Source organism: Aethalodelphis obliquidens, unplaced genomic scaffold (genome assembly GCF_003676395.1).
Source record: "Aethalodelphis obliquidens isolate GAN/ISIS:26980383/991018 unplaced genomic scaffold, ASM367639v1 scaffold9, whole genome shotgun sequence".
NCBI lineage: Eukaryota > Metazoa > Chordata > Mammalia > Artiodactyla > Delphinidae > Aethalodelphis > Aethalodelphis obliquidens.
In genome coordinates this window covers 38,708,176-38,778,253 of record NW_020837953.1, presented here as the reverse complement: position 1 = coordinate 38,778,253, position 70,078 = coordinate 38,708,176, and the positions used below count along the sequence as shown (strand labels likewise).

At 53.5% G+C, this 70,078-nt stretch overlaps 1 protein-coding gene across 1 annotated transcript; it reads left to right on the top strand.

Annotated features, from left to right (window-relative positions):
• The first annotated feature begins 11,460 nt into the window (after positions 1 to 11,460).
• Positions 11,461 to 67,318, top strand: LOC113621462 (paired box protein Pax-7-like). Its single transcript, XM_027108291.1, has 6 exons — positions 11,461 to 11,636; positions 14,135 to 14,370; positions 14,945 to 15,071; positions 16,113 to 16,391; positions 64,999 to 65,198; positions 67,301 to 67,318. The coding sequence occupies exons 1-6, from the start codon at positions 11,552 to 11,554 to the stop codon at positions 67,316 to 67,318; spliced, it is 945 nt and encodes a 314-aa protein (XP_026964092.1). The 5' UTR covers positions 11,461 to 11,551.
• The last annotated feature ends 2,760 nt before the right edge of the window (positions 67,319 to 70,078 follow it).

Genomic DNA, 70,078 nt, shown 5'->3' with positions numbered 1-70,078 from the left:
CGCTGCTTTTTTTTCACTCAATGTTTCATGAACATTTTGCCAAGTCATTAAAAATTCTGAGAGGTAGTATAGTTCAGTTAAGAAGACAGACCTTGGGGGAATTCCCTGGCAGTCCAGTGGTTAGGACTCAGCATTTTCACTGTCAGAGCCTGGGTTTGATCTCTGGTCGGGCAGGGAACCAAGATCCCAGCAAGCCACGCAGCACAGCTGAAAAACAAATAAAAGACAGACCTTGGATCTAGACTACCTGAGTTCACACTGAGGTCTGTCATTGACTAGGTAAGAGACCAAGGAAAAGTTAACCTCTCAGTGCCTTCTATTCTTCCCCAGTTGGGATGATAATGTTAGTATTTATCTCAAACCGTTGTAAGAATGAAATGAGCTAAGCATTTGGAATGGTCGCTAGCATGGAGTGAAAGAAACATTACCCAAATGTTACGTCTTTTACTACATGTCTTTGTCATGGTTCCAGAGTACTCCACTATGTGGAAGTTTCATAACATATTGGCAATATCCTCTTATTAAAGATTTTTTCCTGTTTTCCCTACAGTAAAAAAAAAAATGTGATGAACATGCTTATCATATCTTTGCCCGTATGCATGATAAATTCCTAGAAGTACAAAGTGATGGCCCGATGATGGTTCTAAACATTTCCAGAGCTCCTGAAACATACTTTCCAAGTGCCCTTCAGAAAGCTGATACCAATGTACTCTGCCACAAACAGTATATGGGAGTCCCAGCTTCCAGAACCCTCAGCAACCCTGGATAGTATCATTTTCCCCCTCACAACTGCCACTGTGATGGACGAGCATGGTAACTCATTAATTTCTTTTCTTAGGTATCTGGTAAGACTGACAATTTTTATATGCTTCTAGCCCTCACATATGTCTTCAATAAATTGCCTGTCCATGTTCATTGACCAGGTGTTTTTCATCATCCTTATTGATTTGCAAGAGCTCTTTATATAGCAAAGACATTAACCCTTTGCAGCAGAGATGCTGAAAGTATTTTCTCCAGTTTTTCATTTGCTTCTCAATTCTATTTTTGGTGGGTTTTTCCACCTTGTGTGTTACTTCATTCTCCTCAGGTCCATTTGGTAACCAAGCAGGGTAGCCATAGCTTCCTCCCCCATCAGCATCTTTCCTGCCCAGTTCCATCAGCCTAGGGCCCATTTAAGTTTGTAGCCTGGGGCTGTCCCTTGGACTTACTGCCCCCTACATAATGAAAAACCCCAGATTGGAAAGTGGTCTCTCAGATCTCTCCAGAAGTCCGAGATGACCCCAAATCTGCTGGGCTCCTACCCCTGCTGGCTGCACAGGTCACAGGTCATCACGCTCCAATGAACCCCAAAAAGGATAACTCAGGCCCCCTGGTGATAGCAGTTGATGCCAGCCAACTGGTTTGGCAGCTTGCATTTCTAAATTTCCCTGATAACTTTTGGTGGAATGTAGGTTATAGCTCAGGACTGCAAGAGGAAAAATACTATCCAGTTGAGGAAAGCAATGAGAGCTGCCCTTACTGAGCCATACTGAGTGCCATTCACTGTACGTGCCTTCTGTCTCCAGCAATCCCTACAAGCTAAGTGTTTCTGTGCCTATTTTTAAAATGAGGAAATGGAAGTTCAGAGAGGTTAAGTCACTTGCCCCAGGAAACCCAGCTCCTGAGGACAGAGACCGAGATTAAAATAGAGCTCATCAGGATTTAAAGCCTGTGTCCTCTTGCAGAGCCCCACTCACTGGACCTACCTGGATTTAACCCCCAGTTTGCCACCTGATTGCTCTATGACACCAGGAAAGTTGATTCACCCCCTCATCTTCAGCTTTCCTTTATCTGGGGAGCATGATAGCCTGCCTCTATACCACACCATATTGAGGTGAGAATCAAGTTTTTAAAACATGGACATGAAAACCCCATAAACTGTGAAAGTGTTCAACAAAGGTGTAAATGCTAGATGAATTCCACAGAATCACTCATTCACTCACAACCTTACAATTTATACCAACTTGTATCAACTTGACTCCATCATATATAGCTGGATACTTATATTTACAGGACAGATCACCAACCCCCTTCTCACCCTCATAATCACACTCAATCATTCACTCAACAAATAATCACTGTTTTCCAGGTCCTGGGGGGAGAGGCAAACTGGGTCTGTAACTTTAGGGAACAGAACTAACGCACGCACGTGCACACGTACTCATGCATACACCATGCACACACGCACACACCACGCACACGTGCACACACATTCTCGTCTCCATTTGAGTTTTCCTTTTGAGCGTCTTTTTCTTCATGGCTGGGAACCTTGACTCTTCTGAGGTCTCAGAGACATGGAATCCCTGAGTTCACTTGAAACCGGGTCCCCACACCTTCCCCCTCCTCCAATGAGCCCAGCCTTCCCGACACATGGCAAACCCGTGTTCATCTGAGTCCCCATACCTGGGGGTACAGGGGGACCAAGTGTGGCCCTGCCCTTCCAGACGTGGCAGCCAGAGGCACCTCAGCTTCTCCCCAGCAGAGCATCCCACAGAGGCAAAAATAAGGCCCTTCAAGATCCACTGTGCCTGTCCTGCAGATTAGATTCTTCTCTGCCTTTAAACCGACATTACTTGTGTCAATAAGGATAAATCTCAGAAACATTATGTGGGGCAAGAAAAGCAATTTTCAGGGTGAAATCTACAGTATACCATTACATAAACTGTAAAACCCACATATTTCAATGTAAGAAGATAGTGAAATTATAAAAGCATGTATATTACTTTCCTGTGACTGCAGTAACAAATTACTACAAACTTCGTGGCTTAAAACAATAGGAACTTATTCTCTCACAGTTCTGGGGGTCGCACTATCACTGGGCTAAAACCAAGGAGTCACAAAGCCAAATCTATCCCTTACTTCCTTCAGATTCTGGTGGCTGCCAGCATTCCTTGGCTTACGGCCACTTCACTCCTATCTCTGCCTCCACAGTCATAGTGCTGTGTCCTCTGTGTGTGTCAAATCTCTTTTTTCTCCTCCCTTATAAGGGTACTTGGGATAATATTTAGGACCCTCCCAGATATTCCAGGATAACTTCCCCATCTCAAGATTCTTAACTTAGGCCCATCTGCAAAAATCCTTTTTGACTTTAAGGTAACGTTGACAAGTTCCAGGGATTAGGACCTGATACCTCTGGGGGCTGTTATTCAGCCTCCTTCAGCATGTACAGAAATGACACACATCAAATTCGCGACTGTAGTTTCTTCTAGGGGAAAAGAAAGAGAATGATGGAGCGGAGGAGAGCGTGAGGATACCAACCGTGTCTGCAGGTGTCAATTGTATTTAATGTCTGTGTGAAATACTTAATAATTAAAAAAAAAGAGTTTTAAACCCTGCCACCTCCTAGCAGTGTGACCCTGGGCAACTTATTTCACATTTCTGGACTTTCATCTCCTCCTCTGTAATATGAGGATACTGAAACCTACTTCGTGAGTGTGTAGGAGCATTCAATAGTATAAAGTTTATAAAGTGCCTGGCAGGTGTCTGGCTCATCATAAGTCATCATCATTATTATTGTTGTTGTTGCCTTTCTGAAATTGAGGAGCATTTTCTACAGCACACCTATGCACGCGCGTGGGCACATGTGTGCGTGCACGCGCGCACACACGCACACACACACACACACACACACACATACTTCCTGAGTGAGAGAAATAAGTTTTTCTGCTCCAAGCTCTGGTTTCTGAAACTCAGCATTGGTAGGGAGGTGGGGTGAACAGGCGAGCTGAAAACTACAATGGTGGAAGCGGGGTGGGGGGGGCCCCTTTGCAAAGGCACTTTTTGATCTGCTCTAACTGCCGCTATAGAGAATTAGATGGAATTCATTTTTATGATGAAGGAATTAATGGTTATGGAGAGAATCGGGTTCAGGTGGAAGACTTGAATCCAAAGAAGGGAATAAAGCCTTGAAATTCAAATGAAAAATTATTATATAAGCATAAAGGAAACCTATTTTACACCTGTAAGACTAAATGTATAAATATGAACCAACTGCTCCCTCTGGGAAATGGGGATTGTGCTTTTAATTCACCTAGACAAATATGAAGTGCCCTCTCCTTTCCATCTATACATACCAATGAAGACCTGGCACCTGCCGGGGGCTCCAGAGCACCCCTCAGACTGGCCACCTCCTCCCTCAGACTAGGCACCTTCTGACTTCCCCAGAGCCCCCAGGAGGGGGCTCGGCTCCTGAACCTGCATCCCTGGACGAGGTCATCTCAAAGGCTCCCTCCCAGCTCTAGCATGCTCTGGTCCTGCCGTCCCCGTCCCCCAACCCACCCCACCCGCATGGACTCCCATACAAGATATAATATCCTTAGGATATTTCAGTTCATTCATTCATTCAACAGCACCTGCTGAGCACCTGCCCTGTACCAGTCTCTGTGTTCAGTGCTGGTGATTACCCAGTTTACAAAACGGGGAAACAGAGGCAGCAAGAGATGAAACGGGAGCAGGAAATAGGGCAGGCTTTAGAGTCAAGGAGGCCTAAGTTAAAATCCCTTCCCTACCACCTGATAGCTCTTTGACCTTGGATCAGTCTCATTTTGACCTTGGAAGTCCCTGAATCTCAGTTTCCCACTCTGTAAAACAGAGATGCTGAAATCCACCACCCCGAGTGGCTATGAGATTAAACGGGCCTGCCTGAATGCCTGGTGCAGGGTTGCCATTCAAAAACACTAGTTATTAACATTGGTGCCCAATGTCAAAGAGGAACGTGATCATTCATCTTAGCCCTTTCTCGATCTCAGCCCTTTCTCGAGCACGCTGTGTGTTCTAGCTCAGCCCCAGAACTACAGAGATAAATACAAAAGGAACCCAGCGGCCAACTATATAGAGGAAGCAGGAAGCAAGGGAGCCAGCACGCACTGAGTGCCGACAGCAGACCAAACATTTGCCTAGGTGTTTGCACCCAGCTTGCCACTGCTACTCAAGATGGTACAGATTGGCATGTTTTGAGTTCCATTTGAGCATCTTTCTCTATGCATATACGGCTATTCACCCTTCTTATGCTCCAAGAGATTGAGAAAGTCTTAGCCCACAGAAGGCACACCCAGTGTTCCACATCCCTACGAATCACTGGCCTCGTACGATTCAGGCCTAGATCTCCCAGCCTCTTCCCAAGTCCGGGTGTCCTGCTTGAGCTAGAATCATTCATTCATCCATTCATCCAATGAATATTTATTGAACATCTACTAGGGAAATTAGCTGACAGGAGTGAATGCACAGAACAAGTGCTCCTGCATCCAGGAGAAGAAAGACCCCTCGTCACTGAGTAGGCCATGATGGAGGAGGGGGCTTCCCGAGGAGAGGAGGACAGAGGAGCCCTAGGGACCAAAGGAACCCAATTCCATCAACTTCCTCTTAGCAGCAAGCCCATCTGAGGTGGGAACCCGGCAGTGTTTGATCTTTTCATCCTCATTCCAGTCCCACTCTACCCCCCAAAAGCCTAGGGGCCTGGAGGGAAAGTTCGCCTGGGCTTGTGGGCTTCCCTGGAATGTGTGCACAGCCGCGAGCTCCGGGCCAGCCGGAGCTGGGAGCCGCCACCCCTTTTTGATTTGTTTAATGAAAATGCTTTGCCGGTTCCATAGATGCTCAGCTGTGATAAGGTAATTGTCTGAGGGCACAGTCTACAACCCATTAACACTGGACTCAGTGCAATTGAACTTGGAGAAATGATCTAAAGGGGCCGGAGAAGGCAGCCCGGTGCGATCTGACACTTGGTCTTTTGTTCAGGCAGCTGGGAGCTTAGGAGATTTCCCTCCCCAGGCTCCTCAATGGATCCAGCAAACAGAGATTTCTGTTGCACACACACATCCATCTCCTCAGATCTGCGTGTGCGCCTCACACACATAACACGTACACACGCCCGTGTACACAGTCATTTGCTCTCATACACTCTTATATGGGTGCCCACATGCTCTCAGCCTCACATGTTCCCACATACACACTCCGATACACAGTCACCTCCATCCCACTCCATTCCGCTTAGGCCATTGGGGCCAGATTGGAGGGGCATTCTCCTCTTCCTGGGGAGGCCCTTTGCCCAAGCCAGAAATGGAAAGGAAAGAGGGGTTAATGGGCAGAGGAAAGGTTTTCACAGATATTGGGGAACACACTGTAAAGATGGCCTTGACTGCATTTCTGAAAGCCAGTGGAAAAGCAGTTAGCAAGAGAGGGAAGTCCAGAGGAGCAGAGGAGAAGGGTGGGGAAGGCTGGGGATGAGGGGGGGCGCCCTAGCAGTCGGCCACATCCAGGTGAGTGACAGAGGCATCTTGGCACCTCTAGGCTTCAGCCTGTCTTACCTCCCAGAATTTCAGGAGGTAAGAGGTTCCCAGGACCAGCCTGAGAAAGAGGAGAAAGAAGAAGGGGGGGTGGGGGAGGGGAAGGAGGAACAGAGGGAGGAAAAGGAATAGGTGGGGAGGGAGGAGAGGGAAAGGGAGGGGGAAAAGGACGATGGAGGGCCAGGAAGAAGAAGGGGGGGACGAGGCTGCCTGAGATCCCGATGAACAGTGGGCCTGGGAGAAACCTGATTATGATTATTGTTTTTATTTACTTTGGGAACTGGAATCCAATGCATACGATTCTATTTTTCTGGGGAAAATTAAAATGTCAAGCAGGGACACATCCCAGTTTTCCATTTCTTCCTATTTGGGTTTGGGCATATATTTCAAGGTCACTCTGAGAATTAGCGCTACTTCTTAAGAGGAAAAAATAATAAAAGATGCTGGGGAGTGGGGAGGGGAAGGTGTTCTTTCCCAAGGGTGCCTCTTCCAATGCGGCCCTGAGGAATTCTGGCTTCCGGAACCTGGAGCGCCTGGAGGGAGCCTCCAGAGGGGCCTTTGTTCACGGATATCCCATTTCTCTCCCCACCCCCACCTCTCTCATTATCAAACATTTGAAGACTGAATAATTCCATTTGTCGATGTCTTTGGCCGCAGCCTCTGAAAATGCAAAAGGCCCTGCCGAAATCAAAACCGCTGGTTTTCAAGGTGGATTTATCACTCTTTAAAGGAAGATTTATTGGGTAATCGCTTTCAAAAAGTGCTCATAGCACAGGGCTCTGAAAGGAGTGTTCTCTCCCTTGGGCAGGGGGAAGGGACCACTGGCCACCTGGGAGCCTGGAAAAGGAGCCCCAGTGGTGGCCCTTACTGGTCTCATACTTCCCATCACTTCACAGCCAGAGGAAGGCCAACTTCCCCAGCTGAAGTCAACCTGGGGTCTTGCCCCGACCCTTGGGCCTATGTCTTTCTCTCCCATTTTAATTGGGGTTGGAGGGTTCCATTTGGGAACTTGGGGAAAGAATTCCTAGTTTTAGCATTGTTGTGGCCCTTAAAAAAGAGGTGGGGGGAGATCTCAGACCAGACGGGGACAGGTGGAGGTAGAGGCCGTGGTTCAAGCCTTTAGAGCACTAGGACGGACTGATTTCTGCAAGGAGTGGGTGGTGGTGGGGTGTGGGATGATTGTGTGCTGGAATCAGCCTGGGCTGGGCCTGGACAATCTGCTTTCAAGAGTTTGAGGTAGATGCCAAACACAGGAGGGTCCCTTCCCAATGGTCTGTTTCCAGTCCCATCTGACCAAAGGGCTCCCCAGGGATTCAGGTCTGAGTTACAGCACGGAGAGCAAGGGAGGCCCGTACATACTTCAGGAAACCATGGAGTTGGGGGAAGCGGTGGACAGAATGGGCAGCGGAGGAGAGGAAACCTCCGGGGAGACGTCAGAAAGGCAAGGAGGAAATGAGACAGTGGGGGACAAAATGATGGAGGAGCCCATGAAACTGACTGTAGGGGGACAGAGAGGGACAGAAGAGTGTGCGTGACAGACAGACAGACAGACGGAGAAAGGGAGAGAGAAGGAGAGGGAGGAGGAAAGAAACAGGGAGAGAGAGAGCTTGGGGTGAGGGGCTGAAGGGAAAACTTTCCCAGCCACGTCCATCCCAACACACACCATCGCGCTTACAGCAACGACTGGAGGTCTTAGGAGTTGATTAACGCCCTATGGGGAGTGAAATGGGGCAAGGGGGTTAGCGAAGGGAACTGAGAGGAGGGGGAAAGATCCCCCCTCCAGCTGCAGCCGCCCCAGCTCCCAAGTGAACCCCCCTTTCCCCTGCTGGATGTGAAATCGCCATTTCACTCCGCCACACTTCCTAATTGTTGCAAAAATCATTTGTGAAATTGGTCTCCAACAGGCGAGAACGGCCAAGCTCATTCCGACAGACACCCCCCTTTCCCTCCCCCTCCGCCTGCCCAGCGGGAGGCCACGGAATCCCCCAGCAGCGGAAACGCAGGGCTGGTGCTGCCTGCGCGGGGTTTAGGGGAGTCTGCTCTGGGGGTGTCTCCTTCGCGACTGGACCCGCCGCTTTGAGTCTTCTGCAGCAGCGAAGGGCGGGAACCAGGCCAACAGTTAGGTGGCCCCCGCGCGGGTTGCCTGGGGTTCCAGTGTGCCCGGCTGCAGCCGATCGGTGGTGGCCCTGAACCGAGGGGTCCGGCTTTGCGCTAGCCCCATTGCCGAGCCCGCGCCAGCGGCCAAGTCCTCCAGGAGGGACTGAGTCTTCAGCGGCCGCTTCCGGCACGCCCCAGAGGGCTTCTCTCACCACGGGGAACGGACCAAATCACAGCTCACACCTTCTTGATGGGCGCGTAGAGCTTTGCTAAGGCAATAAGGAAGAGACTCCAAAGTCTAAATGCAGACACAGACCGTCACTTAGAAGCACACACTTACTCAGACTGGCATACAAGCCGACAGCAGACCTACACACACAACCCACCTTCACCTGGTTACAGACAGACGTGGGCGTAAACCTATATTCACACACAAACACACTGGCCCATTCCACCCACAGACACAGAGAAGAGGTGCCTTAAATTCTTACTCACCAAAACAGAAATTACTGGTGGATGAATGAATGAATGAATGAACAATATATATGTGTGTATATATGTGTGTGTATATTACATACTTAGGCTTGTGTGTATCTGTGTATATATATAGCCACCTCTGGAGGTCAAGACAGGCCAGACCCTCCAGGAAGATGAGATGTAAAAGGGACTCAAGGCTGACTCGTCTTCCCCAGACATACACATCAGAGCTTAAAAATCATCTTCCAATCTCTCTTGGGGCCAGTGGATACAGTGGGGTAGCACCTCCAAAAAGGAAAGTGTCCCAGAAAACCTTGTAGGGTCCCTATAACTCAGGTAGCCTGGCACCCTGGTTTGGGAAAGGCACTCAGATGTCCTCCTTTCCAATTCTAAAGCAACTTGGCCTCCCCCCACCTCAATCCTGGGGCCACTGGGGGCGTGTTTAACAGCTCTTCAGCAGGCCCCCATTTCCAGAAGGCCACCCCCATTTCCAGAAGGCCGCCCCCATTTCCAGAAGGCCTCCCCCACCCCTCCATCCCCACCCCCAGCCGGAGAAGCCCCTGGTACTGGGATAGAGGGGAGAGGAGGGAGTTTGTCACATGCTGAGAGGGGCAAAGGTCACAGGTGAGGAAAATGGGAGGGGAGAGGGGCACGCGGGGGCCAGCCTGAGGAGCGCTCCCAGGCCAAGAAGAGGCTGACCCCAGCACCGGGAGAGGGCGGGCAGGGGGCAGGCTGCGGGGCTGGGGGCGAGTTTGAGGGCTGGGTTTATTTTATTGTATTTTGCCTCCAGCGCTGGGCCGGAGACACTCTTTCCCGAGGGAGACAAAAGACCTGCAGTCATGGCGTCCTGCCCCGCTGGGAGGGCGTTTCGCCCCCAGGACTCGGTATCCCCGGGCAGGGACGTCTGGTCACTCTGGCAGGGGGAGAGCAGAGAGCTGCAGGACCTCCCATCACCCCACTCCCACTCCCCACTGATTAACTCGGGCACCCTCCCCCTCAATCCAACAGTGGAGGAGCTCCGAACTGGGGAGCTCAGGGTGGTACCAAATCCTGACCGCCCCATCCCCCCAACTTCCCACCCCTCTGGACCCCCAGATCCCGGGCACCCACTTGCTGTTCCGCCTCAGGGCACCGGACTACCTGCTGGAGAGGGGCTCTGGATGTGGGCTGGGGGCCCGAAGAGGAGCACGGGTTTAATCCCGGCTGGGGATGGGTGAGGGGAGGGGAGGAAAGAAAGAAACGGGTCCCTAACACTCCGCGGACCTCTTTCTAACCACTAGGCCCAGGCATCATTCTGGGCTTCTCAGACTGCAGGGGGCCAGGCAAGAATGGGACACCGGGGCTCAGAGGCTATTTCCCAGAGAAAGTCATAAACCCCTCCCATGAAGCCACCTAGGCCAATTCCCGGTGGGCCCCACCGGCGGAAATTTCAGAGTGTTGTGAGTGAGATGAGGGTGAAGACGTGAAACACAGCGGACTCCGATTCTGGGAGGCTCGAGAAGACGCGAGAATCCAAGAGAGCCACCAGCGGGAGGCGGGCATTCCCATGCAGCCGGACTGCAGAGCGGGGCCGTGGGCGACCGGGGACTGGGGACTCCGCGGACCCGGCCCATTCGTCAAAGGAAGACACTGGGACTGAGTTGGCCCCTCCCTACCTCCCCCAGCCCCCACTCCCCGCCGTTGCTCCCTCTGTTTTAACCGGCAGTCCAAATTCTCCCCCAAAAGCGAGGTGAGCCGGGGATCAGAAAAGAGGAAAAAAATATTCGTTTAAGGTTTCTTTTCGTCATTGGTCCTCGGCTGCCTTCCGCCCTGGCCCCCTTCCCTCCTCATGAATAAAAGAAACGTCCGAACCTATCAGATCTCATTCGCTGCCTCCCCTCCTCCTCCTCCTCGTACTCCAGTTGAGCACTTTTGCACAACTTACCCGGCGGATCGCTCGCCCCCTCGCTTTCCCTCTTCTCCTCCCAACCTCGTCACCCCTTATCGCCTCCCCTCAAGCCCAGAAACCCGAGAGGCACCTTCTTCCCTCCCCAAGTCTTCTGGGGGGCGGGGGTGTGAAAGCTGGTGTTTAAGGGAGTAGCGAGTGTGGTCTGAGAAAGAAGGCGTGGAGAAGAGTGGGAGAGGACAGGGAGGGAGGGGAGCGAGAGCGAGGGAATAAATATATAAATAAATACGAAAAAGAAATCCACTCCGCAGCCTCTCGGCTCAGAAACTTTGGCCCGGAGCGCGAGAGCGCGTCGCTCGCCAGTCCGAGGCTGGGGGCCCTGACTCCGGCCGCGTCCCCACCGAGCCCCGCTGCGCGGCGCGGCCTCGTCTCCGGCTCCTGCCCGGCGCATCCGCCCGCACAACTTCTGGCCCAGCGGAGCGGGCAGAGGAGGCCTTGGGGTTGGTGTGTTTGTTTGTTTGAACTTCGTTGTCGCCACCTTCCCTCCCCCCCCCCGCAACCTCCGCCCCTACCTCACCCCCCTCCCCAGCTTCTGGACGCGAGCGACCGCAGCCGGGGGTGGGGGGATGGGGGTAGGGAGTGTTTGCGGAGGGGAGGGGGAAGAGGTTTAAAAAAAAAAAAAGAAGGAAAGAAAGAGATCGCAGCAGGGGTAAAGGGAGCGGACGGGAAGCGATTTTCGCCGACTCTGGATTCGTCCCCGGCGTGCGCAAGAATGGCGGCCCTTCCCGGCACTGTACCGAGGATGATGCGGCCGGCTCCCGGGCAGAACTATCCCCGCACGGGATTTCCTCTGGAAGGTAAGAGCGTCTGGACTTGCCTCGCTTCCCTCCTCCGCCAGGACCTCGAGGTCCTTGGAGAGGTGGCGATCTTCACGGGGTGGTGGCGGCGCCAGCGGCAGCAGGGGAGTCCCCTTCCCTTCTGGATCCAAGTCCGGGCGCCGGACCCAGGAAGTTTCTGGGACCGACACTTGTCCGTTTACGCGTGGGTTTCACCCACCGGCGGCCTCAGCTTCACAGGTCCAGGACTCTGCCCTTCACTCGCGGGGCTGAACTCCGAGTAGATTTCGGCTCCTAGTCAATTTCAAGTCCTAGTGAGTTTCAACTCTGTACGCTATTTTTAGATACTTTCTCGGCTCTCTGCGTTCGCCAGCTACGTGCTTTCTACTCTTCATTTGAATTGTTCTTTTCACCTCTGGGATGGTCTTCCAGCCCCTTGTATTTCGAAATACCAACAATGTGTGATATTTTATGTCTAAACTAGGACTCTGCTTTGGGGTCTGGAAACTAACTTGAAACAATAAATAGTAACGATTTTCGCCCAAAAGTTTCCACTCGGGCTTCTGAACTCCGGAAATCTCTCGGGGGAGACCTCAAGACGGCTAGAGGGCAGGGAAATGTACAGACAAGGGAAAAGTGTTAGTTTTGTAATGTGTCCTCCCTAAATATCCGGCATCCGGGGTGAACCGGCTCCGGGCTCCAGCAAGGGCTGGGAGCGCACCTTTCCTGCGTTTTTGTTTTGTTTTCTTTTTAAACTAATAGAAGGCCTTCAACCTGTCAACTGAGGGATCACTTGGCTTCTGGGGGTAGGTAGCCCAGGATGTCAGAAGTGGTTAGAGAGAGGTGCGACTTTTATTTTTTAATTACTCTTCTTATAATTATATGAGCCCCTTGTGCGTGAAGGAGAGAGAAGGCAAGGAGGGGACGGATGGACAGGCAGCCTGAGATCTGGGGAGGCGGGGGGGGGGTCCCTCCAGCAGCTAGACGGCGCGGGTCCCTGAATTAGACAGAGGCGAGGAGAGTGGCTCCGTGATCAAGTGCGCGCGAGCAACCACGCAGGCGGGAGAGCGCACAAGCCCGGGGATTTGCCGTAGCACTCTCCTGTAGCGAATGCAAGTAAAACAGGCGGCCGAGGACGCGCAGCGGATTAGGACAATATTTGCCCAACATGACGGAGAATACTGAGGAGAGCCGAGTGCCGGTCGCTAAAGAGGCTCTTGAATATAAAGTTGTGCGCTGGAGAGCTCTCCAGCGCTAATGGCATATCCCGCCACGGAGACCGAGTGACTCGGACTTGGCGACGCACGATTTCTGATTAAATCCGAGGGTGGCTTCAGACACCTACTTTTACGAAGAGGGGTGTGGGGACCGGCAGAGCCAGGGAGGAGGCGGTAGGAACAGCTCAGCAACGGAGCCTCTTCCCGCCTCCTCCCTTCCAATTATACTGTCAGCTCCCTCCACTCGGGCGGCTGTGAAATCGTTCTAATCTGCCAGATCTCCGCAGCCGCCGAGTCCCCAAATTGGGGGGATCGAGGCCGGATTAGTGCACCGGGTGTCCTCCAACCTTCTGGGAGGAAATTGTGTGGACTTTACATTAAAGCTTCCCAGGCGTTCTCCCCTCCCTGGCACACATCAGGCGAGCCTGTCTTCCTGGTTCCCAAAGTCACCCACACCCAGGGACTCTGGCCCATCTGTGCACCAGCCTCTCTGAACCTGCAGGGACAGTTCAGGGGTTTTTGAGGCCAAATGAGTATTTGATTAGAAGCTTGCCGACAGTGGGGCATGTCCCCAAATCATCCCAAAACGAAATTCGAACTCTGAGAGGGTTTGGAAGGAAGGAGAGACCCTCAAGGGACAGCCAGGTGCCCCCAGAAGCAGCAGCCAACGGCATTCTGTTGCTGGTCCCTCTGCTGTGCCTTGGCTGTTCAGTTATGGGTAGGACAATCCTGCTGCCCAAGCCAGGGCTGTAACTACTAGTAATCAACCAACCTCTTCTGGGCCTCAATAAAATGGATCAGACTTGACCACTTAGAGCATGGAACTGACCAGATGGGCCACGTCTCACCCATTATCGGCCTCTATAAAAGGCAAGTGGACCTGCCGCCCAAGCTGTGGGTCCAGAGGACCATTGGTCCCAGAGTCCCCAGGCTCCGCCAGTCTCTAGGCTCTGCCCTCTCACCTCTGCCTCTCTCCCTCTCCTTCTCAGAGGCATTCAGATCCCCCAGGTGTGTCCACATTCCCCATAGTGTGGCAGGACTGGGGACACACAGCATCTGTGGGGACTCTTGCAGCCAACCCTGACCCCTCTCTCCATCTCTGCCAGACCTTCCCTTGGCTTCATGACAGGTTTTTTCCTGACCTCCGAACTACCACAGCTTCAAACGTGGGGAACTGAGATCTGCTCTCAGGGGTCTTGGGGCTCAAACAAAACTGGAGTCAAAAGGCCTGTGTACTCAGTGTCTCCTTCCCATCCTCACCCTGTGCCTCTCTTTTTCCTCATCTCCCCCTTCCTTCTCCAGTGTCCACCCCACTTGGCCAAGGCCGGGTCAATCAGCTTGGTGGGGTCTTCATCAACGGGCGACCCCTTCCTAACCACATCCGCCACAAGATAGTAGAGATGGCCCACCATGGCATCCGGCCCTGTGTCATCTCCCGCCAGCTGCGTGTCTCCCATGGCTGCGTCTCCAAGATTCTCTGCCGCTACCAGGAGACTGGGTCCATCCGGCCTGGGGCCATTGGCGGCAGCAAACCCAGAGTGAGTGTCTTTGCTGCAGAACTGGCAGCCAGCCTTCCCGTGGTTGGGGTATCCTGGCTGTGGCCCCTCTTTCTACCCTGTGTCATCCAGCAGCACCGGGGAGGGGGTCTATATTGCTTCCTATGGGAAGGACAGTGGAAGAGGGTCCCCATTCCCAGACATCCTCCATTATTTGAATTTCTCAGGGATGGGGATAACTGATGTCCCGATTGCCTGAGAGGCCAATGAGTCATTCCTGTGCTGTCCCGACATCTTCCCAGACCCCCTATCACCATCCCAGACCAGGGGTAATCTTTCCCCAGTCTTGCCTGGAATAGTGAGGGGGGACCCCAGTCCTAATTAGGTTTCTATTTTATTACCTATCACTACCCTATTCCACATCCCCCAATCCCGGCCGCCTTCCTGGGAGCCAGTAACAGGTTTCTTGAAAGGATAAAGCCAATCTCAGAATGGAGGCATGGTGACCAGAGCCACCAGCCTGGCCTGGGGCTCTTGGGAGGTTGATATTAAAAGTATCTCCCTCCCCCTCCCCCATCTTTCCACTCCTACTCTCCCACCTCCACCTCTGAAGCAGGTGGCGACTCCGGATGTGGAGAAAAAGATAGAGGAGTACAAGAGGGAAAACCCAGGCATGTTCAGCTGGGAGATCCGAGACCGGCTGCTGAAGGACGGGCACTGTGACCGCAGCACCGTGCCCTCAGGTGAGAAGGCAGCTGAGCCAGCAGAACTTGCCCGGAGTCTGGCCAGGGCTCAGGTCATGTGGGGCTGGAGGTGGGAGAGGAGGGGAGATGATGGATGACAGGGAACTCAGAGAAAAGTGAGAAGGAAAAGAACCAGAGCGCAAAGAGGGTGAGGGCACAGGAGGGAATCAGAACTGAAAGGAAGATGGGAAGAGGGAAGAAGGAAAGAAAAGAAGTTAGGAAAGAAGGAGAGAGGAGGAGAAGGAAGAAAGAAAGGGAGAAGGACGACGGGAGAGAGGAAGGAAGGGAGGGAGGGAGAGAGGGAGAGAGGAGGAAGGAAGGATGGAAGGAAGGAAGGGAGGGAGGGAGGGAGAGAAGGGGGAGGGAAATGCGGAAAAAGTTATCCTATAAAGTTGTGTGGTAAGGGAAGCTCCCCTGGCGCCTTCTCAGAGAAGTGGCCTAGAGAGATCAGTCCATCCTAGGAGGATAGATTGTGATCTCCCTGGATCTTTTTCTCCAAGTCACCATTTCTATTCTGTTGCTGCCACCAGCCACCAGTGGGTCCCAAATGTGGAGGCCCTGAATCTTGCTGCCTGTGTGGGAGAAAGTGGCCCCAGGTGTCTGTGTGTGTACCTGAGCATTCAAGTGTGCAGGGCTGGGATGCACACCTGAGTGTGGGGACTACAGCATCAGGGGCTGGAGGGGCTCCAGGGAGGTCCTGGGGAGGTGGGTGTGGGTGTGAGTGCATCTAGGGTACGTGACAGTGGAAAGCACAAGTGTGTGCAAGGACGTGATAGGAATGCACTAGGCGGGTTCCTCTGCCACCGCCTTGCGACCGTGTGAGTGCCCCAGGTGTGAGTCTCTATGTGAGTGACTGTACTTGTGCCTCCCAGTAGGTGTACATGTTCAACGGTGGGGGTGGGGGGGAATGGGTGTGAATCCTCCTGAGTGTATTTAGCGGGGAAATGGGCTCCGCTACTTCTCCCAGGGTCCCAGGCGGCCCCGCTCCGCGGCCCCAACGACTTATACTCGCTCTTTTGCCTTTGAATTTCTGAGGTTTAGTGAGTTCGATTAGCCGCGTGCTCAGAATCAAGTTCGGGAAGAAGGAGGAGGAAGACGAAGCGGACAAGAAGGAGGACGACGGCGAGAAGAAAGCCAAGCACAGCATCGACGGCATCTTGGGCGACAAAGGTAGGGAGCCGTCCCGGGGCCGGCGACGCCCGAGCCCGCGTCTCCAGCTCACCAGGGTGCGGGCCAGTGGTGGCGCCGCCGCCACCCGGACTGGCGGACAGATCTTTAGCGGGAGGACTCGCCGCCCCCGGAGCAGCCGGGAGCCTCTCGGTGTGTGCGGAGAGCGCCCCCTCGGTGCGCCCCCAGGCCGGGTTGGGTGCGGAGCCCGCGACTCAGTTGCGCGGCGGAGCGGGGTCCTGACGGCCTCTGCGCCCCCGGGGAACCCGGCGGCGGGTTAGGGCTCCGGGCGCCGCGGACTACGCACCCCGTTGAAGACTCCGGGCCGTGTGTCCTCCGGGGCTGGCGTTTTGGCTGCTAGTCCGGGTGTCCGTGTCGATCTATTATTTATAGGAAACTTGGGCAAGGGGGCGGGGGGCGAGGAAAGAGGAACCGGCCCCGCGGCTCCCTAAATGAATTTGTTAAGCAGACCCGCACACGCTCTCTAAACGGTCCCTTGAAACCCCGCCTGACAGTTGACTGACCGCTGCAATCAATAAAAATTAGCGAGGGCCGCCGCCTAATTCTCCGTCCTGTGACGCCGGGGCTGAACCGAGACAGCGCGGAGGTAGCGGGGGAGGGGGCAGAAGGGTGCACTTTTGAGGTGCTTTCCTCTTGGGCACGCGCAGGCGGGGCCAGGAGTTGAGGCCGAGTTCTCAGATGCTCAGGGTCGGAGGATCCCAGTGCGGGAGACAGATTCAGGCTCCACACGCCCTCTCCCCGCTGCTAGCGTGGTTGCCGAACGGGTCTGGAGTCTGAGCCCCGCTTTTTCTGGAGATGGACTAGGGAAGGCGTTTATCTTTCAAGCGCCTGCGCGCCCAGGAAAGGGGACTGTGCTTTTGTTTATTGACGCGGTAAGTTTCAAGAGAAGGGAGAGTCCTTCCTCAATACCACTCCCCTCGCAAGTCTCTTTGAGACTTGGTAAGCGTGCTTCAAGGGGGGACGCGGGTAAAGAAAGAAAAACGGAAGACCCAAAGTCACGTAGACTGACGGGAAAAGAAGCTACGGGAAGAGAAGCTAAGCCTCCAGACACACACGGAGGGAGGCAGCAGGCCGACAGTGGCCACTATAACCTGCAAAAAAAAATGGTGGATTTGGAAAAAGTGGGGGAGTGTTCTGAACCCTGAAACTTGTAAAAGAGCACAGTTTCATTTGAGTTTCCTTCCAGGGGGTTCTCCTCTCCTCGCCTCCCTGGAACTCCTAGCCTAGGTCTCCCTCCAGCTTTCAGTAGTCTCTCCCAACCTTGAAGATGAACTTCACAGACAAAGCCCGCTTCCAAAGACGACTCCCAGCCAGGCCCAGCCCTCACAGGCCTGGTCTGAGGGGGAAGGATGGTGGGGGGGGGGTACGGGCGGCCCAGTGTGGGAGCAGTCTGGAGCTGGGGAAGAAGCGGGCTATTGACATTCAGGGCCCCAAGTGGAGCCCAGTCCCACTGGGGACAAAAGGGCAGGGAAGAAAGTGAGCGAGCTGTGCCTGGCGCCCCGCTGTGCGGGCCTGCCGAGGGCCTCGGGGCTGCAGCGGGAGGCGGCCTGGGGCTTCCAAGTAAGCCCCTGGCTCCGCGGAGGCAGCCTAGAGCCCGGGGATCCCTGGCGGGGTTGGGGGGGAGGAGACCCACTCCTTATTTCAGTTCATATTGGAAAGGGACTTAGTTGAACTTCTTTTTCTGGGGGGGGGGGAGAGAACTTGAATAATCTTTCCCTGCGAAATACAGCGCAGCAGACACAGCTTCTGAGAGGTACCCCAGGAGAAGTGAAGGAAGTTTGGTTTTATTTGGAGACACTGTGTGTGTGTGTGTGTGTGTGTGTGTGTGTGTGTGTGTGTGTGGCAGGGATACCCCAATGTGCTTCCAATTCAGTCTGTAAGGAAGCACAATAGATAAATTTCTTTTGAGGAAGAAGGGAAGGGAAGGGATGGGAAAGGATGGGAAGGGAAGTAACGGAAAGGAAAAGGGTAGCAAGTTCGCTTTGGAAATCCCTTTGGCTCAGAGGAGTCCAGGGGTTTCCGGTGCTGATCTGGGCTTATAAAACCAGCAGAAAGGCAACTTCGCTGGATAGAGGTTTTCCCTGCAGTAGAACCAGGAACTTCCAAGTCTCCAAGGGTTTAAGGAGGAGGCTGGAGGTTCCAGATTGGAAGGTTGAAAGTACTGGCGCTGAGTCTGGAGAGGAGTTGCAGAAATGAAATGAAAGCGGTGGGCCTGATGTCCAGAAAGCCCCGTGGTTTTTGAGTGGCAGTGGGCATGTTGGGCCCTGTGATTGGGAGCTGGATGGCGGTGTAAGCGCATGTCTCTCGGTGTGGCGGTTTGCCCATGGGCCTTTGGATCGGAGCCGTGGATTCTGTGTGGATATGCAGTGTGATTGTAGATGGGTGTGATGGGCAGTATGACAGGGCGGATGAGAGAGAGTTGTCTTTCCATCTGTGGACAAATGGTATCAGCTCCGCATTTGAGTACCTTGGCCAGTGGCTGGCATCCCGGCGAACCACCCAGTTGGAAACTCTCATCTCTCTCCCAGGCCCTGCATGTCAGTTTCATGGCCAAGTTAAAGGTGAAAAGACCTCCCAACCTCCACCCCAGTGGGCCAGATGGGGAGAGGCAGAGATACCCTTGGGCAGAGCAGGGGGAGGGGTGCACACCCACAAACTTTGTTTTGGCTTCTTGCTCTTGACAAATGCCTTCTCCGGGGGTTGGCTCTCTCAAGGCGGGGAGCCGCCGAAGAAGGGGTTTAAGAGCTCTCCTCTTTAAGAGCTAAAGAGAGATCCCTCCCTGAGTCCGTTTTTTCCTATCGTCCGCTTGGCATTTAATAATGTTAAGACTTATTAGAGCTGGTAATGAAAACTGGGACTGCTGAATAGGAAACTGTGTTGGAGAGGGGTGTAATAGCTTCCAGGCATGGTAAGAAACTATTTATCCGCAATCAGTCCTCACTCTCAGAGTTTGAAGCACAAACGTTAAGTTGAAGGGTTTTAAAGCGATTAAATTGAGCTTTTATTTCTGTGCACTTTCATCTCTGAACAGCTCACTCCTGCTCCCCTTGGGCTGATATTCATGAGGCTGTTCATATTTTTTTTTTTTTTTTTGCTCTTATCCTTGTTAAGACTGAGTTATCAGGATTGTTGGTTGTGAGAATTCTCAGACCGCTTTGGATAGGGGTTCCGGCCATGCTCTGCACACCTGGAAAGGTTCCTTGCCCTCATCCACTTGGACTCTCTCCTCCTCACCCCTTCTCCGAGGATCAGGGGAGAGACAGGCAGGGACTCGACTGGTGAAGGATTTGAGGAGGGATGGGGAAAGAAAAAGATCTTCCCAGCCTGAGTCCAGGGAGACTCTTGTGGGAAATTTGATAGGGGTTTGCAAAGAGTCAAACCATTCCTCCGTGGGAGCCGAGGGAGTGAGTGTGAAGAAATAAGCAATAATTTAGAAAAGCAGTAACAACAGTAATAAAGAGTAGAGCACCAATGCCTCTTGCATCTGACAAGGCTCAAGTTTAGGCTGAAACTGACCAGATCAGACTACGTTGGTCTCTAGGGTAGAAGCCCAGCCAGGTCGCAGTTAATATGAAATAAGGTGGAAATTCACAAGATTAAAAAGAAGAGTGTGTATTTTCGGGAGGGGTGGAGTGGCGACGTCAAAGTCCACCCGGGAATATGCTGACTTCCCGCTCTGAAAGACCATCTGAGGTGGAGGCCAAGGGTGTGCGTGCGTGAAAGGCAGATTTGTATTTCTTTGCATTTTTCCTTAATTTGTTTTTAAAGCAGCAAACTTACAGGTGTGGAGTGAGAAATGACGGAGAAGGATCGGAAAGGAGGGGAGAGCCCGAAGTGTCGGTTTGAGACACTTGTAAAAGGAGGTGGGAAACAATTTAATTTGGCAGAGCTGCGATAGCTGCTAATGCGGTTTTCGGTCGTTTGCTACACTGGAGGAAGCTGTTTTGATTGTGTGTACAAGGACCTGCCAAATTTAATTAGGCTCCGGGGGAGCGAATGAATAGGGGAAGGGGGGCACGGCTCCCCTCAGCCCACACCGTTTTTTCGGCTTCACACCTGGAAGGGGCATTGTTTACTGGCTGGGCGAGAACGGGAGAGGGGAGGGGAGGGGCCTCCAGGGAGAGGGGCCTTGGAAGAGGGAGCGAGGGAGGGGTCGAAGATAGTCCATTTATCAAGAAACAATCTGCATTGATTTATACCAACAAGTTCCCTCCTCTGTAAATGTGTGTTTACAGAAAGGTAATTGACACTTCACGAAATCAAAGGATTACCCCGGGTTGGCAATCTAATCAAACAGAGTCCAGGCGGGATTTGAGGCTGTTCAGAGTGGGATCAGCTTCGCATAATGGGGGCTCGGAGGAAGATGGGAGGGTGTCAGGCAATTCCCCGGCTTTAGGCAGAGCTCGGCGGTGGATATTCAGTGAGACCAGAGGGGGAGAGGGAGGGGGGTGAGGGCTCCGCCGCGCCGGGGTGGTGGGGGGATGGGGTGAGCGGAGAGGAGGGGTGCGGGGGTCTGAGGCAGATATCTCGGGGGAGGGGGCTCCGGGCGAGGGGCCGAACCCACACTGGGCTGACAAGACTCCCCCTTTCTTTCCTCCATCCCCCCAACCGAAGAAGAGAGAGAGGGTGGAGGGAGCTGGGACTAACGAAGAACAACAATGAGATAACTATTACAAAGGCGAACACTGGCGCGCGCGCGCTCGCAGCCCCAGAACCCGCGGTAAATAAACAAAGTCGGCAAACTGTTTGCCAGATAAACTCGCGCCTAAATCGAGTGTGACGGGCAAGGAGAGAAGAGACAGAAGGAGATAAGGTTGGAGGGGGAATGAACGAACATAATCTAATAGAAGACATTTAGAAAACAAACTTTAAACAAGGGAGAACAGGCGAGCGGAGGGTAATTAGCCGCCCCAGAGAGAGAGGGACGCCTTCGGAGGGCTGCGGGTGGGGTCTCGGAGACCGGAGCCGCGGAAGAGCTGCGCGTTAGGGAGAGGGGATGCCTTTGGGACTCCGCGGGGGACCAGGAGAAGGGTGTCCGGGGCGCGCAAAGGAAGGGCTCAGCTCCCAGATTGAGGTTCCCGCGCAGCCCCAGTCTCCCAAACGCATTTCTAAACAGGGTGGGGTCCCCCGCTGCGAGGGCATACGGGTTTTCTGTTCACCTCCGGGCACGCACTGCCACACACCGGCTGTTTCCAGGCGTCTAAAAGACTCGTGTGCACGGCACAGCCGTTAAAGGAATTAGATATTTACCAGTTTGAAATAAGCCTGGCTAAGAAGAGAGAAGAGAGAGGGGACATTGAAAAGATGAGGCTGGGGGAAGACTTCAAACGAATTCATCATTTGGAATGGTGGAGGGGAGATTTACCAGACAGTATTGGGAAGTTATTTAGATATTAATAACACATTTTCCTGAGGCGCGACCACGGCAGCCATCTGCGCTGCTCTCCGAGCTATTTGGCTGGGTGAAATATGGGCGTCTCAAATGTTGGGAAGAGATAACGCAATCAGGCTAACCCTGGTCCTAAGACGGCATCGCAGCGTTAAACCCGGATTAACCTCCCCCCTCCTACCCCCGCGGCCCCCTCCCCTGTCACAGCTTTCCAAATTTTTCAGTGGAATTTACATGGAAGGATTTAAAAGCACATATAACAGTAGCCTTAAAGCAGTATGGTGATTATTGGGGCTTTTTTTTTTTAAGAATGTCTTTCTGAAAATGATAGTTGTCACATACTATATTTTATATAAATAATCTATACACACATATTTTTTAATATAGGGAAAGAGGACTGAGCAAATGAGATTTCCTTCTAGGCTGCTTCTTTGGAGTTTCTATTTACCATCATCAGCAAAGTTGATGAGGCTTCATTCCTAATGGGCACCTAAGGATATAAGCATGAAATGTCCAAGACCCCTCCCTGGCTCTGTCCTGGAAGCGCATAGTCTAAAGCCAGATAGAACTCACACCACATAATAGACAGTGCCAGGTGAGGGGGAGCCTTCCTGCTACCAAGAAGAACACAGAAGAGACACCCCAAAGGGGAGGTTCTCCAGGGGCTTTGGGGCCTTGAAGGCCACGACTAAGGGGGGGCACATTCCAGGAATTCCAGAAAAATAGCTCGTCCCCCTCTCTCACTCCAGACTAATGAGGTAATTAGGAAACCCAATTGGGGATGGGAATGAGAGGGACTGGAAGGTTGGGACACCCCCCCCAATTTTTGCTGTCGTTGGCCTTTCTTCTCCTTTCCCCCTTCCCCCAACTCTGGCTGAAAGAGGAAAGGTGGAAATGGGGTCAGCGCTTTCTGACCTGCTCTGGAGCGATTGGCCCCGGCTGGGGTCGGGCGGGGGAGAGAGGGAACTTGCCTTCCCAAATCGAATCAAGGCAGAACGGTGACCTAAGGGGGAAACTTCCCCATTAGTAGATAGATCTCTCCAGAACTTCAAACAAAGTGGGGGGAAGGGAGAGGCGAGGCAGGGAGGGAGTCTGGAGGGAGCACAGGGGGAGCTAGGAGCAAGCAAAGGGGAGGGGCCTGAAGAAGGAAGAGAAGGGGTCGAGGGCAAAGGGGAGGTGAGGGCCAAAGGAAGGGGTATAGGGAAGGGGATGCCAAAGAGGGGTGGGCTGCACTTGGAACTTCAGCCCCGGGGGAGAGGAAAAGCGTCGCGAGCCGCAGCAGCCTCTAGAGGGATGAGGGGAAGTTGTGTGCACCCCAAGTCTCGCTCCAAAGAGGCCCCGCGGGCAGGCCAGGGAGCCTTGGGGCCCTCGTGCCCAGCCCTCTATTCGGCAGCTGAGTGAGCGCGGGTTGCCAGGGCCGGAGAGCCCTGCGGGCCTGCTGAGGATGAATTGGTTCGACTTTCTGAGACTGCGGGTCGGCTCGTGAACCTTTCCAAGATTCGGTTGCCCGGGCTCTGGAGGTGTGCTGGGCCCGAGCCCGGGTCGAGGGCAAGGCAGGGATGGGCAGAGGCCTGGGAGACCCAGAGCCACAGCGGAGGGACGAGAGAGAGTCAGAAAGGAGGAGAGCTTCAGGAGAGAGAGAGCGCGCGTGCACGAGAAAATTCAGAGAAAGACCCAGTGCGGGACGGGAGAACCTTGCCTAGAGCGTTTGAGGACGCTGAGAAACGCGCCGGGGCCGAGGGAGGCGCAGAGCAGCCGGAAGAAAGACAAAGAGACGCAGAGGCACCGAAAGGCTGGCCTGGGACTGGGAGATCAGGAGAGACCTCGGGACCTAGAGACGGCCCGCGGGAGAGCGCGGGCGGAGAGGGCGAGCGCGCAGAGCCGGGTGGCGGCGGGAGGCGGGCGAGCCGCTGTCGTCCTTTTGATCCTCCGCTGCTTCTCCTTATCAGAAGCGCTTTCGGTGACACCGTCACAAAGGCAGTTCATCATATTACAGCGCGGCCGGGCGGCTCGCTGCGATCCCGCCGCTTAATTAGAGGAGAGCCAGTCGGGCCGGCGGGACGGGCGGGAGGCCGACCCCGAGGCGGGGGTCCGGGGTCCGCGCTCCGACCGGGGTGCTGGAAAGGGGCCGGCCTGTGAGCCTGGCCCCGTCGGGACTAGCGGCGAGAGGGGCGGAGAACCCTTATTCAGAGCGCCGCTAAATCAATATCCCAGTCCGGGTTTCACTGCCGGGAGAGTGAGGCTCACCGCCTTATGGTTTTTAGCAGCCGCCCCTTCTAAGTTCCCAGGTTGGGGAAGGGGTGGCGCGCAGGCCACCATCCCCACTCCCCAGCTTCGGGACGCTGCAGACTGGAGGGTAAGAGTGAGGTTACAGCGCTGCAGGAGCTGACGGCTTCGTGCTGCTCCGGATCCAGTTCCTGGCTGAGTGTTCGGTCCCTGCCTCTGATAGCCTGCTCTCCCAATCTCCAGCTGAGCCCAACAGGACGAATCTGGGAGGGGCAAAGTGCACTGCGCTGGGCCCAGGAAGTATACCATCCGTCCTGCCCCCAACTCACTAACAATGCAATCTTGAACAACTCTCGTAGCCCCTCTGGGTCTCAGTTTCCTTCCATGAAAAACCAGAGAATTGCACTAAGGCAAAGATTGTTATCCTTTTGGGGGAACCTGGACCCCTTTGAGAATGGGGTAAAACCTAAGAAATTGGCTATTCACAGAGGTTCACACAGGAGGAATTTTACAGACCGTACAGAGGGGTGTGGGGGCTTCTAGAGGCCACACCCCATTAAGAACTTCACATGTACATGTTTTCTGGTTACTCTGGTATCCTTGAGGGAGCATCTGAGTCCAGGAGCAGGAACCCGAGCCCAGGAGGGGGAGATGGATAGTGGGTGGGGTGGGGTGGGCTGGGGGAAGGGGTGAGGCTGAGAGCCTGACCTCTGTCTGGCCCTTGCCGCTTCCTTCTCTTTCCAAAACAGAGGCAGTGAATCCCACCCTCCCATCCTCATTTGGTTGTTGGAGGGGTTCTGTATGAGGTTGTTATATGCAGAGATAAGCCCAAATGCTGTGCTCCCCTTTTGTATGTCTGAAAGAAAGAGATGGAGAGAGAAAAGAAAAGGGAAAAAAAGAAGAAGAAAAAAAGAGAGACTTTTCTCAGGGGGTCAATTTCTTCATTCATTCTGTAAAAATATTGTTGAGCACCTACTGTGTACCGGGCATTGTGTTAAGTGCCCAGGAATACCTGAGACATCAGGAAGGTCCCTGACTTCGTGGAGTTCTGAGCCAGGTGGTGGAGACAGAAAATAAACACACTGTGCTTCAGTGCATGTGTTTGTGTGAGTGTCGACCCATTATGTCTCCCTGTGCGCCTGCCTCCTTGCCAGACTACCTGTGTGTGTCTGGGTGTCTGTGAATGCCGGGGAAGGGGAAAATGAAGTGTCTGAGTGTGTGTGTTTGGGTAACTCTCCGGGCGAGCACAACAGCAGGATGTTTGGGGGCCCTTGCTGAGTTTGGCAGGCAGCCTCCAACCTGATCCCGGGAATCTCAGGCGTCAACCAGGGCCTCGAAGCGCCGCGGGTTCCAGCGGGGGGAGGAGGGAGGAGCAGCCCGGCCGCGGGGCTCCGGAGCCTCTGGCCTTCGCTGCGCTCTTTGTCTGACCAAAGATCAAAGAGGCCCCGGGATCGGACAGAAAAGGGGGTGGGGCGTCCGCACGAGAAGTAGCTTGGAAAACCGCCCCCTGAACTTTTCTGGGGTCCTTTCCGTGGGACCCAGACCCGACAGAGCCCCAGACGAGTGGGCGGCCACCTTTCCTCGGGTCCCTCTCCACGGTCGCGCGGGGTGACAGGTGAAGAGGATGTTACGGCTTCGGGTTCGAATTCAGACCGCAGGTCTCTAGGTGACTGAGGAAGGTGAAGAGAGGGCGACATTCCGCCGAGGTTTTGTGGGGTGGACATGTGTTTGCCCGGTGTGTTGTTTATACTTTTGCGTGGAGATGGGATCAAACCTTCCTGTTCCCTGGAAACTTGTCCAGGAAGTCCGCACCGAATTTATCTGGGCTGTGTAGACAAGAGCATCAGATTGAAGCTCGAGTTTCTGTGTAAAGCGACAACTTTGGGGTTGGGAGGGGTCAGGGGGCGTCTTAAGGAACCTTCTGGAACTGTCTCGTTCCCAGTGAAAGGCTGCAGAAGCGCCTCTATCCCCCGGAGTTGTAACACGGAGTTGTAACCACGGATCCAACTGACAACGCTGGTGCAGCCGCAGGACCAGAACCTGACCCCCAAATTTGCACTAAGTCCCACCCCTGCGCCGCCCGCCCCGCCCTTGCGATCCTCGTCTTTACAGTTTACCTCCACGTCTGGACTTTTTGAGCTCGGATCCACCCTTCGGAGGGTTAAAAAGTACGACAGAAAAAAAGAAATTCCAATGTACGCGTGTGGGAGAAGGGGCGCAGCTAGGAGAAACCCTCTTCTGCTGCCGCGTTGTCCCCCACCCACCCCCTCTGTACCCCTTCCTCTCCAGCTGCCTGCAAATGCCAAAATTCAAAATCTCTTCTCTCTCCCTCCCATCTTTGGCGGTGGGAGAAGATTCTGAATTATTGCGCCAGGATTTCTGGGATTTACTGGAGGTGTTGAGAGTGAACCCTAAGAAAAGAGGCTGTGGGACTTTCTTTAATAAGTGGGGCTAAACTTCCGTCCCTCAGGGGGTCGAATCGTGTTCGGGTTTGGACGTTCCTTTCGATGGCCTGTACAGGCAGGCGACAACAAGAGGTTTAGCTGGTGCGCTGAGAGCTGTGCGCCGTGGGCGATTAACGCGATCAATGCCCCTTGGCGTCTCCCCCTAAAAAGACCCCCAAAACAAAAACAAAACCCCCTTTCCCCTTCTGGCTGCGTGGTGGGTTTGAGTCCCGGGAGCCCATTTTGTAGTGTGGAGCCTTGCATCAGTGCCGGAGCCTCAGTTTCCCGATCTGATTAGTGGGGATAAGAGACTCTCCGCACCTCCCAGGGCGGGAGGAAATCAGGACCTGGAGAGGCTCTTTGGAAACTGGTCAGCGGGTCCGAGGAGGGGGAGAGGGAGGCTCCGAGAGTTTCTCCTCCGCTGGGGCCGCCCCCTCCTCTCAACGCCCTCCCGGCACTGTCCCCGCTCGCGCCTCAATGGCCACTTTAGAAATACAAACAACTTTAGAAATAAAGTAACCAAACCCCCGAAAGGGGCTTTGAAGGGGCGAATGCCTGGTGGCGCTTTACTATGGTGTGGGCCGAGGCCCCGGCCTAATCCCGCTTTCATTTTCACCGACGGCCGCGGGGGAAGCGCTCCCGGCCTCCCGGCCCCTCAGGAGGCTGATTAGGCCACAAAGAGCCCCCATTATCCCGAGAAGAAAACCGGGGGGCGGCGCGGGGCGGGGGAGCGGGGGGAGCGGCCCGCCCGCGCCCGGGCTATTGACTTAGTGGATGAAGTCAAGAGCGGGCACGCTGGGAGCCCGGGAGGGGGAGGGGGAGGGGAGGGGACAGGGACGGGAGGGGGTGGGGTGGGGGCTGGCCCCGCGCGGGAAGGGGCGGGGAGACCGAACAAAACAGGATGCACAAAACCCCACAACAAAACCGAGCCCCGGGCCAGGGGAAGCCAGGCCCCGGTGGGCTGCTGAGCCTCTGCTGGGTCAGCTGCCCGTGGCGGCCCCCGGAGATGGGAGTGTCGCAAAAGAGCCTGGAGTCGCTGGCTTTCTTGGGAGGGGGTGGTGGAGGAAGCGAGAAAGGTGTCTGTCGCAAAGTGCTGCGTGGCTAGGGCGCACGCCTCTGGCTCTCAGGCCTTGCTTTCCTCCTCCTGAACCCGCGGAGTCGGGTCCAGAGGCCTCCAGAAGTCACCCCCCGCTGCGTCCACCTGCGGGCCTGTGATCAGTGAGGTCTGGTGGGCAGAGGCCACCCCTGTGAGATGCTCTAGAGGAGGTACCTGAGTGGGAGGTGGGGAGGGGGAAGAATGAAGGAGAAGGGGAAGTCCTGGAGCCTGAAAGATCGGGGTAGCTTTGAGTGAGGTCTCCTGAGAGCCTCAGTGTTCCCATCTGCAAAACTGTCCCATGGATGACAACTTCACAGTGCGTTGGGAAGGGTCAACAATATAATTACATAAAACACAGGACCGATTGGGAGACGATCAATATTGCTCTGCAATCCCTTCCACCTCCTCTTCTCCAAGGCCTCTTTCAATCTAGAACCCACCCCTCTATGGCTTTAGAAATAATAGGGGATGGAAATCTATAAGTGATCACCATATCTGGACTGGGGTGGGGCAGCGGGGGGTGAGGGCAGGTGTTCAGCCGGTGCCAATGAATAGTGTTCTTCCTTAACGAAAAGAAATCAGCGGGCCCTGTGGGCAGCTCCTCATTCAACAGAGGCCAAGGGAAGAAGGCAGAAACAGAGCCCAACAGACTTGTTAGGGGTGTGGAAGGACTTTCCTCACCTGAGTTCTGCCCCACCCTCACTCCCAGATAAAGGCTGGGCAGCTTTGGCAGGCAGGTTGGGAAGGTGGGCACCGTGTCCTGATTGAGGACACGGTGGAAGCATCCTCCGGGTGTAAAGGAGGCAGGTGCGGGTATGTGACACAGGCCCCCAAACACACCCCATCCCCAGTCATAGCTGCCCCTACCCCAAATAGGCTGGGTCCAGGCCCTGACCCAAATGACTTGGAAGCGCTTCGAAGGCTGTTCATCCGTTCATCTCAGAAGTATTTATGAAACCCTTCTTTCTGTGAGCCGTTCTGGGGATGATACCACCAGAGCCTCAGCTGTGGACTCCTCAAGGCTGAGTGAAGGAGTTAGGACTTATTCCAAGGGCAGTGGGAAGCCAAGGCAGGGAAGCGATGGACTGAGCAGAGAATGTACTAGAAGGTGTGGAGAGACCAGCTAGAAGGTTAATGAGAGAGAGAGAGAGAGATACAGAGGGGATGGAGAGCAAAGGATGAGTGGAGAGATTTTAGAAGAGGGCGGGCGGCCCCAGCCTGGGATGGAGAGGAAGGGAGAGAAGCAGCTGTTTCCAGATTTTTCCACCTGATGCCCAGGTGTACTGAGCCTATGGCTGGCTAGGTCAATTAAAGGGACCTTGGGATTCCTCTCTACGCTGAGATCCCGAAGGGTAAGACAGAGTTGTATAGACCTTAGAGATCATCGGGTCATTTTACAGATTGAAAAGCTGAGGTCCAGAGGGCGTGGCCTGAGTGAGCCCAAAGGAGGAGAAGTAACCCCGGTCTGCTGGCAGTTGCACTGGTAAAGGAGAAAAATAAGCTGGTGGAAGTCTTGTTTCTAGGAATTCGAAGGCTTGGGGTGAGGGCGAATACAACCCTTTCCCATCTCTACAGTACGTCATTCTTTGTGTGTAATATGATACACGCTTTCAAGTTCCATTTCAGAGGGGAAAACTGAGGCACAGAGAAATTAGCCCAAGGAAGAAGGGAGGGGGACGTTCTTCCCTAATAGGGTCTGCAGGACCCTGATGCCTTTACCCTACGAAGCCTGAAGGGCACAGATCCAGCTGTGCTTCTTGCCCCATCTGAACAATGCAGCCCCCAGCACCCTCCCCATTCTTCAGGAACCCTAGATCCTCAGGCCCCAGGGAGACTATAGCCTAAGTCAGTACCCCCCACGGGGATCTTGAGACTTGACAGATGCTGAAGATTTGGTCCTCTGAGGGTCTGTTCATCTTCCTGAGAAGAGTCCTTTTAGCAGCCCCAAGGAAAAGTAACCACAGTATCTTGACTAGGGTTAGAATTCAGATGCCCCATGAAGAGGCCCTGGCTTCAACACTTAACTGCTGTGTAACTCTGGACACAATTCCTCTGGTCTTTGCTCTGTTGTCTGAACAAAGGCAAGATGCCATCAGCCTAGTGGTTTTCAAACTGTGTTCCATGGAGCCTTGGGGTTCCAAACAAGAGCTTCAGGGGTGATGCGGCCCACGAGGATCCTCCAGGCTCTGGTGCTCTGGGCGTGACTGCGTTGGAGGGGAAGAAGTCAAAACCAGCGTTGTTTCCCATTGATAGAGGAAACTCTGGTGAGACGGGGCTTTGTCCTAGGGAGGAGCTGAGACTACTATCCTCGGCTACTCCGAAGGGGAGGAGGGGAGGAGGGACAAGCTCTGTTTATGCCTGGAATCAGAGCCCCGGGGCTGTGGTTATTGGTCTTCAGAGATAAGCTGATATTGCTTATCTGGTGACAAATGGTTCCCCTCCTCTTCCATTGCCCTGATTAGAGAACTTTCTCTCCTGGCTGGGAGGTCTCTCTGGGAAAACAGGCAGAGCTGGGCTGGTCTCTAGACAGTGGGGTTTGCCTCTTGAGGCCCTGACCAACTTGCCGCTGGGCCAGGGGGAGGCAGTTACCCTCTCTGTGCTTGATTGGGGTACTGGTGGTGTGGCTGGGTGGCAGCATCATCTTGGCTTGGTCCTGGAAGGAGGATTCAATGCAGGGTGGGGGAGATGGAAAGACCCGTGAGCCAGGAGGGCAGAAGGGTGTGCCCCAGAGTCACCCAGGTGTTTTTGCCAAGGCTACGCACCTGGGCACTTTCTCGATTTGGGACATCTGAGGCAAGTGGCTTTTGGGTAAACTGCCCAGGTCACTCTGATGGCCACCCCACCTGAGAGCCACTGGTCTAGTGCAACGCCTTGTTTGTAGATGGAGAAATTGAGGCCCAGAGAAGGGAAGAGACTTGTTCCTTGTTGCACAGCAAATCGAAAACAGAGTCAGAACAGGGACCCAATCTCCACACTGTTAGACCAGGCACCATGAATGGAACATCTTCCAAAGTCTCTGGGTCCCTCACCTTTTATTAGTGTCACCTGCCCCTATCGAGGGTGTAATCTGCCAGGAAGCATGGGGCTGACAGGGAAAGCCCCCTACCTGTCCTGGTGTCCCCAACTCCTGCCCGCACCATAGGGATGGCCTTCAGACACGCACTTTCATCTCAGCTCTGGGCCCTCAGCCCTTACATCCAAAGGGAGCCGCTGCTGGGCCACAAAAGGAACACTGGACATGGAATCAGTGAGACCCAGGTGCTGCCTCCCTGCTGTGTCCCCTGAGCAAGTTACTTCACATCTTTGAGCCTTAGTTTTCCCATCCATCCAATGGACATTAAAAATTACAGAAGGAGTGAAGGAGTTAAAACACAGAAAAGGTGGCTGGCACATAAGGAGAATGTGACTAAAATGAGATAAAAGACCTGAAAGTAATTTGTGTGCAATAGGGGATCCAAAAAGTTTGCTGAGGGTTTCCCAAGCCAAACACACATTGTTTTATCAGGGGCTCTAAAATATATATGCATATATTTTTTCATATGAATTTGAAAGATATATTATAAATGTAATATATACTTACAAAATTTCAAATTAGAAAAAAAGTATATAAAATAAAAACTGAGAATCCTCTCCTTCCCCAGAGATAATCTTGTTGAGATTGGGGGTATAGCTGTCTCATATATATATATCTAGATTATATCAGTATCCATCTCTCTATCCATCTAGATACAGATATATATTTAAAGGAAAGTGGCGTCGTGTCAACTTAACCCTGGCACTATAGAGGCTTCAGGGGTGACCATGAAGCCCCAGAATTGAATTCTCAGTCGTGGGTATGTGTACGTATATATGCATTTCCCTAGGGAGGAATCCTTAGTTTTCCTGGGTCTCTTAGGGCTCAGGGTCCTCAAAAGGTTAAGCATCCCGAGTTAGGAGATTTGCAGGTGTCTGTCCTCTCTAAGATGGGGCAGGCAGAAGTCCCCCCTCCCCCCAGGCCCCTCAGTGCCTCCCCCTCCCCTTCATGCACCTGCCTGGGCTTCCGGCCTTCTCTGCTTCAAAGCGGCAGGCTGGGCTTTACCTGACTCACCTCGGAGAAAAGCAGCCTGGCTTGAAAGGGGGAAGTGGCATTTCAGGCACTTAATTAGACCCAGGACAAGAATGGAGGCTGGCTCTCGGGTCAGGCCAGGGGGGATTGTTGGGGGATTAACACCCAGGTAAACCCATCAAGGCTCACCGGCCCCTTGGCAGCAGGCAGCAGAAAGGCTGGGCCAGCAGCCTGGAATCACATTCCCCCGGGGGTGGGGGGGGGACGGGGAGGAGAAGGAGGGCCACTCCACCTGCAACCTCCACCATCCTCCTTCCCCTCCCCCACCACCAGTGCCCCAGGAGAGTGGAGCTGGAACTACCACTTTATTCCTACAGTGATGTACTGAGCACTCACTATATGCCAGGCATTGTTCCATGGGCTGGGAGAACAGCCTGGAACGCACAAGGCCCTGGTTTCCCGGGGCTGGCACCTGGGGGAAGGGAGGCAATGAGCGTGTCCTCAAGTAAGGAAATACTTTCAGAAGGTGGACAAGGGTTTGAAGAAGATAAAGCAGAGTGCTAATAGAAAGTGGCTGAACAGGGAAGTGATGGTAGGTGGGTTATCAGGGAGGCCTGCCTGGAGGAGGTGATATTTGACCTGAGACCTGGATGGCAGGAAAGAGGCAGCCATTTATTGAGTATCTACTTAGGAGAATAGCCCACCGAGAGCTGACTGTGGGTCAGGTATTGGGTTAAGCCCTTTACAGGAATGAACGCATGAAATCCTCCCAAGAGCACCTTGAAGGAGGGATTATTAAGATGCTCATTTATGGATACAGAAATTGAGGCACGAGGAGGTGCTCAGCTCTTTGGGCACAAACAGGCAGGGATGTCTCATTGGAAGATTGGATGCCTGTGCTCTCAGCCCGTCCACCTTTTGACACTGTGTCAGGTGTCTCATCTCACCTAACCCCTGGCCCTGCCCCGTGGGTATTTGTTATCCCAATTTTGCAGTTGAAAGCAGAGCTCAGAGAGGTTTGCTCAATTCCCTAGAGTCACACAGCCAGCAAATGGCAGAGACAAATAGAATCCGGGCACCACAAACTCTTCCTGCCATGATGCACCAACTTGTGGCAGGCATCTGACTTTGGAATGCCCTCCACTGACTCACAGGGTCCTGTGTCCCTGGGGAGTGGCTTCCCCTGTCTCTAGAGCAAAGGGCTTGTCATTAACAGAAGATTCAGCAAGAAGAGGGCTTGATGATTTTTTTTTAATGGGGTACCGTGCCCACATTTCTGATTTGCATTTGAGATTATGAACTGAGAAATCCCCAGTGGCCTTGGGAGTGTGTTGGAAGGTAAATGTTGGGATTGCTGTTAAGGGAGTGTTTTTTCTTGTGTGTATTTTGTACTGTGTACACTGTGTACTGTGTACAGTGTACTGTGTTTACGTGGTTGCTGATGGATCGTATTTTGGGAGTCAGGGCAGAGGTAGAGTGGGTCCTGGTTAGACTGGGTGGGGGGCTTTGTCTTGGGTCATTGGTATGTGTGAGTATGTCCTTGTGATATGAAGTGTAAGGACCGAGTGCAAACGTGTTCAGGGCTGTGTGGTTGTGTAGATGTGGGTGTGCGTCTGTTGGCACTGTGAGGTGAATGGCCCTGGGTGTTTATGTACTCGTGGGGCTACACCATTTCCAACGTGCGCGGGCGCAGGTCAGTGCGTTTCTCTGTGGTCTAAATGCACTTGCCCCCATTTTACAGACAGTAGCCGAGGCTTAGGGAGCCCAAGTCATCTGCCTGAAATCACCTAGCTAGTAAGTGGCTGAGCCAGGAAGGAAAACCAGGGCCTCCTTGAGTTCCAGCCTCTTTCCTCTGCTCCCCAGGAAGGGTTTAAGTGACAACATAAAGGTTCACACGCCAGCGAGCGTAGATGCTGCCTTCTGTCCCGGGGCCTGGTGGATGGACGTGTGTGCGGTCACATGCGTGTCCCCCTCCTCACTCTGGCGTCTCGGCCTCTGCCCATCCCCTGGGCCCCCAGCCCAGCCCTGTTGCACGCAGGGCTTTTCTTTCCTGGGACTGCAAATACGCCAAAGATTAACGCCCGCAGCTGGCTGTAGCACTGAACAATGGCAAGACCTAGGAAGTGAAGAAATCACCAGAGAGGCACCACAGCCGCTGTCCAGAGAGTCGGTTCACAGCGTCTGCCCACTTGACGTGGAGTGACCCATCCCCCCTCCCTTCCCTCCTCTCCCCGCTCCCCTCCCCCCACCCCACCCCCCCACCCTGCCCAGCGCCATGCTCCCAGCTGGAAAGGGAAAACAGTCTGTAAAGAAATTCTCACTGGAAAGAACACTTCTCACAAGTTCACCGCCTTAGACCAGAGATTAGGGGACAGTTAAAGAAGGGGAGGGGCATCCCCTCCCAGAGGGAAATATCCAATAAATAATCACATGTGGGAGAGAGGGAGAGAGAGAGAGAGCTGGATGAGGGTGGGGCGGGGTGGGTCTGGAATCCCAGCTGGACGCTGTGACCCAGGCTGGGATGTGTCAGCTCCAACTCTGTTCTCCTCAACGGACGACAAAACACAGTACAACAAAGCAAGACCAACGCACAGGGATGCAAAGCCTTTCTCCTTCCTGAATCTCCTCTCACCCACTTCTTGGCGAGCAATGAGGGTGACAGACGACCCCTGAGAATTTCAGGGGCTACTGAGGCTAGTGGAGGGGGAAAAAAACATTGGATAGGCTGGAAGTCAGCCTGTGCTAATTTGCAAGGCTGTGATAATTCGAGATGAACAGATCATGGTCATTTCTAGCTGGGATGCAGCTCTGGAAAACAAACTTGGGATGGTGGAGGACTTACTGTGTGCTGGGGGCAATAGTCCCCTTTAGGCCCACAACGCTGAGAACATCACAGGCTTTATTAAGCCCATTTTACAGATGAGGGAACTGAGGGTCACAGAGGTAAAGTCACTTGCCCAAGATCAGATCTAGAAAAAGAGGCAGAAGGAGTTTGGATCCCGGCCTCTCTGGCTTTGGGTCCAGGACTCAGGTCAGCGCCCCCCGTGGCTCAGGAGGGGCCAATCAAAGGGAGAACTAATCTTGCTTTGCACGTGACTGTCATGACACAGTGACATCAGAAGCACATATGTATTCCTTTCTTTTTGGCATAATTACGATTTAATTTTAACTCTGCTCTTTCATCTGCAGCTGGTCAGGTTTGTGCAAGCTCCTTCCCAATTCATCTCCACACCACAAAAAAATGAAACAATACTATTTTAAAGGACGATGAAAGTCCCTTCCAGCAGCCAGAAGCCGGTCTCCCTGGATTCCGGTTTGCGCGGTCAGACACAAGGGCTGCGCCCTGTCCCAGCCCATGACTGGGAAGCTTAGAAATGCAGGTGGCGCGTCCCCTCCTCAGATGAAGCCACTTAATTACCACGCAATCAATATGCAAACAAGTGCCAAACTGGGTTTGAGTCACATTTCTCGTTGGGGACGCAGTGCGGGAGGAGAGTCCAGCAGAAGGGGGGCCCACCGGGGTTGGCTGGCAGGGAGGGGGGCTGCGGGATGAAGACGTGGGCTTTGACTGGGACCCAGGCACCCGTGGACCGCTCCGAGGCCCCCGGAGCCCCCAGTGTCTGGCATGGGGCCCTGCTCCCACTGAGGGGGCCGGGGTCCATGGCTCAAGGCTGCCGTCGGCGGGAGGGTTTCCAGGCCTGTCAGCTGAAGGCTGGCGGCCTCCACTAATTCATTTGACTCGGAAATCTCAGTTTGACCAGGTCCCCCTCCCCTCCTTAAAACAAACTCATTAAACTTGTCAACACTCATTAGGCCTGTAAAACGTTGAACTAGAGCCACTGGGGAGACGTGGAGGGTGTGTGGGTGTGTGTGTGTGTGTGTGTGTGTGTGTCTGGGAGCCTGCACTGCAAAGCTGAACCAGGACCTGGGAGACCCACTTCCAGGCTTGTTGGGGCGGAAGTCACATTCGTTTGTTCATCTGCTTCCCTCCTCCTGCGTTTGCCTTTCCTCGAAAGCAGAGCAGCATAGGGACCAAGGCGGAGCCCCAGCGTCAGAACAGACTTGAGTGTGAATCTGCCTTTGCCCATCTGGCTGTCTGACAGTTCCTTCTCCTCTGTGCCTCAGTCACCCCATCTGTATTATGGGTGATATCATAATAGGACCCATATCACTGGGCTCTTGGGAAAACAGTGTCCATAAAGTCTTATGACAATGTCCGGCACATTTTAAAAGCACGACTTCTGTGGCTATTACGACTATTAATAATACCTTAAAATGTAAGAGGCAGCTTAGTTTAGAACTTGAAAACATGGATTTGATAAGACTGGAGTTTGGACCTCAGCTTCCTGTTACGGGACTCGGGATCAGGGATCATTTCTCTGAGCCTTGGTTTCCCCAAGTAAAATGAGAAAAAGTGAGGACAAAAATGTGTGTTAGAAAATAGGATAGTGGTGAGAAGTGAGTTAACACATACAGAGTCAAAACTAGCACAGTGTCTGGCACGGTAGGAATCTTAGGAATATCCCTTCTTTCTTGCCCACCCCCAATTCAACCCACTCCCCCCACCTCACCATGCAGCGTGGAATGGTGGGGGGGGGATTTTTAGGTCTTACTCCTTTGGGGAGGAGCATGGGGGGTACTTCCTACAACCTAAAGCAGAGCTTTTCAGGGGACTGGGGCTGGGGATTGAAACCGCAGGAGGAAAAACTGCTCAGAGGAGAAAAAGCTGCCCACCCACCTCGCCCCGCCACCCCCTTGACTGAAGAAACACCTCCTCCAGTTTTTAAAAACTGCCTGATGGGAAGGAAACCAAGTGACCCCAGATCCAACACAGAAACTGGACGGAAGGCTCCTGCCTGCTGTCCCTTCTAAGCCACACTTTCCTTATAAGAAATTTCTTCTCTCACCCCGACGCCCTACCGGCGACGAACTCAGTCTTTCTTGCCTCCACCAAGGGGACCCAGGGCCAGCGGCCCGGAGACACTCAGATGGAGGCAGACCTGGGGCCCCATGGATAGCAGTTTTGTCTCGGCTCCCATCTAGGATTTGTGGCTGTAGTTGTGATGTGTTCTTTTTCCCTTTAAAGTGGGGTGTCTGCGGGCTTTCTCCTTTTCTCGCTCTTTCCCATTCCCCTTCTTATTGAGAATGCCTCCTCAAAAAAAAAAAAAAAAAAAAAAAAGCCACGCCAGCCTTCTGCTAGTTTTCTTCTCTCTCTGAAAATGAGAACATCAGCTATTGAAGCGGATTGATGAACTCTTCCCAAAAGTTTATTAAGAGAAGGTTAAACAAAGGCCCCAAGGCCCGCGGGCAACTGAGCAGTCAGTATATATACTGGGCCCTTTTGTCCCCCCAGGGCCGACGCATGAATACCCCTCAATGGCCCTCTTTAGAGTGACAAGATCAAGCCAGACAACGGCTTGTTAAAAGGAACTGTTTCTCTTTCCCCCGGCCCAGAGCTCCGTCCCCGCTTCTCCTGCATTAATGTACATCTGCAGCAGGAGAAATAATCGGCTGGAATTCTGTCGGTTTTGTGTGGGTTTTTCTTTTTTCCTAAGTACACCCTTCCTCCTCTTCCCTGCCCCCAGCTGCCCCTCCTCCCCCAACCTTCCAGCCCCTCCCCCCAGCCATATGTTGCCCAGCACAGCCTGCTGGAGTCTCCGAGGGACCCCAGGGTGGGTGTTTCTGGAGAAGAGCGAGAGACCGGGGTCTCTTCCCGTCTGTCCCCATCATCCTAGCCACTTTTATTGAGCACTTACTATGTCCCGGTGGCTGGAGGGGGGACGGATGTGTGTCATCCCTCAGGTGAGCTTTAACGTCAATGATGGTGTTATTTCCCCCAAGTTGTGGATGGGAAAGTGAGGCAAGAGAGAAGGAATAATCCAGCTGGGGTGCACTCCAGGCCTGACTGATGCTTGAGGCCTTGCCCTGTTTTTCAGGGGCTGCGCTCAGGACAGGGGTTGAAGCCCAAAGCAAATCTTAGTCCCGGTGAGACGGCAGCGGGCTTGTGAACAGGAGGCCATAGCTCAGCTCAGAGAGCATCAGTGTGTTTTGAGAGGGCAGTTGTCTGGAAGAGGCCCGAGCCCCAGGACACAGGGCTGTGGGAGAAGACCTGGCGGGGGTGCTGGGTTGGAAGTGGCCTCGCGAGAATCCTTTCCTGCGTATCACGCAGATAAGCCACTGTAAGGGGAAAATTCCAGATTCCCTCCAACTAGGATGGGGAGTGTGTATGTGTGTATGTGTTTGTGTACGGGTCTGGCTGTGTGTGCATGTGTGTATATATGCGGGTACATGTGTGCAGTAGCGTGTGTGCCTTTGTGCGTATGTGTGTGTGCATGTGTGTGTGTGTCCCGCAGAGTCACTGTCCTAGTGCGTTTCGTTCCACGCTTCTGTCTCCTGTGCCGGCTTAGAACTTTCTTGGACGACAAGGACTGGTTAACTGTGTGTTATTCTGTTTTGATCCCCTCTGGTCGGTACCATGCTGTAGACAGAGTAAGTGCTCAATACATGCTTCCTAAATCTGGAACTTTCCTGAGACATGTGAGCAGTCGGAGGGGAAAGGGGCAACCAGGCCTCTGCTGAGCGTGAGGCCCGCCCCTCCCTCTCCTCCCCCTCCCCTCTCCTCCTCCCTCTCTCCCCGTCCCACACCTGTCTTAATTTGGGTGCTGAGAGGCCTGAAAAGGGAGCATCGCTTAGGACCATAGGCTAGAGAATTGGACCTGGATTACTTGCCTTTACCTTCTGAACAGCTTCCCTTGTAGCAGTGGCAGTGAGGGTGTTTGCAGTCATCCTCCCTGATGGTTTTTCCCTGGAGAAAGGGATAGACAGGGGAAGGGAAGGGGGCTTAGGCAAGTAGCAGGTGGAAGGAAAACACTGTTGCCTGGGAGCTAGGAGCCTGGCCTCTGCACCGGGCCTTCCCTCCCTGGTGGGGCAACAGACTGCCCCGGTTTGCCTGGGACTGTGCTGGTTTTAGCACTGAGAGTCCCATGTTCCCAGGAAACCCTCAGTCCTGGGCAAACTGGGATGGTTGCTCACCCTACATCCTGGGGTGCAGGGGACAAGTCTCTTTGGCCTTGAGGCTCAGATACGTCACCATCAAGTAGGGTTATCTCAGCCTCATCCCGGCTTTGAGAAGAGGGACCGCAGAGGGACTTGGGAAAGCACGGAGAGCGGTGTGCTCGTGAGGCTGTGTCTCGAGCGTGCTTCTTGGGCACGAGCCCGTGTGCTGGGTGGCTGAGGGGGGTCCCTGGATGGGCGGAAGTGGAGCTTGGGGCTAGAGCCTGGGGGGGAGCCTCTTCCCGGGAGGGGCCCCCAGGGTGGGCCTGACTCCCGTTTGGTGAGATGGCCCTTAGCGGTAGACTGCGTTCCAGGCCGGGCTCTGCCACTTGCCACCTGGGTGGTTTCAGCGGAGCCATCACCCGGCCTGTTGAAAGGGAGGTGAGAACCCCTCAAATCCCAGTCTGCTCAGAACAAAGCAGGCCTCCAACGAACGTTAACTCCTCCCTTCACTTCTGCTCTGCTCGTCCCCCCAGACCCCTTATTTTTTTCTGGCTTAAGGACAGAATTAGAGGGAAGAAAACGGGAAATCCAGATGCCGAATCTATCCAGAGACCAGAGCGGGTGGGGTTGAGTGAGGCATAGTGGGGGTGGGGTGGGGAAGCGGTTGAAGTATCATCATATTTAAGAAATCTGCCTCTCCTCCCTTCCCCGCCCCCCAAGATAAGAGTCACTATTTCATGGATGGTTCAAGTCAAACTTCCACCAAGGAAGGGCCGTGACCCCCTGACCCCTGTAACCTGTATTTAGCACGTTCAAAAGTCCCTACTAGCCCCAGAGAGCTGACCTGGGCTGGGACCCAGGCAACAGGGCAGGCAGGGCTATAAACAAGCACGGCTCCTTGGGCTCAGGAATCCTGAGTGAAAAAACAGAAGGGAGCTCAGAGGTGGGGCAGGACCCAGGCTGTGAGCACGTGGCCGAAGAGGGGGTGTGGGGATGGAGAGGTGAGGGTGGGGGGGTGGGAGGATACCCGGGAGGTGGAGAGAGTTAGGGGAGAAGCAGTGGGCAGCCGACTCCCCAGATGAGAAGGTATTTCTTCTCTCTGACCCTCAGTTTTCTCACCTGTAAAATGGAGCTAAAAATATTGTCCTTATAGGGTTTTTGTAAGGATTCGGTGAAATAATGTGGGTGAAAGGAGCTTGCGTGAGCCTGGAGCACAATAGGGGCTCAAGAGTGCTAGAAGGGAAAGATGAAAAGAAAAATGTGATAAAGCAGGGGCACAGGATGGGGGTGGGGGATGATTGAGGATTGAAGTAGTTGGCGCTCGGTTGTCAGTCCATCAGTTAGTCTTTGTTGAGCTCTAACTAAATGCCAGGCGCTGGGCTGAAGCAGGGAACAACATGGGAACATCCGTGCCCTCAGGGGCCCCTTGTTTGGCGTGGGGGACAGACAGACATACAGATATGCCCCCCCCCACATTCGGTGTGGGAGGTGCTTGGGGTGGGGCACAGGGGCCGTGAGAGATTCAGGCTTTAAGTTTCATGAGGTGGCAATGAACTTATGGGCAAAGCAGAAATAGAGTCACAGATGTAGAGAACAATCTTTTGGTTACCAAGGGGGGAAGAGGGGAGGGACAAATTGGGAGATTGGGATTGACATATATACAGTACTATGATAAAATAGATAACTAATGAGAACCTACTGTTTAGCACAGGGAACCCTACTCAGTGATCTATGGTGACCTAAATGGGAAGGAAATCTTAAAAAGAGGAGATATATGTATACATATAACTGATTCACTTTGCTGTACAGCAAAAACTAATGCAACGTTGTAAAGCGACTCTACTCCAATAAAAATTAATTTTAAAAAACGGTAGAATAAGAAAAAAAAAGGTGGAAATGAATTTGTTTTTAGTTTTTCGCATTTCCTGTGCATCTTTCCAAAACTTGCTGAGCCTCAGTCTTCTCATCTGTAAAATAGGGTGAATGACACCCAAAGTACAGTGTTGGAAAAAGCCAAGTGCCTGGTGCCAGGCCTGCACACAGTGGGTCCTCAGGGTGCAGGTGCAGAGGTGGGCCTGGAGCCCAAGCGGCCTTCCAGCTGCACACAGGAGCCAGGGCTCCGCTCCCGTGGCCGGGCCAGCCTTTGAAGCTCAGTGCAGCTCCTTATTACTGCAATTAATTACCCAGGACAATGGCGCTCAGCCCTGCCCTCTGCCCGTGCCTTCCAGGGGCAGGGGGTAGGCGGAGGGCTCCCGGGGTGGGGGGGTGGGGGTGTTAAGCGGCTGCCTGTTTGTTTACGGGCACAGGAAGCTTTATTGGTTTTACACTCCAGCCTGTTTTGAAATCAAAGGACGTTTCCAGGGAGGGGGGTAGAAGCCAGCCTGCCGGAGCCCAGAGAGTGGTGTTATTTATTTTTTGGTCCCTGGTTGAGCACAGCCTGGTCTCGGCCTGCACCGGTGTCCTCAGAGGCTGCTCTGGGGCTGGACAGCAGGGATGGGTGCTTTGCCAGGGACAGGGTGGGCACTCAAGGGCGAGGGGGGCAGCCTCTCTTCCATGAGCTGCTGGCAGGCTGGGGAGAACGCTGAGTCGGGCGTGGCGGGCAGGAGCCTTGGCTTCCCAGAGCCTGAAGTAAGCACTTCTGAATCGTGTGACCGGGGCCCTGGCCAAGTCATTCATTCTCTCTGAGCTTCAGTGATCTTGTCCTCAAAACAGACCTGAAGATGATGACCCTGCCCCAGCACCCTTGCAGCATGCGCTAAGTGATGCTCAGTGACGTGAAAACATTCGGGAATCTTTATGACGTCGTGGAGTTTGTAGTGGCTTCTTTGTTCTTTCTTTAGTTCATTCATTCATTCACTTATTCTCTTGCCCTGTAAGAGAGGCTACAGCTGCAGGTCAGACTTCTGCTTAGAATTAGACAAAAGAAAGCTGTTTCTAACATCCTATTAGTTCTTTGTTATAAAAGAATTAACGTGCTTCCTGTGAGCGCAAAAGTCAGACACCCGAAAAGGATACAGAAAGTAAAGAAAGTTGTCTTCCTTTTCTTTCTTTCTATCCTACAGAGTTAAATACTGTGAATAATTTGGGAGTCAGATCTTCTAGATATTTCTCTGCAGGGGAACGTGCACACCCATACATATATTTATTTTGACCAAGTGGGCAATGTGCACTGTTCTAGGCTTAAACAGTTCAGGGGTCAAGAAAATGTCAAACATCATTTTCTGGAGACTGGTACAAGAAGCTGCTTCCTCTGTGATGCCTCACGGGCCATGGGCTTTGTCAGTTGTTCTGTCACTGTTGATCTGACAAGTGAGACCTGGTGTGCTTTTGGCCCTGTGCCTGTCATTCTCACCTGTTAACTCCAGGAGCCATTGCTGCCCCTATTTCACAGATGGTTAAGACTGAGGACCAGAGAAGTAGAATGTTCCTTCAAGCCCCTTGCTAGAATGTAGCTGAGCTGGAATTTGAATTTGGGTTTTCTGATTCTAAGTCTTCTGGAATATTCTGGGGGGTGCGGAGGAGTTGGTCCCATCCTAAAACACAACTGCTGAGTTCTGAGGACAGACTCCAGATAAGAATGGCCCGGCCCCATGGCGAAAGATAAGGAGTGCTGACATTCACCTGACGGGCCAGGAACTGTTACGAGACTTTAACATGGCCTTGAAGTTAAGGCCGGCTGGTACCAGCCCATCCAAGATGGCTCACTAATACCACAGCCTTCCCTTCTCCCTCTTATTAAGAGAGAGCAGAGAGAAAAAAAGATGTCAACCCACATCTCATCCATTGGCATTAAGAACATGGGATCCTGGGGCCACAATTCCCTTTCCCATCTAGGATGGTGAAACTCACAGCTCCCCCAGATCCTTGCACTAAGATTGCGATTTGGAGCTGAAAGAAGCTTCTCCTGCATCGGATCCATCTCTTATATCAGCTCTGGAAGCCTCTAGTCTGACCCTCTCACTTTCACAGATGGAGGGGCAAAGCCCCCAGAAACTTTAAGTGACTTGCCCAAGGTCATATGGCTAATTAGTGGCAGCACCGGGACCTATTCCATCTTCCTGGAAAGAAGATCTCATCCCTCTGAGGCAGTGGTGACCTCTCTCCTGGCCCCCACACGGCCTATAGCCACATCTGGGTTTTTCCTTCCCAACTGTTGAGAGTATTCCAGACCCAGAGGAGGGCAGGAGGCATAACAAATGGGGAGCTGGTGACCTGGAAAAGGGAAGACAAAGCCTGTTTGGGGGAGGGTGGGGGAGAAGAGCTGCTCCCAGGGCTGAGGGTGAGGCAGCCGTGGTGGGAGTCCATTTACGAAGTTATCACAGCCCTCGCCTTTGGCCATTACTTTACAGTTTACAAAGCTCTTCCAAGGCTGTGATCTTTACAACCCTCTGTGGAGTAGCCTTGTCACCCTGCTTTACCTATGGGGAAATTGAGGCCCAAAGGATGACATCAGTAGCTCAGAACCACACAGTAAGTGATGGAGTGTCAGTCCACGGCCGGGGGCGGGGGCGGGGCATGGGGCTTTGGAATCATCTAGCTCTCTGCCCCCATTTTACAGATGAGAAAGGTAAGGCCCAGAGGAGGGGAGGCCAGGAGCTCACTATTCGAGGACCTCCTCCCCTAGACACATACTGTTCCCCGAGACATATGACAGGTGAACCCCAAATCCTGTGGGGAAGCAGGACAATGCATTACCTTTCCCAGGAACCATGCCAGCTTCCTGATGAGGCCTAGCCTGAGATACCATCCTTTACTTCCAGTGATTCTAAACATGGCAGTGGAAGGTGGTGGCTAAGCTCCCAGGCTCCAGAGGCAGCTAGACCCCGAGTTCCAATCCTGACTGTCCTGTGCTGTGTGTCCTTGGGGAAACGACCTCATCTCTCTGAACCTTACTTCCCTCACTGTGGAGCTTCATTACAGATCATGGCTGAGTGGTTTACATGATGTGACGCATACACACAGCTCAGCAGAGAGCCTCGACACACCTCTTGATAAACGTGGCCGCCGATTATTTTTACTTCCAAGACAGACTGAGAGGGGTTGAGATTGGCCCAGCTCTCGGCCCCAGTGGCCTTGACAACACGCCTGTGGTACGTGCCCTTCCCAGGTCTCCAGCCAACACAGAAGGCCAAGGGACCAGGTGTCTTGGGCCTGCAGCTAGACAGATGTGGGCATGCGCAGGCTCGGGGTTGGGGAGGGGAACGCCGCAGAGCTGGTGAAGTTTCCTGCACCTCCTTTATCCAGAGACTGCTAATTCGACTCATTCTGTTTCAAAATAATCATTTAATCTGCAGCTCCAAACCTCAGGCCTATCCCCAGCTGTTCTCCACACAGTGGTCTGGTTTCAGTCCAGGGGGACCCTGAGCACGCTAGCCTGTGGGGACCTCATGCGCCCTCCAGAAAAGATGTTGTTGGGTGTCCAGCCCCAGAAGGGCTAAGGGCACAGGTGAACACCCCTGCAAGTGCCGCATTCCCTCTAATAGCTGCCCAGTAAGATGCTCCAGGGTGCGCCGGGGCTTGCAGCCTGCCTGCCCATCTTGGCTCCCAATCAGAGTCAACTGTATGGCAGCCGGTGACTGTGGGCAAGGCTTTGGGGTGGAGGAAGGGGTTGGTGGGGCCCTGAGACGACTCTGGGAGGCATCCAGCCAATCTCGGAGCTCGGATACCTCCCCATTCATTCCCTGGCAAAGTCCTCGGAGTTCAACCCTTTGCCCAGGTGGTGCATGGCAGCGTTCCACCTGAAGACAGGCTTTGAAAGTCAATTATTTGAAACCGAGGAAGCCAAGGCCTCACGGGCCTCTCAGAGAAAACAAGCTTTTGGCAAGTTCAGAGAAAAGGAAACAGGATTGAATTTCCCTTCCGACTCACCTGGGGGAAAATTCAGACTGCTTGGTGGTGGGAGTACCTGGGAGCCTGGCTCCAGTGGTAGGCTTAGGGGCCAGGGGTGCTTTGGGGTCATCCAGAAAAGCCCCCGAGACATCCTACAGCTTCCCCCTAACAGCTGGTTCTAGGGCTTTGGACTACTAAGGTTGGGCAGTTCTTCCTTTGGTCTGACTTTATTCCCTCCTGCTGCAGATCAGAGCTAGATGCGTGTGCTGTCAGGCAAGCTGCTTTACCTCCCTGGGCCTGTTTCCCATCTGTAAAATGGAGGAGAATAATAATACCCACTCTGAGGTTCTTGGTCAAGTGTAAAGTCCTACAGAAGGGGAAGGGCTGGGGACAAGTTTGTTCTGCGGCTGGGCTTCGTCTACATCCTTCAGAGACTTGCAGGGGAAGGAAGGATGCTTGGGACCACACACACCCCTGACCTTGCAGCAGCCCAATAAAGGGAAGTCCTTCTCCCAAGAAGCCTAGACCCTCACACAGTAACGCAGCACAAGGAGGACAAATTCCAGGAGGTAGATTCCGGGCGATGCGACCGCGGGGATTGAGGTTGGATTTAGGGAAATGCACGCTCATTAGTCTCTACAAGTCGTGAGGTCCTGGGGGTGAGGAGGAAGATTAGCTGGGGGACGGGGGTGGGATTTACTCTGAGAATGTGGCAGAGGCAGGGGGATGGTCTGAATGACCTCCCCAGCCCAGCCCAGCCCAGGAGCTCCTGCCTACCTGTCACCTTCAGCTGGGACCCCTGAGCCAGCCCAGCCAGCACCAGGGCTTGGGAAGGGTCCAATCTTTGCTCTTCTCTTCCCCCAGCCAACGTCAATGGGACACATGATCCTGATTCTCCCCTTTCCTCTGAAATCTCTTAACCATCCATCTCTCAACAATGCCACCTCAAGAGCTAAATAGGAGACGGGAAATTCTGGAGCAAAGCCCAGGAGCCTTAGCTGCACGGGAGAGTCAATGGGGGAGCTTTAAAAAATCTCAGTGCCCAAGTTGCACCCCAGACCATTACATCAGAAGGGGGGCAGTATTTTTAAAAAGCTCCCCAGGGGATTCTTATGAGCGGCCCAGGTTGAAAACCCCTGGCCCAGAATCAGAGCTGTGGGCGTTCCAGCCACATGGACGCCTGAGCCACACCCTCCCAGGTTCAGCCTCCTCACCTGCAAAAACCAGACACCATCAGAACCCTCTTAGGCCGGAAGGCAGCTTAGAAGGGAGAGCATGTGAGAAAGCACGTGGTACCTAGTAGGTGCTCATTAAATGCTTGTTAAAATAATAATGGCTCCCAATCATGGAGCACACACTCAGTGCCAGGTATTTTGCATGCATTTACATAAGCTTTTTTCTGGACCTGGATGACTCCTGGGTTGGCACGTCTTTTCCCAGGGGGAGGGTTGCCTTTGTCCTGGTTTTGGACAGGCGGGTATGTCTGGAGGCCCTGGAGGAGGAGGACCCTGGCTGGTTCTCGTTTGGACACATCTTAGGTAACCTTCGGCAAACAGTGACTCAGCTGTAGCCGAGTCCCTTCCCCAGCCAGGCCTGTCTTCCTCAAGTTTCTTCCTGCAACATGTCAGGGCCCATGAGGATGTAGCAAGCGCCTGTGTCTGTTTTCCTTGGGGGCCCTTGGGAGGGATGGGGGTGAAGGACAGCGGGTCTCTCCTTTGCCTTCCCATCCTCAGACACTTACTTTACCTGACCACCCACCTGCCTCCTGTATGCTGGAGCTCAGAGAGGCTAAGTACCAGCCCGAGCTCACCCAGGATTCAGACTCCCAGTTCTTGGTCTCCAAAGCCATATCTTGCTGGCAGCCTCTTAGTTCCACCTGGGGAACAAAAGAATGATGCTCTGATCCCCTGCCTGGCTGACACCACTCAGTTCCTGAGTTCCTCCTTCCCTCCTCTCAGTCCTGGAGCACCCTCAGACTGGGGGTGGCAGCTGATGGCATTGCTTCCGGGTTTGCAGGGGAGGGCCAGGAGGAATTCAGGGCATCGTTTGAATGCAGAGCCTGAATCCCGAGTCAGTGGCCCCAGGACTTAGCTAAAACCATGACCATACTGGCAGCACCCTCTCCAGAGCCCTGTCCAGGAGGCCTGCTGTCGACCACCCCTCCTCCCGTTGCTGACATACCCTGAGAGTGTCTGTGGGTCTCTGGGACTAGAGGGGGGCCTGACACCAGTCCCGGCTCTCCTACTGACTTGCTGTGTGACCTCAGGCAAGTCACACCCCGTCTCTGGTCTCAGTTTTTTCAACTGTAAGTTGAGTTCCAATGAGTTGGGACTCAGTGATCTCTCAGGTTGCTCCTAGCTTGAACCAACGGACTCTCTTGAAACAAAAAGGAGATTTCAAACATTTAGAGACCAAGTTCATCTGGGGAAGCCTCCCCTTCCCAAACAGGGAGGTCGGTGCCTGCACCAGACCTGCGATCAACTCACATTCTGCCTCTCTGAGCCTTGGTTTCTTCACCTGTAGATGGAATAATAATCATTGCAACATGTTGCCGTAGTTAGGTGAGTTCACTAATCCGCAAAAAGCCTTTGAACAGCGCCTGGAGCATGGAAAGCGCTTCCTGGGAGCGGTAATGACCACTGGGAATGGTTTCTCTGCATTCCAGAGCCCTCCTCTGTAAAGTGCGGATAACAGTGCCTACCTGGTGGGGATATTGCCAGGATTAAATGAGATAATAAGTGCCTGGACCTTGGTGCCTGGCCCATGGTCCCAGTTACTGTAAACTGAATTATGTGTACGGGCGCAGCTGAGTCTTTCTCCCATCTCCAAGCCCCACCATGGGAGCAGGGGCGGTAGGAGCTGGGAAGTGGCGGGACGGAGGGGGTGTAGCCCTGCTCAGGATGCCAGAGACAGTCCGTCCCACATGTCCTGAGTGCCCAGGCCCCGGGGACCCGCTGTGCTCCACCACCCTCTTCGCCCACGTGGGGCCGTGGTCACGCCCGCCGCGCCCTCGGCGCAGCCCCAGCCCGGGCCTCTTTCTGCAGCCAGCTCCCCGACTCCGCCCTCTTGCTTCCCCTTGGGCCAGAGCTCTCAAATTCTAATTTATGAAACCTGTCCACTCAGAGCCCATATCTGCAGCCCCCCGCAGGCGTCCGTCAATCCGTCGGTCTGTCCGTCCGTCACACGTCATTGCTGGTCTGGCTCCAGCGACTGAAGAGTGGGTGCCCAGCAGCCCGTGTGGGCTGCAGACTACAGATGACCGCCCACGCCTGTGTGACACCATCCACCTGGCTCCTGGTCCCATCAGGCTCCACTTAAAGGGATGTACCCTTAAATGTGGAGGGCGAAGGCAGAGCCGGGGATGCTTTCAGAAATGGAAATGGGACCCATTTGTTTATAATTTACTCTCTGACACTTAACGGGAACCCGATGGGACCAATAAAGGCCCTGCCCTCACCCAACTCCCACCTCAAAAGTGCTGGAGCCGGTCCAGTTCTCTGGAGGCAAAAGTATCTCAAAGTGGAGCGAAGGGCTTTGCTCCCCCCGCCCCGCCCCTCCCCCTGCCTGCCCGCCCGCCCGCCTGCTCTCTCAACTTTTGAAAGACTCTTCACTGTTCCCAAGATCACTGGGGCTGCCAGCCTTTCCAGGCTGTGGGGCAGGATGGCAGGGGGCCTTGCTTTCGAGGTAGAGGAGGGCCCAGGCGGGGTTTGGGAATGGACTATAGCATATTCTGGGCACAAGATAGGCCAAGAGAGGGGGCCCGGTGATGGAGGAGAATCCAGTTTTCAATTTTCCTCAAGAGAAAAACGAGTGCACGAGAGACAGAATAATTTTCCAGTGTGCAGGCCCTAAGTAAAACCTCCTTGAGACATTGTGAGTTATTAAAGAGGAGGAAAGAAAAGAAATTGTAAAATCAGTTTGCCTTCAGCAGAACGGTACAATGCACTCTTATTTCCAGGGGAATCTAATTAGAGGGCAGGCGGCCCAGCCTGTGGGGGGAATGAAAGCTGGAGGCTGGGTCTGGGAGGCCCCATGGGCTGTGTGGGAGGAGGGCTGCGAGGGTAAAAGTTGGGGTTTGGGGGATGCATTTCCCTTCCCAGCATCACGGGAGGCTCGACTTGCTTGGATTCGAATCTTGCATCTTGGCTCTGACGTATGTCTTTGAGTTAGAGGTTTGATATGATCATCTGTTTCTTCATTTAAAAATGGGAATGAAAGGGCTTCCCTGGTGGTCCAGTGGTTAAAACTCTGCGTTTCCACTGCAGAGGTCACGGGTTCGATCCCTGGTCAGCGAACAGGGATCCCGCATGCTGCACGGTGCGGTTAAAAAAAAAGGGACTGATAAAATTCATTATTGCTGTAGTTGTCAGGATGAAATGAGGGAATGTATGATCTGAGCTGGACCGACACTGGGCCCTCTGGGTTTGTATATTTCTGTCCTTCGTCATCCACTACCTTACCCGTCTCCACGCCTCCGTCACTGACACCTTCCGAATCTCCAGGCACCTCGATCATCCCCTTGACTTTCAGAATCTCACGCCCCCATCTCCCTCTCTTTCACCACTGACCTTCTGAATCTAGCCTCCAGGTCCCCTAGACTCCCGGTATCACACGTCTAGCTCAGCCTCTGAGGTCGCCAAGCCATCCCCCCCTCCTTCACCTTCTCCCTCGACCTCTTGCAGGATACTTCAGATTCTTTTAGTGTAAGATCAACTTTTTTGTTCAGAAATATATAACAGAAAGTAAAAGTCCCGTGAACTGTAAGCACGCGTGCACACACCCAGTGGGACCACGGCTAACAGCAGATGTGGGTCCTTCCACGTGTATTTCACAACGCACAGGATCCAGACCTTCCCATGATGTTCATCCACTTATCAAGGGCTGCATCCCTTCCCACCAATGCCACCCCATGCCAGAGAGCACTGTCTTTTCAGCAACCCTATCAGGGTGATTTGGGGCAAGCACAGTACGGCACTGCAAGGAGAGAGGAAGGAAGCAAAGGACTGTAGAGAAAGGGGCATTGGATTGTGAACCTTCTCTAGTTTCCAAGGCCTTGTCACTGCCCTCACTTAGTGAAAGGCAGATGGAGGGGCAACGGGGTCTGACCATAGGTTCAGACTCCTGATGGACCTGGGTTCAAGTCCTGATACAGCCACATAGAGCTGTGTGACCTTGGATAAGTCATTGCCCCTCCTCTGAGTCTCATTCTTACAACCAGTTCAATATCAGTGCCTGCCAGCTCTGAGTGTTGTGGGATGAGGCCAGTTATGTGTGCCAGGCGTAGCACCTGGCACCAGTAAGAGCATCGCAAATGCCTATTATCACTGTTTTATCCCCGTGGAGTTTTATCCCCACTTGTTCCCCAGAACTGGGAAGTCCAGTCCCTCACCATCTCGAAGCATGATTTTGCCCTCTGAGAACCACTATGTTTTCAGATTCCACCCCCTCCCTGCTGGCTTAACGTAACTAACCTATAGCTGGCCACATTTGGGGAAAATAACATTATTTATTCTATCAAGATTCAGCACCCCAGGGTGCGAGTGACAGATTTTATTTTTATTGATCAAAAAAAAATTTTTTTATCAAAAACACATCAAACTAGAAAAGGCGTAAGCAGCAGGATCAAATTGGATTTTAACTCCTTTAAAAACGGGCTCCTCCAACAGCCCACTTGCAAAGATGTCTGAGGCTTTGCAGGGAGGTGCTTGCAGTCCGGGGTGCCTGAGGGGTTCCGCGGCCGCGGAGGCTGTTTTGCCACCATCCTTCAGACACCGCATTAGCGTTTGGGCCGCCTCTGAGTGGACCAAACATCTGGATGTGGATGAGGGGATTCAGTGGAGTACCTGTGTGTTGCTTTACAGAGCGTCAATCCTCCAGACCTCTTGGAACCGTGCAGCTGGCTAGCTGGGGCTTTCAGCCTGGTGCCAGGTGTCTGGCGATGCATAAATACATTTCTAATGAGATCATTGTGCAGGATGAGTCTACTTGCCAATAAGCACGTTGGCCCAAAGAGCAAACCTTCGTCAGCATCTGTCGGAACGTTGCAAGTTATTGCCGAGCTCTCAGCATATGGGGGCGGGGGGCAGTGCATTCATTCCATAAATGTGCATTTATTCACCCATTCATTCATTCATTCAGCAAATCTGTGTTGAGCTCTTCCCATGGGCCAGGCCCTCTTCTGGGCAGTGGGAATAAAGCAGTAAACAGAACAGATAAAGGTCCTCGTTCTTCTGGAGCGGAAACATCACCTCTTCAAATAACTCAAGCTGGGAGGCTGGAAGATGGGTCAGGGAGGAGGCATGTGTCAGGCGTGGTCCCTGACTTCAGCCTTTTGAAGTCACCGTTTTGATGCTGTGGCAGCTCTTTCCCCTGTTAATACCAGTGCACATCTGATTGCTGATGGTGGAGGGAAAGATGGTGGGAGAAGGAAGAGGGCTTAGGACAGAAGCCAGGGTAGATAGGAGTGGAAAGAGGTGGGTCCAGAGACTGGGGCAGGGCAGGGACAGGCTGGGCCCTGGTCAGGGTTCCAGACACCCAGGTGGTCTGTCCTGAGTCTGATGACCCAGCCACCGTGGCAAGCTGCAGGAGCAAGGACCGCAGAGAAGAAAGTTCACCTGCCAAACTGGCCCCCCGTTGGGTCCCCCGGGTGAGTGTCTTGTCCCCCATCATTGTGAAAAAGATCTAGGGTTTTGGTGCGGTGAAGGGCTGTGGGCTTGGCACTCTCAGCCGCTCTACCTCCATTCTGATAATAGCAAGAAAAGTATGCTTTTCCCTTTCCCTGGAGCAGCGTGGGTTTTGTTTGTTAGCTGTTGCTACTTTTCTTTGAATTTCTGTGGAACAGTGGTTCTCAAAGTGTGGCCCCCAGCAGCAGAGGCGGTATCACTGGGGTACTTGTTGGAAATGCAACTTCTTAGGCTCCGCCTACTGAATCAGAAACTCCCCCCCGGGGGAGGGGCCCAGCAATCTGTGTTTCCACAAGCCCTCCCAGGGATTCTGATGCCCTAAGAACCACTCCTGTAGGAGATGCTGGGGAGGCAGCTTGATTGACTTAAAACGTATGCGCTGGCTTTGGCCTGGAGCCCACCTTGGCTGAAGGAAGGCTTTGCCACTGAGCACCCGACAGGTCTCCACACCTTTCTGAGCGTTTACCAAAGAGCACTGGCCCTAAGAGATGCTTGTGAGGATTTCATGAAAGGACACAATGCGTGTTGAGTTCCTGGCACCTAGCAGACCCTAAATAAATTGTGACCTCCCCCCGCTTCTATTACTGCATCACGTGACGGAAACAAACAAAAGATGAAAGTATTTAACAGGACAAGTGCTGATCACCTTTGAAAAATCAACCCCACCAACCCCCACAGCAACAGAATCACAGCATCTTAGAATTTCAGAACCACACTATGTTAGAGCCAAAAGGGGAGAAGTTAGTCCTGCCCCTCTTTTCACAGGTGAAGAAACAGAGGTTCACAGAGGCTGTGGACCTGGCCCATGTGACACAGCACACCAGAGCATGCCTCTTCTCCCTCCACCCCCTTCCGGTCACACAGCCTGCCTCCTTCCCCCTTCCGTCCTGCCTGCTCACTTACTTTGCAGGAGGAGCCCCAAATGAGCCTCTCCCTAGCTGCCTTTTACGAATATCTTTTCAAGCTGGACATCTTGTCCATTTCATCCTCTGCTCTGTCACCCATAGCTGGCTCAGAACCTACACCTATGTGTGGAGTGAATGAATTAATATCTGGGGGCAGGAGCCTGGACAGGAGGAGAGGTCATCGGGCCCTGGGAACCCCCTGCCCTTGATGGGTGCGGTCGATGGCCTGCCGTGGACCCACCAGCATCCCAGCACTGGGACCTGGCTCCGAGCTGGTGTCTGCTTCAAGACCAAGTTTTCCAGGGCTGGGGCGTCCGCCTGACATAATACGTAACAGTAATTAAGAAATAAGCCGCCTTGCCCAGCTTCACAGCGATCATTTGGCTAAGTAACTACCATGGTCCAGTGCCTCAAAAATCACCATTGGAGTACGCTCCTTATGGCCATAAAATTTCTCGTTTTCTGCCTTTCATCAGCCTCCCCCTGCAATCTTCGCCTTGCTTTATTTATACATTCGTCCTCAAACAATGGCAATAAACTCTTTCCCAGAGTGTTGCAAATCAGAAATTTGTCCACATTTTTCCACCACCTTCCACTGTGGACCTGCTCTGCCTGGGAACAGCCCAGCCAGGCCAGCTGGAGAGGCTGGGTTGCCGTAGATTGATGGGGGCACGACAGGATGGGCTTGTGGGGAGCGAGGGTGGGGAGCGGGCAGCAGGAGAATGCACCATGAAAGGCCGGGCTGCCCAGCGACCAGCCATAGACACAAGGGGCCCACGACCGGCTGGGGAGAGGTGGGGGGGAGGGGGAGGGGCAGGGAGGGGAGTGGGGAGGGGCAGGGAGGGGAAAAGCCTTCCCCCACCTCCTTCCCCTAAGAGAGGAAGAAGCGTTGGGGACTACTGGCAAGCAGGGTTGGCCCTGGGCAGAATACGAGGGTCACGAAATCCATCCTTCACCCCCGCAGGAATCAGATGACCTTGGGGTGTCTTGTAGCCCACACTGCACTCCCAGCTTAGAATCCCAATCCCTTCTGGAGCTCCTCACTAGCCCCACCCATCATCATTCTTTCATCCAGCAACAGACATTTATCCAAAGCCCTACGTATGCCAGTGACTATATTGGGTTCTGGAGTGTGACATAACGAATAAATCAGATACAGCCCAGGCCCCCTTCTCAGGGTCATTCTTAGAGACCCAGGAGGACCTCTGGTTTTCAGGGATGGGGAAAAGGGGGCCCAGAGAGGGGTTTAGACTTGCCAAAGTCACACAGCAAGTTGGAGACAAAGTCAGGAACAGACTTCAGGGTTCCAGTCTGGAATCCCCTAGTCTTTCCAAGCAGCCCACAGGCTCCCTGGAGACCCTCCTCTGGGCAAGGTAATGGTCCCCTCCTCTGGCCGGGGTGCCAGCTGCCTGTAGCGGGCCTGGGGGTGTCACGTCTGCAGTGACTATCTGTATTTTAATCCGGAGTTCCCGGAGGCAGCAATAGGTGGAGAAGTAACTCACGTTGAAGGCTTTGGTGTTGGTTTACAACAGAGGGGAAGTCTGTTCTGTTAGGTGGGCTTCCCAGGTAAAGCTTTCTGCTCCTAAGGAGGAAGGCTGGACTCCATGAAGCGACATTAAGGGTCTGACTTGTTTTTCCAGTGATCCTGCTTCACTTTCAAACCCACGCTCACAGCACTGCCCACCTGTATGAGTGGTTCTCTTCGAAGGCGGTAGGGTTCTGAGAAATGCGCTTGTTTGCGTGGCGGTGGACGGTAACTGCTATGGCTTTTGTCCCTGTGGGTCTGTGGGGCACCCAGTAAGGAGCACCTTGATATGCAATGTGATGTTAGGTTTCAGAGTTTTCTGGGAGGCCCATTTAAAGAAAGATGGAGGTGGGGCTGGATGGAAGTTGGACGGCTATAAATGGCTCCCGAGGGAAAAGGAATCAGCCCAGAGTCCCGAGAGAGAACCTGTGACTTTGAGGAAGCTTGAGTCATTTCTCCTTGTTGTGTTTGGGAAGGCAAGGTCCATGGTTTCTTCGTTTAACTGACAGCTGCAGTTTCCATGGGAGACTGTTATTAAGAACATTCTAGAATGATAGGAACTCAGAGCTATGCCCAGTCACCCCACCCTGGGGTAATGCCCAGTTATAACAGAAGAAATATAGTTTCCAACTTTAAGAAGCTGCCAGTCTTATTGTGAAGGTGAAGCCTCTACTGTGGAGCGTCCCCAACTTGATGGGGGAGACCTCGTTCCCATCCTCGAGAAGTTCAAATAAACCTTTTGCGAACTGGATGATAAGATAAACAGAACACAGGCCTTAAAACATTGGGACTTCCCTGGTGGTCCAGTGGTTAAGACTACACGTTTCCAGGTCAGGGGGCACAGGTTCGATCCCTGGTCGGGGAACTAAGATCCCTCATGCCGTGAGGTGTGACGAAAAGCTAAAAACAAACAAACAAAAAACCCCACAAACTTAATTGTCCCCAGCGGGAGTCGAGGCCACGTGCTGAGAGGGTGGCATGGGGGCGAATGCCACAGGGATTCCAGGAGAGCGCTCAGGGTGTGGCAGTCATGGAGGGCTTCCTGGACTAGGTGGACTTCCAGTCCAGACTTGAAGGATGGGGGAAGTGAAACAGTAGGAACTAGTGTGAGGGCACCATCCCAGGCCACCGCAGGGTACAAAGGCCTGGCAGTGACCTTCAGGGGAGGCACATTTGGGGCAGGGCAGGGAGGACCCTGAATGCCAGGCTCACAGGAGTCACCTTGATGGTGAAGACAGGGACTCAGGGGCAAGCTGCCCGGGTTTAATTGTCAGTCTGCCACTAAGTTAGTCCCTCTGAGCCTCAGTTTCCTCATCTGTAACATGGGGCTCATAGTAACACTCACCTCTTAGAGTTATCATGGGACCGACCACGTGACTTACCACGAGAAAGGCACATAGCTCAAAACACATCAGCAGCTCTTTTAATGTTTATTCTCCTGTGGCCTTCCTGCCCGGTTGTGCTGTAGGAGACTTTGTGTGGTCACAGAGCCCAGTCTTCAGGGTTCAGTGAGCCCCAGGTTTAAGCCCTTCCTCAGAGCTGAGCCTGGAGGCAGGAGGGTTGATGGATGGAGCTGGGGTCCTGAAACCATTTTCCATCCCACCTTCTGTGACGACTTTCCAGTGGCTGCAGCCTTCCAGGCTCCAGCTTTGAGGAGGGGGAGTGGAGGTTGGGAGGTGGAGGAAGGAGGGTCTGGGCAGGCTTGACTTCCCAGGCGTGGGGTCCTTTCACAGTGGCTTTGTGGGGCTCTGACGGGTGGCCAAGCTACCTCTTCCTTGCCGCCACGCAGGGCGGCTTCGTCTGGCCACTGGGGCCCCAGGTGCTGCCATTTCTCCTTCACTGATGTAGAGACCTCACCCCAGGCCTCTCCCAGCCCAGCTTTCTGAGTGCCTGCCTTGGTCCCTTCCTGCCTGCCAGCGTTAGTGCCCCAGCTGGATGGCTCACTCGAGACCCTTGCACCTCTCCTCTCCGTGGGCACCACTTGCTCCTGGGATGGCTCCGCTGGGGATGGGATGCGGGATCCGTGGATGTGGCTGGGGTTGTGCAAAGCCTCCACCGTAGGAGAATAAGGAAGGAATGACCAAGGGGTATTCATTCATTTGTTCATGCATGCATGCATGCTTGCATTCCTTGCCTTCGAGTTTTGTGCCAGGCAAATGAGCTTTTGCCCCAGAGGTAGAGGAAGTTCTCATTGTATTCGGGCATCAGTCGTAACAGCAATAATAATAACAACTAACATATGTTGAGCACTTACTGTATACATGGCAGTGTTGTAAGCCTTGTCTTGCAGTAGTTCATTTAATTTTCACGTATGACGACTCTGTGAGGTCAGCGCTATGTGATTTTCCTCCTTTTACAGATGAGGAAATTGTGGCCCGGAGGAGCGAAGTCACTTTCCTGAGTGAGTAGGGCAGCAGGCTGTGATCACTGCCTCAGAGGCGCCCCTTGGTGATTTCTGGAGGTTTCCATCTGTGCAGCTACACCGACAGCCTGAGGGGCAGGCGGATGGCAGTTCTTACTTCCCGTGGGTGGATGGGGAAATGGAGATGCCACGAGGACGAGTGACACGTTCAGGGTCACACAGCAGGTCGGGGACTGAGCCCAGAGTGCCGGCTCCCCACCTGCCAGGCTTCTGCCTGAATGAGAAGAGAGACAGGGTCTGCTCAGCCAGGGCTGGGGGGGCCCATCACCCCCACTCTTGGAGCTCAGCCTCCGGACATAGTTTTCTCTCTTCCTTTCCTCCTTGACTCCCATCACTACCCCCATTTTAGAAAGGATGAGAATGAGGCTTGGAATTCAATCACACATTCAGCATCTAGAGCAGTAGGGGGCAGAGCCCGAATTCAAACTCAGGTGCTTCTGATCCCACAGCTTCTGTTCTGCCCACCTCTTCCCAGTGTCTGCCGGTGACAGGCTCGGCCACGCTCTGTGAGGTGGAGCCCCGTTGGCAAAGCCCCTTTCGGGAACTGACTCTGCTGTCTACCCAGCACTAATCACCACTGTTCAGCTTCAGCCTCTTGCCCTAAGCAGGCAAACATTAGTTTTGAACTCTGTCCCCAGGAAGTCTCCCCTGACTGAGTGCTGGCTCAGACAGTTCCAGCCCTCTACCAGCCCACTCTTCTCTCCCACACGTGACTTGGGCTTGGTTCACAGTTTGGTGCAGACAGAGCTCTGGATCCATCATGAGAAAACATGGCTCTGAATTCTGGAGATGCAACTACACAGTACCATTTCAAACAGTACTACTTCCTTCTTCCTAGATAGTCCCCTTCCTGGGAGGAATGTATAAAGAGTGCCCTCTAGTGCCTGAGGACAGGACCATACTGTGAGCATAGAAGCCACAATCAGAGAATACCCCATGTGGGCCTCGTATTTTGTAATGCGAATCAGCTACCAAAGGTTCAGAGTTTTTAAAAAAGGCAGCCTGCTGGGGTTTGATGGGGACTTCCAGGAGAAGGAAAAGTTTTCTCACGTTTAGGTTATGAACGAAGTGAGAGTTCCACCCAGTCGTCCTGAAGACACTCTCCTCCCTTCCCTCTCCTCCTGGAGTTGGCAGAGTGAAGTTGGGTCTCCGTCAGTCGCTGAGAAATAGCATAGGATTTGGAGTCAGACAGAACCTATTTGGACCCCTACCTCACCAATGCCTCCCGACCCCTCGGGAGGCCTCTTGGAGAGCAGGACTGAAATGAATCCGCGGGGACAGTTTGGCTGAGCTCCAGCCGTGAGGGCACAGAGGTGGGCACCCCAGACGCAGATGGAGAGGGTGCCGTCCTCCAGAAGGCTTCCTGGAGGAGTGGTCCCAAACTGAGTGGGAAAATGACGAGGCTTGATGGAAGCTCACACTTGCTGAGCACGCGCTTGTCCCTGGCACTCTTTCCTGGCCTTAATATACTCACTCATTTACTCATTCCTTCCGTTATTCAACAAATATTTGGGTGTCCACTTTATGCCAAGCACTGGAGATTCAGCAGTGAACAAAAGAGACAAAAACGCCCAGCTGCTTGGAGCTTGCTCTCTAGTGAGGGCCAGGATGATGCGGGAGGGGGTGGGGACGGGCAATAACATGGAATATTTAGCATATCTGACTGTGCTATGTGCTACGGAAAAACTGCAAAGCAAGGAAAGTGGTTCTTGGGGGGAGGGGATTCCCATCATTATCCATATTTTAAACGTGTGGAATCTACACGATCCAAGCAAACTGTGTTGGGAGCCTGTGCTTTTTTTTTTTTTTTTTTCTTCTTTTTTGGTCGCGCCGCTGGGCTTGCAGGATCTTAGTTCCAGGACCAGGATCAAACCGCGCCCGCTGCAGTGGAAGCACAGAGTCTTAACCACTGGACCGCCAGGGAAGTCCCAGCAGTGCTTTTCAATGCCCTGCTCCAGCCAGCAGCAAACTGCAGGCCAAGAGGGGAATGGGAAGGGTGTTCCGGGCGGAGGGCACAGCCTGTGCGAAGGCCCACGATTGCTGGGGCCGGAGACAACTGCTGGAGTCCAGGGCGAGATGGACAGGTTCTGGGGCAGGGCCAGGGTGGAGTGGCGGGGTGGGTTCGCAGCTAAGCGGGTTGCCGAGTCACCCACTTCTGGGGCTGGGCTGACTGCCTGTGAGGCTTGATGGGAGAGCAAAGGGGTTATTAAGGACTCCTAAGGTCTGTGACCTGGATGCCTGGGTGCTGGTGCTGGGAAGGGTACCCGAGAGAAGTTTGGGCAGAGAAGGTGAGTGGGAGGGGTCGCTTCCAGGGAGGTGTAACTAGGGGTCTGATTCCCTCCTCTCCATCCACCCACTTCACCAGGCCTTGTGTGCTGTCTGGTCCGGCTCCCGCCGGCCCTACTGAGCTGCACGAACCCCACGCTGGTTACAGCTGAGCAGTTCCTGTGGAGGGGCTGGGAGGGCGCCCGCCACGGCCCGGGGCCCCCAGCTGAGCTGTAAATGACTTTTCCATTTTCCAAGACCTGCGCCCAGGCCTGTTTGGTATTCAGGGACACCCAGCCCACACTCGCTGGCTCTCGGCTCTGCCCGAATTACTTGATTAAAACGCATATCAACTATTATGTGATTCATTTCTCTGCTGCGGCTGTGAGCCGGCCTATGTTAAACTGTAATAAAGGCTGGGCTGGGAGGCTGCGGGGACGGGGGAGCTCAGGAGCGGGGTGGGAGGGCGTCTCTGAGCTGGGGGGGCTGAGATAAGGACCCCAAACCTCAGGGCCAACTGCTGGCTTCCACGGATCTTCGATGACAAGGACTTGGTTTGGAGAAGGCTCAGCTCCCTCCTGCCTTCTGAGGGAGAGGTGGGTAGGTCCAGAAATTGTGACCATCTCATTTCCATGCTTTTCTTTGGCAAAAGGGAGAACAGAGAAAGTTTGGGAGGGTGGGATGGAGAAGAAGCCACCTGGGTTTTCATGATCAGAAATGGAAATCTCCATCACCTGGGAATTATAGCAAAGTTGGCTTTCACTGGGCTGGGAGTCCCAAGTCCTGGGTTTTCTTCCCGGCCTCACTGGCCTGAGACTTCACCGACCATCTGTAAAATGGGGCTAATCCTGCCTGCTTGACACTCCATTGGGAGAGATTAGTGTCGGAACTATGAAAGGGCCTGTAAACTGTACAGTGCGTGCACAAGTATAGGCTCGTGACTACTGCAGTGTGTCAGAGTTTGAAAGAAACTTTCTGAGCATTCTGTCAAGCTCTATTCATTTAAGGAGGCTTCATTAGGCCCCTGCTGTGTGCCAGGCACAGTCTCTGCTGGACTCAAGGATCTCCCTGTCCAGTGGGACCAAGAGACCAGAAACAGGCCAGTTTGATGTCTCCCGATGAGCTCTGAGAGCTCCGAGGATGAGAAGTGAAACCAGCCTGGCCTGGATGGACCCAGGACACCCACCAGCTGGGTTCTGCAGGGTGAACAGGAGTGCACTGATGAAAGGGTGAGGCATTCCGAGCAGAGGAGGCTGGAGTTCAAAGGCAGGGAGGTGTGAGACCGCCCAGCTGGGTCATTCAGGACTCTGAGAGCTGGACAGGGAGTGGTGGGGTGAGTCTGGACATGTGGGCAGGGCCAATGATTGTGGGGCCTCGCTGGTGTAACTGAGGCCCCCCATGTCAGTGGCTGTGAAATTCAGCACGCTTCAAAGGAGGGGGCAGAGGCTGGGGTAGAGAACAGGAGAGCTGCCCCCCAGCGATTTTCTCTCCACTTCCATCAACCTGGCCTGAGCTGGACTCTGACCTGAGCAGACCTGCTCCTGTCCACCCTAAAGCTTTGACAAGCCAGACAGCTCTTGTCACCCGCTCATCCCTTATTCTGTCCTCAGGCTGCTCTCAAATCATGGAGCTGTCTTCCTCGTTTATGCCTGTCCTGGCCTCAGTTCATCTGGAAGTAGTGTTTCCTCCATCAGACTGGGAAATTCCTATCACAGGGGTGAGGCCTCCTCCATCAGATTGGAAGCTTCCTAGGCCAGAGACTGTTTTTCCCCCATAAGATCGGGAGGGCCCCAAGGGAGGGGCTGTTTCTTCCTTGCTCTGTAGCGGACTCCTCACATCCCTAAGCAAGACAGGATCTGGGAACCCAGAGAGAGGGTCCCTCATCATATTCCTCTCCTGGGGCTATCCAGACCAGCTCCAGGCTCTGTCCCACCCCCACTGGGGCCTTTCTATCCAGAGCTGCTTCAGAGCAGGAAGGCAGGGGCTGCAGATGGCCAGGAGGCTGCTCCCCCACTGGTCACCCCAAATCCAGCCTCTGTTTAATGGATGTGAGCCCGTGTCCCCCTCCCTATATGTCCCCCACCCTGTGCCAGCTGCCCAGGCTTCACCAAGAGGCAACCAGCTTCCAGTGCATGGAGGACTCAGCCCCAGCCAGCAGGGCCTCTCTGTGGCCAAGTCCACCTAATCCTATTAATTTAACTCAGAGGCTAAAGGGTTCCCAGGGGTGGGGAGGGGGAGAGGCAGCACGGGGGAAACCAAAGTGAAGGTGATGTGGTGGCAACAGGGCTGTTTGTGTCCCTTCTCCCAGTCCAGTGGGACCAAGAGACCCATAAACAGGCAAGTTTGATGTCTCCTGATGAGCTTTGAGAGCTCCAAGGATGAGCAGTGAAACCAGCCTGGCCTGGATGGGCCAGGAAGGCTTCCTGGGGGAGGACACCCACCATCTGGGTTCTGCTGGATGAGTAGGAGTGCGTTGATGCTCCTTTTTTCTGTTATTATCATCGTTATCCTCATCAATAATAATAATCCTTCACGTGCCCTTTACATGTTCCAAATTACTCCCATAGTCTTCATTTCATTCTGTCCTCACAGCAGTCCAGTGAGGCATGCAGGGAAGTATCATTATCCTCATGTGTACCTCCAAGACAGTGGAGGTCCAGGGAGAGGATGCAACTTGTCCAAGGCCACACAGCAAGGCTGGAGACAGAGCTCAGAATCCAGGTGTCAGGCCTCCCAGAGAAGGACTCTTGACTAGACCAGAGCTGCCCCAGAGGGTCCCCGAAACTCCCTCTCAACCTGTCCTTCCGCCCCATCCCTCTCCGGGAATGAGCATGGGCTTACTGGCTATGTGGCCGCTCTCAAGTTACTGAACCTTTCTGAGCTTTGTTTCCCTATTTGTAAAAGAACCAATAGTGCCAGCTTCATAGACCTGCCATGAGGATGGCATACCAAAGAGTGGCTCCAACCTAGCATGGGGGAGCTCTTCTGCTGGGATGGGCCAGGATGGAGGCGGGAGATCTTTTCCAGGGGCCTGCAGTCACAGACTGTAGTCCAGCTCTCTTGAGATCTCTCTGGATCTCCCAGCTACTGGGACACGGCCCTGCTCTCCCCACTCAGCATCCAGAAGGTTGTTATGGCAACCACCATCATCCTAGTGGATCATTCCAGATCTTTTCAATCAGCAGAGACTTGTGGGCCCTGCTCTGCCTTTTTTAGTCTGGGTTTCCATCTGGGTGTCTCTCTGGGCTCGAGGAGATCCCAGATCTGTGCTCAATAAGGGGCAGGAGGGACAGGGAGATGAGGAAGAAATAAACACAGAATTCCATGAGGCACCTAGAAAGCCAGAAGTACTTTAGATGGCAAGAGCATCCAATGCACCTGGGGCCTGACTGGGCACTGAGGCTGGGCAAGGTCTAGTAACAGAAGCACCTTGAACTTATCTCCAGTCAGTCAATTGCTAACTGCACTCATGATTTTGGTTACAGTCCTACAGCCTATTCTGTTATTTCCTTAATATTTTACTTGGTGCAAAAGTATCTTTAAAAACTGAATTCAAGGGCTTCCCTGGTGGCGCAGTGGTTGAGAGTCCGCCTGCCGATGCAGGGGACGCGTGTTCGTGCACCAGTCCGGGAGGATCCCACATGCCGTGGAGCGGCTGGGCCCGTGAGCCATGGCCACTGAGCCTGAGTGTCCGGAGCCTGTGCTCTGCAATGGGAGAGGCCACAACAGTGAGAGGCCCGTGTACCGAAAAAAAAAAAAAAAAAAAAAAACCTGAATTCAAGGAAACAAATTCTCTTGTAAATGAAATATGCCTGTCACGTCCTATAAACAGATGGGAACCATAAAAACAAATATCCTAAAAACAAACAATGTCATTTAATTCTACCTGGAGACGAGTGCACGCAGAAAGGTCTTGAGGCCTGTCCTCTCCTTGCTAAAAAGAGAGACCAGCGGAGCTAAAGACACGCTGTCCTGTGGGGTAGCCACCAGCCCCGTGCGGCTAAGTAAATTTGAAGGAAAATGAAATAAAATGAAAAACTCGGATCTTCAGTTGCACTAGACACATTTCAAGTGCTCGGTACTACATGTGGCTGACGCTACCGTATTGAACTGCACAGACCTAGAACATTTCCATCATCACAGAAAGTTCTATTGGACGGCACTGCTCTAAACTGAACTGAGACTTAATCAGGCTGGGGGTTCTCCCAGGACAGGGCTGTGCCTTCTCCATCAGGCTGGGGCTCTCCATCTCCTCCCCGATCTGACCTCACAGCTCTGAGTACGATCTCTGCCCATAGGTTTTGCCTCCAACAGCCCTGCTCCCCATCTCAGCTCCTGTCCGAGCCCAAGGGTCCCCACTGGAGGACAGAGCCCGGTGTCCCATTCCCCATCTACAGGCTGGCCTCCCTTGCTGCCTGCCAATCTCAGCTCTCTCCTTCTGAGGCCCCAAGGGCTCTCTCCTTGTCAACGTCAGAAAACCGAAGTTATGCAGTGAGTTTCAGGAAGTGAATCCTTGGGATTACTTGTATTTGGCTCTGAGCCCCAGATGTGCTGGGGAAAGAACCCCAGCATGCCAGCTGTGACCGTTCCGGCCTCCTCTTAGTGACAGGGAGCTGGGAAAGGGCAGGGGGGTGGCTGGATCCGACCCCAGGTATCTGCCTTTAGGGGTGAGGCAGGCAGACATGAAGGCAGGTCTCCTTGCCATTGGTTCCCTTGTTGTGTGGCGTCACAATCAGCAGCCAATGAAAAGCAGGGATGACCTCCCGATGGCCGTGTTAGCAGGATGGGGGAAAGGGGGTCTGGGGCAGAAGGGCATCGCCTCTGGGGGATGCAGCCTTATGATGGCATCACGCATCTTGCCCTTTGACACGCCAAGCCTTTGCACATGCTCTTCCCCCCACCTGGAATGCCTTTCCCTTCACCTCCACTTGACATCTAAGAGGTTGCATTAGGTGTTGTGTTTTTTTCAGGGATGGGGGACAGTTGTCCCTTGTGGGAGGAGCCTAGACCTATCTGTATAACCAACATTTGAAGCCACTGGGTAAGAACAGGATGGGGGACAGGAGAGCAGGGTCTGAGTGTGGGTGTGGACACTTGCTGAGGAACTTTGGGTGTGTGATGTTACTTCTCTGTGACTCAGTTTCTCCCATCTGTGGTGTGAGCACACGATCTCTGAGGCTCTTCCAGCTTGACTCAGGTGAGCTTCCAGAACACAGCTTACGTAGTCTGCACATGACACATAGCAGGTGCTCTGTCAATGCTCTGGGGAATGAATGAATGACAAAACCTAGATGTACTCCACAAATATCAAAGATGGAGATGGAAAGGCAGGGGAGAGAGAAATGAAACAAGAAAAGGGAGAAAGCAGGAGTGGGGAGGAGGAAGACCATCTCTGCCGCTTTCTCTTCTCCCTTCCCTGGTTTCCTCTTCTCACCAGCCCCCTCCTCCATGCTCCTGAGGGCGCAGCTTCAGAGCCCTGGCTAGGGGGCTCCTTGCTACCATTCCTTCTGCTGGATCAGGGATGGGCACGAGGCCCAAGCTTAATGGGGGTGGAGAGTCAGTTCAGCCCCCAGGGTGTCTTCAGCCCTGACGGCCGAGGAGCTTGATCAAGCCCTTCTTGCAGCCTCCATCACCTGGACCTGGGACAGAAGTAAATTCCTGTCCTGAGAGCCCATCCAGGGCCCGACTCCTGGGCTCTCTCTGCACAGAAGCAAAGGCCTTCACCTACCCCTAGGGTTCAGGGTGGAAATCAATGGGGATGATGTGGTGGGAGTCATGGCTATGGTCAGGGTCATCAGGTGACGTCTCCTCCAGCCTGTAAGATCACTCAGTGATCCTGGAACATCCCAGGAAGGGCCTGGGTGTGGAAGTCACGTAGTCCAAACGCTTCATACTGTAAATGGGGAAACTGAGACCCAAGGAGGGAAGGTAGCCTTCCTAGGGTCACAGTTCAGGGCATCTGGGGGAGAACCAAGCCTGGAATCTAGGCTTCCTGACTGCCAGCCCTGGGCACAAGCATTTGCTCCCTTCCTCCAACCTTTCCTTTCTTCCTGCTTCTTCCTTTCGTTAGTTTTTGCAATATTTTCCAAAAATGCAATAGTGTCATTGTTTAAATGATCATCATTTAAGAAATACTAAACTATAAATAAGTTTTGAAAAGAAAACAAAAATTCTGTCACCCTGAAGGTTAACATTTGTTGGTCTTTTGAGTGTAGTGTTCTATAATGTATTATGCACGCTTTTTCCAAAAGTGGGATTGATCTCCACACACTGGTTGTACCTTGCCGCCTTCTTTTTTTTTTTTTTTTTTTTTTGCTGTATGCGGGCCTCTCACTGTTGTGGCCTCTCCCGTTGCGGAGCACAGGTTCCAGATGCGCAGGCTCGGCGGCCATGGCTCACGGGCCCAGCCGCTCCACGGCATGTGGGATCTTCCCGGACCGGGGCACGAACCCGTGTCCCCTGCATCGGCAGGCGGACTCTCAACCACTGCGCCACCAGGGATACCCCCTTGCCTTCTTCTTAAAGTCAGGTTTATTGAGGTGCAGTGAATATTCAGTAAAATTCTCCCGCTTTTGGAGAATATAGTTCTAGGAATTTTGCCAAGTGTGTTTCATCATGAAACCATCCCGAGTGCTATGTCATGGACATCCTTCCGTGTCAGTAGAAATAACCTAAATGCCCAACTACAGGGGTTATTTTTTTAAAGGAATGGCTGGACCATAAAGTATTTAACCAATCCCCTAAGGTTGGGCAGAGAGGTTGCTTCCCAGCCTTCACGCTGATAAATAGTGCTGGGGGGAACATCCTTCCTGTGCTCAGGAGGGATCTGAGGCTCAGTGCCGTGGTGGCCTGCACAAAGCACCCCTCCATCTCACCGGGCCCCCACCCTCTTCCTCCCTCTCACCTGGCTGTAGGCAACCGTCTGGATGAGGGCTCGGACGTGGAGTCAGAACCCGACCTCCCTCTGAAACGTAAGCAGCGCCGCAGTCGGACCACGTTCACAGCCGAGCAGCTGGAGGAGCTGGAGAAGGCCTTCGAGAGGACTCACTACCCGGACATCTACACCCGGGAGGAGCTGGCGCAGAGGACCAAGCTGACGGAGGCACGCGTGCAGGTGAGGGGGCGCCTGGGGCTTTGTGCTGTGGGCATCATCCGGAGACCAGGATTGGGAAGGTGGGAGTGGCCAGGGTCAGAGGGATTAGTGGGCACCCCCCAGGGTGGGGATGGAGGTTCTGCAGCAAGTGATCCAGGAACCGTGTAGGCAAGTATTGCCCTGGCACTTGGTACAGAGTAAATGGGCAGCGAATGTTGACTGATTAACTAATCCCTAAGCAGTCCCAGGGAAGCCAGGAGCGGCAGTGAGGACCTGGATTGCTGACAAGAACTTCGTGGGGGGGCGGGGAAGGAGGGATGGAGGGAGAGACAGAAAGGGAGAGGAGAAAAGGGTGAGGGAGGGAGGAAGGAAGGACATTGGTTCAGCCACAAGAGAGGGAGCTCAGGGAGTAGAAAAGTCTCCCAATCTCTGAGGAGGGGAGGAAGTAATCAGGACACGAATTCCAGAACAGACGTAGCTTCCTAAGATGGGTAATGAGTTTCCTGTTATGGGAAGCATGCAAGCCGACTGGGAGCATGTTCCTGGTGAGTTAGAAGCATGCGGGGGAGGGTGGGCAGGCCTAGAACACACCCTCTACACCCTCAAAGTGCGTGGCTCCTAATCAGTGGGCCTGGGGGAAGGGAGGGTGAGGAAAGAGCAGAGTCTGTCTGGGGTTCAAGGCCTGCAGTGGGGTGGGGGGACTTGCCTCCGCTCCCCAAGCTGTGCTCTCGGATTCCACGAGGTCTACAGTTCTCTAAGTCAGAGTCTCTAGGGGCCCGGCTGGGATGGGCTCAGGCTGGGTGGGTCGGGGAGGGTGCAGAGGAGGAAGAGAGGGGTCTGATGAACAGCTCCTGTGGGGGCCCATTCTTGGCCTGGGTTCTCTGTGAATGGGGGAGGCGGGTCTACAGAGGTCCCACCCCCAACTGTTCACTGGGGGCGCTTCTATCTTATCCAAGGGGGACCAGCCTTGGTTGGGCACCTGCCTTATGCCAGCGGCAGTGCTGGGGGCTACTCCCACGTGACCTGGTGGAAGCGCAGACCGCCTTCTCAGGTCGGGATGGCCACTCCCCAAGCCGCAGGCACAGAAGCTGAGGCTCAGAGAAGCGACGTGGGGGGGATACAGAGCTCAGCAGAGGCTGAGCTGGGCCTGGAACTCAAGCCTGATGGATGCCAAGCCCAGGTTCTAGCCATTCAGAAGGAAGAAATGGACTCAGAGCCTGGGGTTTGAAAAGCAATAAAGTTCTAGAAGCAAACTGGCATTTAAGCAATCCGGGGACCCGCGTACCTCCCTCTGCCCTCCCCACCCCCATCCTGGAGTGGGGGACCCTTGGCTGCCCCTGAGGGAGATCCTGAGGGGAAGGGGGCAGGCGGCAGCAGCCAGCTCATCTCATTCCTTCCCCTCCTCTCCGGGGTGATACCCGAGCCTGCCCCCCAGCCCCCAGCCTCCCTCCCCCGCCTCTGATCCCCCTGCAGCTGTTCTGGGCACATTCCTGGGTGCTTTCTCATTCCCACGTCTGGTGGCCATGGCTGCTTCCCACCACCTGGAAGCCTGACCGCTCCTTGTAAAATTTCTTGGCTGTCAGGGCAGTGCTTTTATTGGCCCAGGGGACTCAGAAACAGGTGTCACTCAAGGTCCAAGGATGGAGGGGGGCCTGGGAACAGGGGGGGCAGCCAGAGCTCAGGCAGACTCACGGTGAGGGGACCAAGGCTGCCGTCCTCCACCTCCCCCCTCAGGCTCTGAGCTCCCCCGGGGCGGGGCGGGGTCTCCCCCCTCAGGCTCTGAGCTCCCCAGGGTGGGGCGGGGTCTCCCCACAACCCTTAGCCTGAGAACTTGGCCTGATCCCAGCCGAGGAGGGATCAATACATGTTGAGTTTTTAAAAAATAAATAAAGGCGGACCCCAAAATCAAGACAGGAATAACAGAATATTTGTCCCAGAGAAGAGAAGGCTTGGAGGACACAGCTGCTCTGAGAGGCCCCTCGGAGCGGTGGGGAGACCAGGGCCGATAGGACCATGTCCTAAATCCCATATAAAGGTCTGCAGGGACAAAAACACAAGATTGGGAGCCACAGGCCGGGTTCCCATCGGTTTCTGCCTCTGATCAGCTGTGTCACCTTCAACAGGTCAGCTTCCTTTCCTGAGACTCAGTCTCCCATCTATAAATAAAGAGATCAAGCTAAATGAGCACTAAGGCTCCTTAAAGCTCTAGGATCCTAACTTATTGACTATCAGAGCTGTCTTGTGAGGTGATGAGATCCCTGTAACCGGAAGTGTTCGAGGAAAAGTGCAGTGTCCAGTGGATCGGAGACCCTGGTGAGGGTTCCCGCTGTGGACAAGGGAGCAGGGACCTGAAACCCTCTGAGCACTGCTTTGATTTTAGGGCTGTGGCGTCTGATTCTAAGAGCCTGTGATTCGGGGATTTTGCAGTCCTATGCCATCACGTTTCAGTGGTGCCGGGAGACGGGATACTGGAGTGGTTCAGAGTGGTCTTGGAGCCAGACGCCCATGTGTGAATTCTAGCTCCATCACTTACTCCCTCGGTCCTCAGTTCCCTCCTCTGCAAAATGGAGATGACAAAAACAGGGTCCACTTTGTTCTGAGGATTAAATGATTGCACGTAAACACACAGACACAGAGTCAGGAAGTGCTTGGCACACAGAAGTGCCCTGAGTAGGGGCCATTATGATTAAACTCCACCTCTTCTTAGTGGTTCCAATTCTGGCCACCCTTGACACTCCAGGGTCATTCATCTGGCAGTCATATTGGGTACCTACTATGTGCCAGACACGGTTCTAAGCACAGGGGATTCAGCAGACAAGAAATCCCTGCTGTCATGGGGCTGATGTCCAAGTAAGCAAGGAAGCAGGTAAATATATGTCAGGCGAGGTTCTATCAGTCAAGTATGTCACCCCCTCTGCCTCCCTTCCAGCCCTGCTCCCCAGCAGAGGGTCGGGAGCCTCCTGGTGAAGCCCCGCAGGGCATTATATGGTGTTATATGGTACCCCCGATGGCTGGTGGAGACGCCCCATCTCAGCCCACAGAAAGCCCAACCACCATGAAGGGTAGGAAAGGGGCGTGAGGCAGGAGGACGCATGCCTAGGGCCCAATGACTCCTTTCCCTGGAAGAATCTTCATTTCTAAACAACTGGGGTCCCGAAGCCAACCTTTGCACACATCTTCCTTGCAGGTGAACAAATCTGTTTCGCCCTGAGCTCCAAGATCCCTGAGCCTGTGTGTTTCTTCTAGAAACAGAGGCTGCAGGTCTGATAGGTCCCGAGGCCACCCCAGGTGTCTCCCACAACTGCCTATGAAAACATCTCACCCTTCAGATGACCAGCACCAAGAGACCAGGGCTGTGTGCAACTCTTTACATATGGCCCCAAATCAGAACGCTGCTGTTTGCCTGGGGGTGGGCTGGGCACATTCTGAACAGAACTGCATTTTGGAGGCACTAGAGGGACTGGCTAAGTAATAACTTACGCCACATCTTCTCATTACACTAGATGACATTTATGATGCATCTCTATGCGCCAGGCACGACGCTTGGCACCCTACATACATAATCTTCATCATTCTCACTGTAACCCTAGGAGGTAGGGACGATTCGTCTCTCCATTTCGTAGGTGAGAAACCCGAGATTTCACTAAGAGAAGCAACTTCCCAAAGACACACGTAATAAGTGACTGTCCTGGGACCCGAGCCCAAGTCTGTCCGTCGTGTTCTTTTCCTCGGTGCTACATTGAAAGAAGGGCCAGGTGAAATGTTCAACTCGGTAAACTGATGCTTCCTACAGTGTCCTGCTACCAGGGCTAGGTGTTGAGGGAAGGACCAAAAGTAAGTAATAAAATCCAGCCTCTACTTTTAAAGAACTCAACCCTGAGCAGGGATTCTGGGTGGGACACTGGGGCCACCACTGTCCCTCCTGGAGCCTTCATTTCCCCAGACGTAAATAGGAAGCTTGAAGTACATACTGGCTAAGAGCCTTTCCAGCTCAGCCATCGGAGGCTTTCCAGCAGAATAAGAGTTGTAGATGCTGTTCTAAGTAAACACTTTGCCTGTGTTAACTCCTTTGAGGTCCAGAACCACCAAGAAGGTAGGTGGTTCTTAGCAACAAAGAAAGTGAGGCCCAGAGGAATAATGGAATTTGCCCATCTTAGCTAGGAGTCAGAGGCAGGCTTCAAAGCCAGGCAGCTGGGCTCCAGAGTCCCTGCTCTTAACCATCATGTCACACTTTGTGAGGACGGAGGTGCCTGCTGTGGTGGAGGCAGCCCTCGGGAGACAGGACAGTGAGGAAGAAGCGAGGAGAGGAAAAAAAAAAGCAAGACGTGTCCTCTCCTCCAGGAAGTCCTCCTGGATGCTGAGAGGAGTTGGAAACCCCTCCTCAGACCTCCTTATAGCACCTTGCATGCCACCTCATCTGAGCTGACTGCACCAGAGAGCAGCTGTCCTTTGACTTATCTGTCGTGTGCCCAGGCCAAGGGCAGCTTGAGGGCTGGGACTGTGTCCTGCTCACCTTCTATCCTTACTGTCCTGCTTGACACAGAGTGGAGTCCCAGGAACAGTTTGAGATGGGAAGGAGGGAAGTAAGGAGGGCGGGAAGGAGGAGGAAAAGGAAGGGAAAGGAAGGGGAAGGGCGAGAACGCTTCCAACTTGGTTGAGTCCTCTTTGTTTGAGGAACAGATGACCCATGCCGAAGAAACAGCTGCATGCAGTGAAACTAGAGCACGGCGTCCCAAACTTAAGTCTTTCTCTGACCATCTTCAGGACTTTGGCCACGTTTGCGTATTATCTGTACTGTCATTTACTTTTTAAAATAAAATTAGTGGGTTTTTTTTTTTTTTTTTTTTTTTTTTTTTTTTGCGGTCTGCGCGCCTCTCACTGCTGTGGCCTCTCCCGCTGCG

Coding starts and splice junctions, on each gene's coding strand:
- LOC113621462 (XM_027108291.1), top strand. CDS start 11,552: ATGGCGGCCCTTCCCGGCACTGTACCGAGGATGATGCGGCCGGCTCCC. Junction 15,072..16,112: donor CCGCAGCACCGTGCCCTCAG/GTGAGAAGGCAG, acceptor TCTGAGGTTTAG/TGAGTTCGATTAGCCGCGTG. Junction 16,392..64,998: donor GAGCAGCCGGGAGCCTCTCG/GTGTGTGCGGAG, acceptor ACCTGGCTGTAG/GCAACCGTCTGGATGAGGGC.